Source organism: Salvelinus namaycush, chromosome 5, assembly GCF_016432855.1.
Source record: "Salvelinus namaycush isolate Seneca chromosome 5, SaNama_1.0, whole genome shotgun sequence".
Classification (NCBI taxonomy): Eukaryota; Metazoa; Chordata; class Actinopteri; order Salmoniformes; family Salmonidae; genus Salvelinus; species Salvelinus namaycush.
Window position 1 is genome coordinate 33,159,278 of NC_052311.1, and position 72,089 is coordinate 33,231,366.

The 72,089-nt window shown below is 41.5% G+C and overlaps 1 protein-coding gene across 1 annotated transcript; it reads right to left on the reverse strand.

Moving 5' to 3' along the window:
* Positions 1–19,625: 19,625 nt before the first annotated feature.
* LOC120047505 (5-hydroxytryptamine receptor 4-like) lies at positions 19,626–52,742 on the reverse strand. Its single transcript, XM_038993036.1, has 4 exons — positions 52,636–52,742; positions 48,728–48,928; positions 32,714–32,867; positions 19,626–20,204 (listed from the first exon to the last, which is right to left on the reverse strand). Exons 1-4 carry the CDS (start codon positions 52,740–52,742, stop codon positions 19,626–19,628), a joined length of 1,041 nt encoding a protein of 346 aa, XP_038848964.1.
* Positions 52,743–72,089: the final 19,347 nt, after the last annotated feature.

Below are 72,089 nucleotides of genomic sequence, written 5' to 3' on the forward strand. Positions count from 1 at the left end.
AAGTCCGGATCTAGGACATCCCGGGTAGGCACCCACGCCCGCTCCTCGGGCCGTAGCCCTCCCAGTCCACCAGGTACTGCAGGGTGCCTCAGACCCACGAGCCTCCAACAGACACCAGACAGCGTAGGCCGGGCAACCATCAACAAGTCGAGGGTGCGGAGGGGCAGCTGTGGGTGGAGAGAAGGGACTGGTCCTTACCAGCTTGAGACAGGAGACATGGAAGGATTGACAGACCCTCATAGACCTGGGAAGCTGGAGACGATAGGTGACCAGAATGATGAGACTCAGGATCTTGAATGGTCCTATGTAGCGTGGAGCGAGCTTCGGCGACTCCACCTTTAAGGGAAGATCACGGGTGGACAGCCACACCCTTTGACCCGGTCGGAGGAGCCAAAGAGGCCATCAGTGCTGGTTTGCCTGGTGTTGGTGTCGGGCAGAGGAGTGGAGCAAGGAGGATCGTGCTCTGATCCAGGTGCGGCGACATCGTCGAATGAACGCCTCGGTTGATAGCACCCCCACTTCGGCCTCCTGTTCAGGAAACATGGGGGGGAGGACCCGAACTGACACTGGAACGGTGGCAGTCCAGTGGTCGAGTTCGGCAGTGTGTTGTGAGCATCCTCTGCCCAGATGAGGAACTTGCTCCAGTTACTGGCCTGGGTGGAGACGAAACAGCGGAGGAACTTCTCAAGCTCCTGGTTGGCCCTCTCCGTTTGCCCATTCGACTGTGGGTGGAACCCCGAGGAGAGATTCCCAGACACCCCCAACAGGTAGTAGAAGGCTTTCCAATACTGTGCAACGAACTGGGGCCCACGAACCGAGACAATGTCCTTGGGAAGTCCGTGTAGTCGAAAGACATGGGTAATCATGAGATCAGCGGTCTACTTCACTGAGGGCAAATTGGCGATGAAATGGGCTGCCTTGGAAAACCGTTAGACAACCACCAGGATAGTGGTAAGCCCTTGGGATGGGGGTAACCCTGTAATAAAGTATATGGACAGGTGGGACCAGGGCCGGCTGGGGATGGGCAGAGGTTGGAGCAACCCAGTCGGTCGCTGTCGTGAGGACTTGCTTTGGGCACAAGTGGAGCAGACCGTAAAGAAGGATCTCACATCCTCAATCATGTTGGGCCACCAGAATTTCCGTCTCAGGAACTCCAGAATCTAATTAACCCCTGGATGCCCAGTTAATTTAGAGGAGTGTCTCCATTGTAGTACTTGGGAACGGGCTGATCGTGGAACATAAACATGTTAGTGGGACCCCCGCTGGGGTCAGGTTCTCGGGTTTGGGCTTGTTGGACGGTGGACTCAAAACTCCATAACATGGGAGCCACAATGCAGGACCTGGGGATGATGGGCTCGGAGTCCCTCTCCTTGTTAGAGACATTGTGTTGGCGGGATAGGGTGTCTGCTTTCTGATTCTTGGATCCCGGATGATAGGCTACTGTTAAACAACAGAGCCCACCTATCGTGGCGAGCGTTCAACCTCTTGGCTTCTTAAATGGAGACCAAGTTCTTATGGTCCGTCCAGATCAGGAATGGATGAGGTGCCCCCTCCAACCAGTGTCTCCACCCACCAAGGGCCCACTTAACTGCCAAGAGCTCCCAGTTGCCTACATCGTAGTTGCGTTCCGCTGGTGAGAACCGCTTGGAAAGAAAGGCACATGGGTGCAGTTTCTTGTCCCCTTCGTTCCGCTGTGAAAGGACCACCCCTGCTCCAGTGTCTGACGTGTCCACCTGTACCACAAAGGGACGGGTAGAATCAGGATGGACGTACTTAAGTAAAAATACTTGAAAGTACTACAAAAGTAGTTTTGGGGGGTATCTGTACTTTACTATTTATATTTTTGACAACTTTTACTTTACTACATTCCTAAAGAAAATTAGGTACTTTTTACTCCATACATTTTCCCAGACACCCACACGTACTCGTTACATTTTGAATGCTTAGCAGGACAGGAAAATGGTCTAATTCACACACTCAAGAGAACATCCCTGGTCATCCCTATTGCCACTGATCTGGCGGACTCAATAAACACATGCTTCGTTTGTAAATGATGTCTGAGTGTTGGAGTGTGCCCCTGGCTATCTGTAAATAAATAAAAAACTAGAAAATGTGGCCGTCTGCATTGCTTAATATAAGGAATTTAAAATGTTTTATACTTCTATTTTTGATTCTTAAGTATATTTTAGCAATTACATTTACTTTTGATACTTCTACTCAAGTAGTATTTTACTGGGTAACTTTCACATTTTCTATGAAGGTATCTTTACTTTTATTCGAGTATGACAATTGGGTACTTTTTCCACCACTGCACCCACTAACATGCAAGCTGCTGCTACTCTGTCTATCTTACACTTACATGTAAATATGTAAATATGATATTGGAACTGAGTTTCTTAATATTCTTAATATTTCCTGTATATAGTATGCTTACTTACTTAGTGTATTTCATATTTCCTATTCTTATTTCTCATGTGTTTTTGCTAGTAATACATTGTTATTGATTATTGCATTGTTGGGTTTTGAGTTTGCAAGAAAGACATTTCACCGTACTTGTGCATGTGACATTAAAACTTGAAACTAACACCAGCCACACTACACGATAAAGGCTAAAAAATTTGGAAACTGACAGAAGATTGTCGGAGCCTACGACCGCACATAGTGGTATTTAAATAGTCAGACCGAGACCCTGTCACGCTGAACGAGTGAAGATGTCCGACAATCGTTTCACGACCTGGACATTTTGTTTGGGACGACAAAATCGTGGCATAAGACGGCTACAATCGTACAGTCTGTGCGGGCATTTAGCAGTGGTTATGGCATGGATTTTGACAATGGAAACGCAGCCTATCCAGTCTTAACGTGCAGTGCCCATACGCACATGAAACAAGAGATGTGCTTTTTGTGCCTGTAAACCTTGTATGTAGCAACATTGTTTCATTTGATTTAAAAAATCAAGTCCGTAGTAGGCTACCCTTACCATACTCTAACAAAAGCTGGTTCAACAGCAATGCATCTGGTGTCTTTCTTATCCTGACCATCCATTAGCCAAGTAGCCTATCCATAAAGGTTTCTAAATGCTCTACTCGTGAGGCTTTTGCCTTCATGCTTTTGCATTATTTACAATTCACATAGGTCCTGCAGTGCATATTGCATTCGGATTGTATCCATCCCCATTTTCAAAGACGGCCTCTTGGTCGGTTACCAAAGACGAGCTCATCTAAACATATTAAAAATATATAGTCCTATAACGCAGTATCAACGGTATGCCTCGGCTAAGTTTTGCTTATTGAGAACGTGCCTCACATATATAATACAATTTACGGGAGCCTAGTATTTTTTATTTGAGGATAAGTGCAATGCGTAAAGGTCTATACTTGTTGGCATGTTGATGTTTATTGTCATGAGTCTTGTCCTGGAGGCAAAACTGAGCGATTTCCTCTTAGATAGGCCAGCTGTAAAGTCAAAATTGGTTATATTGTAAAAATTCATGAAAACAAATATTTGATTTTTGGTCTTAATTTAAGGTTAGGCATTAGAGTTAGCTGTGTGGTAAAGTTTAGGGTTAAGGTTAGGGTTAGGTTTAAAATCAGATTTTATGACTTTATGGCTGTGCGCCAATTAATGACCACTCTGTGGAGCTGCCTCCAGAACAATATTCATGATGAAAAACGCTAACCTGCTACTCGTTAAAACCAATTACAAGAATGTTGACTGTCAACAATCCAAACAAATTGAGTAAGCACTGGATGTTTATTTTTACTCTTGCTATCACACGTCACTGTAGCCTATGCTATTTAATAAACTGTAGTACCAATCTACAGTAGTACAAAGGACTAAGATGAGAATATTCCGTGGCCCCAGCCAAATTGGAGTTGATGACAATGCAAAGACCGTCATTAACCTACAGAACTTGAGACGAACACATGCAGTATTAAGCCATGGAAGGCCTTGATTAGCCAGTGAGTGGTCAAGACCTTGTCACACAACTTGTTTATTAATCAAAATCCAGCCCTTTCCTGCCACCGCCAGCTATTGTGGTCTTAATTCCAGCTGTTTAAATAGCAAACATATTTTTGACACACACGCGGACCTATAGCGCTACCACCAGGCCTTAGATTTACAATTGAGTTAGGTTTGTTAGAATAGAGCCTACGGACAAAAGAATATTACAAGCATCACCTCTTTCGATATGAGCCTTTCCCAGTCAGGAACATGGCCGAGTCCTCAGATAACCTTACATACATTGATTGATGTTTCTCAATCATGATATGGTAATTGAGGAAGGTCCTTGGATAAACTTACAAATGTTCAGTATTGACTGATGTTATGGTAAGGAGAAATTAGGTTTATTATAACTCTTGATGCAGAAATGGCACTCAGAAATCCAGATGCTTTAAACATAGCCCATAAATACGTTCACTAAATCAGAAAACGTGTCGTGTAGTTTGTGATCATAATGTCATGTCTTTCTATGCGATTCTGGTGCCAGTTGTCAATGTCATACTCCTGTCAAGGTATTTACCGCTGCCACGGCCACTTCCGGTTTCTTTCTGTTTATTTTCTGCAGACAAAACAAAACAGACAGACTCTCCACGCTGTCCAGACACTGTCTGGTCCAGACCTGACACATACACACATATATGTGGCATTGTTTCAAAGCCATTCCACCAGAACCAATCATCCAGATGCAGACTGAGTGAGTATAGGAAGTGTATTACAAATTGCATACAATATGCTGCTCAGTGTCGTATGTGCTACCTGATTGAGCCGTTAAGCAATTTGTGAAATTGAGGTCAAATAACCCGGGGGGGGGGGGGGGGGGGGGGGACACGGCATCTGGTAGAGACTTCTAACTTCTAACACAGAGATATATTATATCCAATATACCATAGCTTACAGTATACAGTACATTGGGGAAAACAGTAGATCAAATATCTGTTTAAAATATGTCTATGTTATTTGATAGACTGCTTGGTATTCAATATGAGCGGAGTGCAAGGGCATTTGATCATTCTAAACAGAGTGGGTTGAGAACCCCACCACAGTGAAACTGATCTGCAATGCCACCCGGTGCTCACTAGCAGCGCCCACGTCTGTGAGACTGTACATGTTTTCTTAGCATCACTATACACTCCCCCTGCCAGAATAACGCTAAGTTCAGGGATGAGCTTTCATTGCTGTAGCAGTGTAGACTGTAGAGAAGCTAGATGTAGGCCCAGACTGGGCTTTGCTGGCTCTGCTCTCTCAATTGCCCCATATATCTTCCCTATTAGCCCTGGAGCTGATGCATAAAACTGCTGTTGGTTCAAGATGTGGCACCATGGTGCGGTGTGGTTTATCTCCTCTTCACGTGTGCTCCCTACTCTCACTTTGGCCAAGGATTAGTTTCTACCACAATCACGCAATAACCGCTCTTCTACCTCACAGATATAAATAAAGGAGCAGGTCAAAGACGAGGCCTTGTTCGAGGTAAGACACCTTGTGGGAGCGTAGACTGAATAATGCAACAAAACCTTTGTTCCAGGTCTGAAAAACAGCAACCCTTTCGGTTTTATATATTTATAATGGCCTAAACGTGGGCAGATTTTAATATCTTTTAACAAAAATGATGTACCTACATCCTTAGAGCTTTGAAGTATGTATAGGGGTCAATACTGAGAGGCAAGGGCAACTGACAGTATGTCAGTACCATCTTTGAAACATGGAGTCTTTTAAAGAGTGAAAAAAGTAACATTTTCATCTTTTAAAGTGTGAAAAAAGTAACATTTTCCTCTCTCAAGAGCTGTCCCTGTGATGAATGTCCAATATGTTTACACAATCACAAAATCCCTCCGACAACTCCCTTTTGAAGTGGATTTTTATATTATAGTAATGGTGGAAATTGTAAGTAGCAAAACGTCATAAAATGATTGAGTTTCCCTATTAAGTCAAAGCTTAACTTAAAATGTAAATCATAATAGATGTAATTTATGGCACACTGAGGGGAGCCAGGGAGCGTGAACCAACACAAATAGTGGCTGCGAGCGCCTCAGACAGGATGACTGTCTGGCCTGGCCTCTGTCTCTACACTCACTTGACATAACTTAGAAATATGGCTCCTCGGAGAACAACATGACTACTAGGCCTACGAGGTGAGGACGTGGTAAGTTAAAAGCTCAGTAGACTCTGGAGAAAATATTATGAATGTTATTAGTTGTGCTTGGGCAGTAATAAAATAACAATATATCACATAAAACAGTCTGATACTATCAATGGCTTTAGGGTTCTGTATTTTCCCATTTAAACAGGCTATTATGCACATTGCACATTATCAGATTGCAGATCTCAGCATTTATACTGAACAATTGATTTCTTACAATACAACGCATTTTGTAACATGTATGATGTATGATTTTATTGCCAGAAATCTAATATGCTTGTAATGTTCCTGTACCTGGGGTTAACACAATGGGTCAGCTGAATAACCGGGTGCAATTTCATCTGCTTTTACTCAGGAGTCAAAAAGGCGTACGCCTGTCTCCACTACTCTGAAGGTCAAAGGCTTCACATCCCTGCATTTCCCGATTTGTTTACATACAATTGACTGGAACTGCATCAGGCGTGACTGCTTGAATAGAAAGAAGGGAAGAATTAAAGGAAGCTGTGTGATCTTGTGGTTAGGAGTCAGGTGAGGTTGGAGCATGCTGAGAGAGAAGGACGACTGGGAGGAGAGATGTGCCCCGTTCATTCTGTGGTAGATAAGAATCTGACCCCTGCATCTGGGTACATGTCAGCTCCTGTGAGCATCACACCAACCAGTGTTTAACCCCATGCATCCCAGAAGAAACTGATGACTCTTGAACAGGTCGTGAAAAATTAGACCATTGGCATTTATTGCTGTCAGATACTTAACCTTTTCTCTCATTTACTCATAATTACTCCAATTTACTCTGCATAATTGGGTCATTCTGCAAAAAGAGTGTGTTTGCATCCCTTTGATATTTTAAGTAGAAATTGTGCACCAATATTGAATTTTAAAAGCCTGATATATTAAATGAAGTGCCCTTTAAATAGACAAATGTACTGTAGAATTCAATGAAACTGATTTTTTATATGAATAAAGGGCTTGCTAAATAAAGAGCCAACATTCTGCATTTTGACATGTCCCGACCCTGTGCCCACTTCTAGGTACAGTTGCAAAATTCCAGGGGCCTCATTTATCAATCATTCGTAGGCACAAATCTGTATGTAAACCATATGTGGGATCATTTCCCTGCAAAGTGTGAGATTTATCAATATGAACATTTGCTTGAGAGTGTGCGTAAATCTAACCACACAATTGTACGCACAGTGCCAAGTGGTGGAATATGGGAACTGCTTGTCAAGCTTAGAATGGGGAAAATATATGTTGAAAATGTATGAAATTGTGAGTAATAATTAAATCATTTTTTGATTTAATTGTATTTCCATTGTGAATTCATGCATATTGTAACGTCCTGACCAGAGTTCTTATGTGTTTTGCTTGTTTAGTGTTGGTCAGGACGTGAGCTGGGTGGGAATTCTATGTTGTGTGTCTAGTTCGTCTGTTTCTGTGTTCAGCCTAATATGGTTCTCAATCAGAGACAGCTGTCAATCGTTGTCCCTGATTGAGAATCATATATAGGTGGCTTGTTTTGTGTTGGGGATTGTGGGTGGTTGTTTCCTGTGTCAGTGTTTGTGCCACACAGGACTGTGACGGTTAGTTTGTGTCTATGTCTAACGTTAGTAGCTTGTGTATTGCACTTTCGTTTGTAGCTTCACGGTCGTTTGTTGTTTTGTATTAGTTTGTCAGTATCTTGTCTTTGTGTTTATTAAATTCATGGAAAATTACCACGCTGCACATTGGTCCTCCGATCCTTCTCTCCTCTCCTCGTCCGAGGAGGAGGAAGAGCTAGACTGCCGTTACACATATCTTGATAGGCTATATATAATTTGAGCACATCAATGCATTTGTTATGATAATAATCCATATAAAGTACAGTAATTGGTGAAATTAGAGGCACGTGTGAAAGTAAAACCATTTTAGAAATACTATAAAAGACTGAGATAATGGGAAATGGAATGAGATGGCTTATCTTGCTCTGTTGGAAGATTTGGCACATGCTGCATTTAGCAGAGAGCACATTTTAGACACAGGTGGGACTTCTTTTTTGCAAACCAATCTTATAGGATCTTTATGAGAATTTAAGACCTACTTTAGAAAGGTAAACGCATGCAATTCCGATACACATCAAAGTGCTATCCACCCTGGGGTTTTGGGCACTTTTCAGTGGGAGCTTGCTGATCAGCATCTCACATCCCTCAATGGGCCAATGTTTTGGATGCAATCATCAGCAAAACGAACTGTAACATACCATTTCCATACACCATCGCACAACAGGTTGAAGTCAAGAAGGATTTATTTAGTCGTCAATGGGTTCCCAAATACGAACGGAGCGACAGACAGTGCCCACATCGCTATAAAAGCACCATCCCAAAACGAGTTCAACTATGTAAACAGAACTCTTATTGTGCAGGTGATAGTTTTGTGATGGGCAAAAAACACTGAATGTGGTGGCCAGGTGGAAAGCACGACTCGTTCATTTTTGCAGAACAGCAATGTTTGCATGTACGCCTACATGATGGACCTGTTGAGGATGGATGGCATATTGGTGCGTGTTGCCTACTCATTTGAAGTATATTTGCCATTGCTAAAGCAACTTGAAATGTCCTAATGGTCCTGTCTTTGTAGCTATGTTTTTTATTTTTACTGGTCAAACCACAAATGACTGAGCCAAATAAAACCTTTTGGTTGTACTCAATTTCTGACACTAGCACCTCTATTTCAGTCCAGTAAACATTTTACGTAGAATTTCATGTTATGGCATTGTATATTCCCCACAGGCTTTAAAGATATGATTTTGAGCATATATGGTTCAATAGGGGCGCTTCGAAATGCTAGTAGCCAGTGGTGTAAAGTACTTAATTAAGAATCTACCCTTTTTTTTTTTAAATGCCTAAAATGACATACCCAAATCTAACTTCCTCTAGCTCAGGCCCTGAAGCAAGGATATGCATATTCTTGATACCATTTGAAAGGAAACACTTTGACGTTTGTGGAAATGTGAAAGTAATGTAGGAGAATATAACACACTAGATCTGGTAAAATATAATACAAAGATAAAAACAACCATTTAAAAAATAAATTGCACCATCTTTGAAATACAAGAGAAAGGCCATAATGTATTATTCCAGCCTAGATGTAATTTAGATTTTGGCCACTAGCTGGCAGCAGTGTATGTGCAAAGTTTTAGAATGATCCAATGAACCATTGCATTTCTGTTCAAAATGTTGTGTCAAGACTGCCCAAATGTGCCTAATTGGTTAATTAATAACTTTTCAAGTTCAAAACTGTGCACTCTCCTCAAACAATAGCATTGTATTATTTCACTGTAATAGCTACTGAAAATTGGACAGTGCAGTTAGATTAACAAGAATTTAAGCTTTCTGCCAATATCAGATATGTCTATGTCCTGGGAAATGTTCTTGTTACTTACAAGCTCATGCTAATCGCATTAGCCTACGTTAGCTCAACCGTTCCATGGGTGGGACACCGATCTGTAGAGATCCTTAAGATTAAGTAGAAATACTTGAAAGTACTACTTAAGTAGCTTTTTGGGGTATCTGTTCTTTACTTTACTAATTATATTTGACAACTTTTACTCCATTACATTCTTAAAGAAAATCATGTACTTTTTACCCTATACATTTTCCCTGACACCCAGAAGTACTCATTACATTTTGCATGCTTAGCAGGACAGGAAAATTGTCCAATTAACGCACTTATCAAGAGAACATCCCTGGTCATCCCTAATGTCTCTGATCTGGCAGACTTAATTAACGCAAATGCTTAGCTTGTAAATTATGTTTGAGTGTTGGAGTGTGCTGCTAGCGATCCGTAAATTTAAAAAACAAGTAAATCGTCCCATCTGTTTTGCTTAATATAAGGAATTTGACGTGATTTCTACTTTTACTTTTGATACTTAAGTATATTTGAGCAATTACATTTACTTTTGATACTTAAGTATATTTAAAACCAAATACTTTTTGACTTTTACTGAAGTAGTATTTTACTGTGTGAATTTTCTATTATGGTATCTTTACTTTTACTCAAGTATGAAAATTGGGTACTTTTTCAACCACTGCTAGTAGCCAAGGTCGTGCATGAGCACTATGGCTGAAAACAATTTATATTTTTATCAATGGTTATCTCCTACCGGTGTGCGTATGACACTCGTAAGATTGTTTGATAAATCACACTTTTTCTATGTGTACAAATATTCTAAATTAAGTAGAATTTTAAAATAGTTTCCATGCAATAATGATAAATAAGGCTTTCAATAAATTCCCTGGTTTTGCCCGAAATCCCAGTTGGAGGGTTCCCGGAATCAGAGTTTCTGGAATTTTGCAACCCTACTTCAAGGGAGATTTCAACCCACTTAATCAAAAACATTTCAGAGTTTCAACATCATTATAAAGCCCTAGTTATTTTGGTGCTTGACCAAATTGATTTCTGAAGATTATTTATTTCATTTGATTAGTGTTCAATTATGTCTGTCCCTCATTTTAAGCTGAACTCTGTTACTATACGTCAACTGAACTCTCATTTTAAAATGGTGAAACTATTAAAAAAAAGTCTAATCATAGTGTAAAATTAGGTGAGCTGGTTCTAGTCTTTTTGGCCATTTTTGGCCTGGTGTTTTGTGGTGGAAAACTTAATGGGTTGAGCATAACAGATCAATATAGATTGACAGGCTAGATTGACAGGCTAGAAATGTTTTAGAAATGTGATATTTTTTGGGGAAGTTGCATTCAATTGCCAGTCGCTATTGCACACAACAAGCTTCCATTCCCCCTGTCACGAGGGGATTTATGGTTGATTTAAGATGAAATCGCCAACCCTGTTTCGGTCAACCATGTTACGCTCAACCATGTTACTTTATTTGGCACTTAATAATAGGCATTTACTATAGTACCATTTTTTATTTAACCTCTTGAGATGGCAAAATTAGTTTTTTTATGAAGTAAAACATGTGCTCTTTATGACAGAATGTAAAAATTGGGTGAAATCAAAAGTTACGTACTTCCAAGTTACACTTCTCAAAAGGCATCGAATTGGTGGAACGACCGACCCAATTACCTGCAAAAGACAGAAGGTAATTATGAGTTAATGTGTTTATTTTTCATTTCATTAGTTTGTTCCCATTTGGAATTCATCACTTAGTCATGTAATCTTTTTTGATACGTTTATTTTTCTACCGCTGATGTTCAGTTGAGTACATAATTGCAGACTGTGCTGTGCTCACTCATGCTGTTCTATTCCATTTTACTGCATACAGTACCAGAGGTAATCATCTAGAACAAAATACCAAACTTGACCAACAATATAACCTTTCTTCCCATTAGGTGTGGTAATTAGTGCTATTACAAAAGCTGTGGTGGTGCAACCAGCAGCAAATTCAACCAATTTGTGTAAATTGTGCAACAACTTTCAGTGTTCCTCCAGTATCTCTACCTGGCACCCTGCGTAGTATACAACTAGAGCCTGGATCTTGCCCCCTTGACAGCACTTAATAAATTCCAAGCAAGAATTTAACACTATTACCCATCTGTTTTATTTTTATTAACATCTGGGTAAAGGTGTTTGGGGAGTTATCAGGAATCAGGTGCAATGTGTCCAAACCTGGCTGCCAAGACAGATAAAATGTATATCATTGACATGGCGCCCTAGTGGAAGCCTAAGCACAGAGCTCCTGTAAATGTGTACATATTTTGTTTTCCAGCTCTTGTGTTTTTGATAACGTTTAGTTTTTATTGCACATATCTGGCATTTTGGAGCCACTGATTTGCAGATTGACTGGCAGGTTAACACTTTTTGGCTTGGCTAGCTAGCTTTTGTTTGAAAAACACATATGGAAACAATACCATCTTTGTTTCATCTGGCTGCCAATTCCTGATCTTTTGAGAACATAATTTGAGTCAGCGCATGAAGCGTAAGAGAAATGGGAGATGGAGGAATACAGCAGTGCTGAAGCAGAGGGCTCATAAAGAGGACGACTGGCTACTATTCTGAACTCTGTGTGGTGAGCTTTCTGACGCCCATATCTGCTGAGGCATCAACCAAGTAGGTGCTACACAGAGTGGAAGAGGAGAAGTCCAGTGGCAATAAGACTATACAAGATCATCAGCAGACTCCATCGCCATCATCGTCATCTACCATCCTCTGTCTAGCTCCCTTTGCTTAAGCCATGAATTGACCCTCTCCACCTTCGGAGGATGTAGCTTCAAAGACTTGGCCTCTATTGGTTGACCTGTCATGATATATTGCTTGTTTGTTTTTTTGCTCTTGAAGCGCTTTCAGATTCTATGAAAATCGCTATAGATGTAATAAATAATAATAATAATATTTATGTATTTATTATCATCTATATATATCTATTAACAATGCATCCTTCACTTTAGTCAAAGATTAGAGTGAAGGATGCATTGATAGAGTCTGTCTGGGTGCAGGGCCCCACAGACTGAAGACAGGATGAGATGGTAAATAGGGCCTGTGTTGTAATTCTGCTGTGTTTGATAATCACTGGGTTCCTTCCACTTAACTCCACTTAACTCATTCTCCCAGGTCTATAGCTGCCTCACTTCACGACTCGCCACAGCTGCCCCGACCAACAGACATCCTAGCATAATTCACTCCTCTGTCTATCAACTAGAGTAACCTGCTGACAGCTCCACCATTTGGAAACAGTTCCAGAATTTATGTTCACCCAGAGTTCCCAAGCAGAAGACAAAGATTTTTTGCAGGGACATTGTGTAGATTATTTCATGGTAATTTATACTTTTCAATCTGGAGATACTTTCAACATGTTCTGTTTACAGAACAGACTCCAGTGGCGAAGGAGAATGTTGTTGAACTAAAAACGTATATGCTTTCAATTAAGGTCAGTTAGTACGGACAGCCTGTCATCACTTTCAACAATAGCACTCTTTACTGCGGCCCCCAAGTTGGTAAAACATATATTTGCATTATAAAACATTAAACACTTAACTTAGAAATTCAATACCTACTTGAATGGTACATTAACATACATGTACCCATAACCGAGTTTTCTGAAATAACTTCATACAAAAACACACAATCTTACACACTTGAGGTAGCCCTTTACACTCGTACACGTATAAAGGTTGAAAATGGCAGATTTGGGTACAAAAAAAATCGGCTAAATTGGAACACAGTGGCTGTATAGTAACATGCTATAAATGAAGTCAGACCTCTGGCTCTGCACTTCACAACACTGTATGGGGTTTAGACTTACAGCCATTAAGAACTTGAGTTCCTCACACGACAAGAATTTCCCCCCATCCCTCCCTCTAATTGGGCAACTTTAGAACATTTTCGCTGTCCGAGTGAAGGAAATACCGTAAATGAAGAAGACTCTTTCTATTTTGAAAGATGAGATGTTGAGGATTATAATAAATACCACTTTGAAGTCATTCAAGCAAGCCAAACACCCGTGCTTCCAAATGTGCACGTCCCATCTCCATATCATAAAACTCATGTCATATACAGTGTCAACGTTTATGATGACTATGTTTGATGTACAGTTACGAGGTGACATGGCGTCAAAAAAAATTCGCTGTGGCACACGCACTTAAATGCGCTCATGACTCCTTTCTATGCTCACCAAAATTACTATCTGTTTCCCCGAATTGCATTGTGAAAGCCTAACACTGTAATATCGTATTTTATAGCTTAGCTAGTCATGTTGGCAATAGAACACGCTTTCAAATGATGCCCACCTGACCCAGATTGAGATTTCTAATGGATTGTTTTTGGAGTGTGATAATAGTAATTGTGGCAGGGTTGTGTTCCAAACAAAACAACAACAAGTGTGCTTGCTCTAGTTCCTCAAGGGCACAGATAGGAGAGCTAAAAAAGAAACACCTTATAGTTGAAGAATCTTCTTTGAGTCAAAAAAGTGCATTGAAATTACTTAGGAACTGTGCACACTTGGAGAGGTGTGTGGCCACTTGAAAACGCAAGTTAGTCCTCTCACTCAAAACCGTCTAAATGTTTTGTCTGATGTTACACCGAGCCCACATTTTCCAGGAATAATGTTATCACATTGCTGAATTTATCCTGAGTATTTTCAGATTCCGTTATCGAAAATGCAGTGAAAGGTACCAGAAGTGGAACCACAAGTCCCAGAGTGGAGTGGCCCCAAAAAGGATCTGGGCCCGTAGTTTTTCCTGATCTGGTAACCTAACCAGACGTCATTAATCTGATTCTGTTGTAAAAAGGTTTAATATGGGCTATGATGGGACCAGAGTGTTCCCAATCAGGTCACATGGTGTTAAAAAAAAGGGGGGGGGGGGGGGTTCATATATACAGACACAGAGAAAGCAACATGATTGGACAATAAAACTCACAGGGCTGAGCTTGCTCTATGCAGGTTTGCATCTTGTGCAACTGTAGGCCTAATAATAAACTAACTCACAGTCTATGTCAGCTAATGTGCTTATTAATTAATTCCAGTTAATCATTTTAGATTTATAAAGTCTAGGTAGCCTAATTAGCCCAAGTTTGATTTTACACACAAATTACAGCCTAAAAATGGACAGAGAGATATAACTATATGTTCATCTTATCATATTTCCTCCAAAACCTATCTTGTTTGCAATGAAACTGTCCCTGTTTGCAAATAATTAAATCTGAAACGTCATTAGGAATCTAAGCATGGTACATTCAAAAGTTAGGCCTACCTTTCCACCCCAGACAGAGAAGGTCTACCGACACAGAAAAATGTATGCTTTAATTTAAGAGTCTATTAACATAATACAAAAATCCACATCAAAATCTGTCCGTTTAAGCTAGAGATAAAACCGACCCACCGCATCCGCCTACAGTGCCTTCAGAAAGTATTCATACCCCTTGACTTTTTCAACATTTGGTTATGTTACAGCCTGAATTGAAATGGAAGAAATTGAAATTGTGTGTTACTGGCTTACACACAATACCCAATAATGTCAAAGTGGAAATATGATTTTAGAATATTTTACAAATTAATTAAAAATGAAAAGCTGAAATGTCTTGAGTCGATAAGTATCCAACCGCTGTGTTATGGCAAGCCTAAATAAGTTCAGGAGTAAAAAACGTGCCTAACAAGTCACATAATTAGTTGCATGGACTAACTCTGTGTGCAATAGTAGTTTAACACATTTTTTTTATGACTACCTCATCTCTGTACCACACTCATACAATTATCTGTAAGGTCAATCAGTCAAGCAGTGAATTTCAAACACAGATTCAACCACAAAGACCAGGGAGATTTTCCAACGCCTCGCAAATAAGGGCATCTAAAAAAGCAGATATTGAATATCCCTTTGAGCATGTTGAAGTTATTAATTACACTTGAATGGTGTATCTATACCCAATGACATCAAAGATACAGGCGTCCTTTAACTCAGTTGCCAGAGAGGAGGGAAACCGCTCAGGGATTTCACCATGAGGCCAATGTTGACTTTAAAACAGTTACAGAGTTTAATGGCTGTGATAGGAGAAAACTGAGGATGAACCAACAACATTGTAGTTACTCCACAATAATGACCTAAGAGTAAAAAGAAGGAAGCCTGTACAGAATAAATATAATCCAAAACATAAATCCTGTTTGCAACATGGCACGAATGTTTGTCCTGAATACAAAGTGTTATCTTTGGGGCAAATCCAATAGAACACATTACTGAGTACCACTCTCCATATTTTCAAGCATAGCGGTGTCTGGATCTTGTTTTGGGTATGCCTGTAATTGTCAAGAACTGGGGAGTTTTTCAGGATAAAAAATAAACGGAATGGAGCTAAGCACAGTCAAAATCAAAATCCTATAGGAAAACCTGGTTCAGTCTGCTTTCCACCAAACACTGGGAGATGAATGCAACTTTCAGCAGGACAATCACTTAAAATACAAGGCCGAATCTACACTGGAGTTGCTAACCACGAAGACAGGGAATGTTCCTGAGTGTCCGAGTTACAGTTTTGACTTAAATCTGCTTGAAAATATATGGAAAAACTTGAAAATGGTTGTCTAGCAATGAAGAATTCTAAAAAAAAATATAAATTGTGCAAATATTGTTCAATTCAGGTGTGGAAAGCTCTTTGAGACTTACCCAGAAAGACACACAACTGTAATCACTGCAAAATGTTATTCTAACATGTATTGACTCAGGGGTGTGAATACTTATGTAAATTTATATTTTTGTATACAATTTTCAATACATTTGCAAAAATGTCTAAAAACATGTTTTCACTTTGACATTATAGGGTATTGTGTGTAGATGGGTTAGAAAAATATATAAGTAACCACAAAATATGGAATAAGTCAGGGGGTATGAATAGTTTCTGAAGGCACTGTATGTCGGCCTTCTGCATCTGAGGTGGAAGGTGGCCTAGCTACAAAAGTGTTTGTCAGACAGTGAGACATCCCAAAAATTGGTCTTCTCACGAAAACGTCTGTTGCGTCCGAAATTAATATAACCACTCTCTGGAAATGGGAGACTCTCACAAACACGATGGTGTTGCTCTAGGACCCCCACAAGTGTCACAAGGCTCGTCTGAAATTGGTAACGTTGATGTGCCAACGTCTGTCCAAACCGTTTGGGCTACAAACTTTTATGACCCCACTGTGGAAAGGGGAGACTCTCACGAACACAATGGCGTTTTGCTCTACGACTCCCACAAGTGTCACGGGACTCGTCTGAAGGTAACCCATACAAATGAATGGAAGTATAAAGGTACAGTAGTTTTGTGCCTACAAAAATACGGGTTAAATAGTCAAAAAAATCTAAAATATTCTATGAGTTTTCTTATATCTCCTAGATATAGGACAGACACTTCAAAACCTTATTCCTTATCATACATTTTTGAACTGTCTTTTTTTCCATTTATGAATGTGTTTTTAACATGTGTACTTCATTTTTTGTCTGCTAGGCTATAGAATGTCAAAGAAACGAAACAATGATATCCCCATATGCATCTGAGTCATGTCTTTCCAGGGGATTTTACAGCTCGTTTCTAGCAAAGCATCACGGACCAAAGCACTGTTATAGATCCCTTGATATAATCAGACACGTTTTATTTTCTTCAAAATCTTAAGCTAACAAGTCCTGTGGTTTTTGCAATTGTCTTTTAATAAAAAGGCGAGTCTTGGTTTTAACTTAACTAAAGAGTGCATGGTGGGTAGAGGAATTGACCGGACAAATCTATGGATATAGCAGCCTATAGCCTAATTTTGTCTGTCAAACAGGTAGGCCTAAACCTCTTAGTTCTTAAATAGGAAGAAATAGGCTCCAACACAAAGCCCTCGTTGAGACATATTAACATTTCATCAATTACAAATGACATGACTCTCCCCTGGACTAGATAAAATACTAAACCCTCCCTTTGACTGAAATTGAAAAAGCATCACCCTCCCCCATTTTCCTCCAGGTAACCATTCTGTACATTTCGATCCATCCCTAAACTAAATCAAAAGTGGTTTGGCGCTGCCACACCTGATTGACAAGTGCTGTGGCAAATGCCGCCTCGCCACACATTTTCCCGGCGGCCCTGAAAAGTACAGTAAAATGCACATAAAATCAACAGTGTAATATTTGGATTCAGTCTTGTGTCAGTCGGGAGAACTGTTGTGTCCTCATCTTTGGTCGAATAATTTTTCCCGTCGTCTCCAAACTGTTTCCTTTCAATTACTACAATGTTTATGTACACGTATTTCAGATTTCTTCTGTAATAAACATTTCAATGTAGCCCTATCATATAAGTCATTTCCCACGAGTGTAAAGGGTTAATACATGTCACAGATGGATGTTTTTTTATCTGTTAATGTTCAGCCCTTTTGCCAGTTCAAATAGTTGGCGTCACGGGGCCCAGTACTGTGTTCTGTTTCTTAACAACTCTATTCCAGTGGTATCGCTATGGCAAACAAAACGGTTGTCAGGAGTGAATGTTTTTCAAACATGCAACCTTGAACACGCAACCTTCCTGTCGAAAAATTACTTGGTATTTGTGTTTAGTCTAGATCCCAGAGTAAACTATTTTACAACAGCACAAAAGAAAACGATTGAATTCTTAACTGACCACATCAGAGGTCCATTCGCCTGAGAGATGGAAGTGGCTGCAAGATGGTGACACAGACGTATGTGTTATTGAACTCTGCAAGTGTATCTCCTGTACCCTCCACATCTAAATGTCACTAACAAACCATGCATAAAGCACAGAGTTAATACAAACCATGCTAACTAGTTGCCACTATGAATAATTCAAACAATTAATCCCCCATCTATTAAACATAATTGTTATTCCTTATTTGCTTTGCTTTATGAGTTTGTAGAAATATTAAGGAAGCAGTTTTTCTTCATTATGCCGGTTAACATATCGACTCCGTCTTTTTCCTGTTGATTTAATACAAGCGCTCAGCTATAGCAATAACATTCATCTAACTGTCGCAACAAAATAAACACATCAAAAGTGAAAAGTTGGGAACATTAGTTTTCCTGCAACAACGTCTGAATTAGTACATCGTGTAATTAGTCTCTTGTTTTGTACGATTTCTGTCTGGGAAAAGCAGTTATGGACTAAATGATCAAACCAAATATTATTTGTCACATGAAATGGTTACTTACAAGCCCTTAACCAACAATGGCTATGTTTATGGCCATCATTTACCTGTCTAATGACCCAGAGTAGTGATCTAGGAGAGGAGAGCTGGGCATCAGTGATTCATTGGTAATAATATTATACACATTAATCATGACGGCTTATTTTCTTGACTCTCCCAGTCATTCTACTCCAGCAACACAAGTAGATAGAGATTCCCTTAAGAGAGAGCGCTTCAATGGAGAGTTGGAATGTAGCCAACTTGACTGTATCTTCATAAGAACTAGCTGCTTGTCTGAGATATGGGCTAGCTGGGACTTAGCAGGGACCACTGGTCATAGGGTAAATTAAGTAATAAAAGAGAGAACTTCCTGTCATGCAATGGTTTAGTAGTGACCCTCTGCATTATAGCCATGTATTGCAACATACATCAGGCCAACTCTCTAGAAGAAGCCAAGGGGATAAATAAATTATGCTTAGTTTGGACGGAGCTATAGTGTTTCCCATTATAGTCTGAGAATTCTAAAATTAGACAGTTGGGTGGATGAATGACTCAAATGTAATAACACAGGAGCTTAATGTACTACTAAAGCAACATGACAGAGACTGACCGTAAGTCTCTAACTCACCAAGTATAACGGGAAAGCAAACAGTCTATTGTACAGTAGATGGTAATCTGTGTAAAGTAATAAAGTCATATGTCACTCAGGTCCTGGAACATGGTGGGAATGTTATGGCAGGTGCATGGTGGTCATGTAAGCTACAGTTCATCCACCTGCCTAAGACCCCATTCCTTACCATTGGAAACAACATATTAATAACAAAATCTCAAGCTGAGGCAAACATCATCTGAAGAGTATCTGTGGGCTGTAGAGAGTTAGAGAGTGGCTCTCGGGTACGTAGGTAAGGAGGGCACTTACTTGAGCACATGTGTGGAGCCGTTGATCTGTGTGGCCGAGCAGGGGGGCCCTGGCCCTAGTATGGATGGCCGCCTGACGCTGTAACGCTTTCTCCCACAGCAGAGGATGATGAGGAAGGCACGGCGGAAGGACTTGTTCAAGAAGGCATAGAGAATGGGATTGAGCATGGAGTTAATGTAACCCAGCCACAGGAACGCTGCCCACAGCTGGTCGGGCACTGTATAGCTTATGAAGGGGTCCACCACGTTTGTGATGAAGAAGGGGGCCCAGCACAGGCAGAAACAGCCCATGATGATGCACAGAGTCTTGGCCGCCTTGGTCTCCGTACGCATGCGGTGGTTGCGCTGGTGGTCGGCGCTGTCTGCCGAGGCGGCAGCGCCCCCTGCCCGCTGCAGCACGCCGATTTGTCGTGCGTGCGCCCGTGCAGTCACATAGATACGCTGGTAGGCCAGTACCATCAGAACCAGAGGGATGTAGAAGGCCACCACGGAACACGTCAGAGCGTAGGGCTTGTTGACCATGAAGACACACGCCGTCGAGTTGGCTGCATCCCCGCTGAACTTCCGTTCCTCTATCTACCAAGGGGTTGGGATGTGGTAACACCACACATATCATACACACACACACACACACACACACACACACACACACACACACACACACACACACACACACACACACACACACACACACACACACACACACAGAAGAAAAACACATACATACATAGTTAGTGTGTCAGTTCATGGAACTTTAGTTTCACAAATACAGTACAGTAATAATTCTGAGAACAGGTGTATGATATGACAAGTTGATATGGATGAGGACAATACCGTTCAATGACAAATTGTGGCAATTAATTATTTCCATGGTAAGAGGATGAGCTTGTCAGGGTAGTCCACCATTTTACAGTGGAGTCCTGTAGGCTACTGATGATTAAGTTGATTTTCTAAACAATGAAACTTAAGTATGAGTGCAATGATGAACAGTGCACAAACCAATCTCCAATCAATGCTCTTTCCTGAGCAGACTGACTAGGTTCAGACTGGGAAAGAAGAGGTTCTCTGAACTGATCATTCATCACTGTCTTCTATCGGCACCCTGCCAGAACCTCGGGCCACTGTCACATCACATCTGTGCCTACTGCCTACGAATCCAAAGCGTTTTGCGCTCTGTCAGGAGAAAATAAATGACACTATGATCGGAAGATATACGCAACGCATATTTTAATTTTTTATCAACAGGAACTACATCTGCATTGGGGAGGCAGCTTTGACTGGGCTAGCGTCCTACCCACTGGGCACACACTTGTTGAATCAACGTTGTTAACACATCATTTCAATGACATTACATTGAACCAACGTGGAATAGATGTTGAATTGACGTCTGAGCCCAGTCGGTAACATATTAGCTAGTCCTGGCTCAGGAGGCAATATTGAATAAATAATATTGGTCTATCTGTTAAAACGTGTAATATTCATCTGTATGCAGACGCCACTGTTATGTATATCATCGCCCCAACTGTTGACCAGGCTATGTCAGACCTGCAATCTGAACTTGTTATCTTACAGAAAGCCCTGGTTGGTTTAAAACTTGTACTTAATGTGGGCAAGAGTAAATACATGTTGTTCTCTAATTCTAGCAAAAATGTTTCAAATGGACTACATATTTATTCATTGGGTGGTTCTCCCATCAAATCGGGTCCCTAACTATAAATATCTGGGCATTTGGATTGACAAAGATTTCATGTTTAAAAAACATACGTATGAGCTAGTTAAAAAGATAAGATCTAAAGTGGGCTTACTTTTTAGAAATAGATCTCGCCTCTCCCTAAATGTTGGTACTCAGGGCACCATTGTGAATTAGGCTCCCCTGAAAAGCAAAAAATATATATACATTTGATATCAAACCACGAATTAGCTTCTCCGAGGGGACCTGTCAGAAGATCTGGCCATTTGCCTCATGTACTCAACTTCTTTCACAGCTTGTTGTTTATTTGTTTATACATGCATTAGTATATCGACTGGGCCCTCTCGTTTGATGAAGCTTTGGCAGAGATACTAACGACTGAGCCTGGAGATGTGTTTCTGCTTGACCTACTGATTTGCTGAGTCTCATTTCTAGGTATATAGTTGTGGTCACTTGCAATGTGTAGACCTATATACACTCAGTGTACAAAACATTAGGAACATCTTCCTAATATTGTGCTGCATCCCCTTTTGCCCTCAGAACCGCCTCAATTCATCGGGGCATGGACTCTACAAGGTGTCAAAAGTGTTTCACAAGGATGCCTCCCCATGTTGACTCCAATACTTCCCACAGTTGTGTCTAGTTGTTTGGATGTCCTTTGGGTGGTGGACCATTCTTGATACACACAGAAAACTGTTGCGCGTTAAAAAAAAATGCACCGTTGCAATTCTTGACACACTCAAACCAGTGCTCCTGGCACCTACTACCATACACTGTTCAAAGTCACTTAAAATGCAAGTTCACCTAAAAATACTTCTTGGCCCTTTATAACACTTGCCTAGTCATTTGTCAGTACCACAGATAGTTTTTAGGTCCATTGTTTGATTATTTAGACGTAGGTAATAAGCTGATTCTACTCCCGCCTTACCGATAGAAACCCCATACAACTTCAAAGTCCATCATAAGTACCTCCCAAACACACTGCTCTGGACTCCCTTGACCGCAATAGTCCTTGTAATGACTTTCTTGGCACAATTCTTCGGTTTGAGCCGGAGTATACGGAGGCTGAGTTGTTCCATTTGTGGGCTGACCAAGAGAAAAGAGCTAGAGAGGGACAGGAGCGAACAAATGTTCCGGAAACACAGGCTCTTCCCAGAACGCACGGTGACTGATGTGTCAGTTGAGGGAGATACCTACTGTACCTTTTACCAACAGACAGTGAATGTCTGGGCTGTCCAGAATGGGACCATCGTGTTCCGAGAACGGAGGAGGTAGAACATCAGACTGGCGATGCAGCAGAAGATGGTGCATACGTAACTAAACACTCCGATTTCTTGTCTATCATCAATAGTGTGTTGAAGAATTTCTTCAGAATGCCGAGGATCAACTGGAAACAACGTGCCACACCTGACGGTCCAAATAGGAAGCTCTCTGAAGAGTAAATGTTTTGGCTAATATTACTTACAGGATATTTATATTACTCCCTAAGATGAAAATAAATAGCCTACCTAATGGCACCTTTCCAACTATATTTTCAAGTATCCTGCCTACATCCGATAATGTCATTGGCTACTGTAGTCCCCTTCAAGTTTGTCAGACAATGATGACACGCTGGCTAGGTCAACAGTGTCTAGAACGAGTGGATGTGCGCTATAGAAATAGAATGTGATGGGACGCGCACCTCCCAATCTGGGTCTACAAAAACAATCATTTATATTACCAAACATTGTAAGAAGTATAACGTCAATAGTGGTAGTAGAGAAGAACATGTTGCTTGCGGCTGCCAGTCTATATTTCATACCAATAATATCCTAATCAGCCTGTAAACCCACACACGAGAGGAAGAAAAACAGCCTCACCTGACCACTAACACTGTTTGAACAATGAGTTGGCTATACAGTCTTCAAGTATACAAGACCAAGAGAGCCATCAAGTCGATAGCATTGCGGAAGGTAGCCTTTCGGTTAAAGTTTTGGGCCAGTAACCAAAACGTTGATGATTCGAATCCCCGAGCCGACAAGGTGAATAATCTGTATATGTGCCCATGATCAAGGCACTTAATCCAAACTGCTACTCGCTCTGGAATATGCTAAATGATCCCTGAGCCTGTTATATTTATGTTTCACAGGCCTAGGCCTATTTATTTTCCTGATTGTTGTATATAACATTTGTATGTATTTATTTTCTGTCTCTCTAGAGTAGACAATACAGACTGCTCTCTTATCGGATCACCCTGGAGTGGATGCTGAGGGGATAACATCTAGGTTGAGGCCAACGACGGGTACTCCCAGCCATTGTGGTGGCAACAGTTACATCTAACTACTCTGACCCCAACAGTAGCTACATTGGATCCCAGGAAAGTTGAGGAGTGTGGGGTTATGTCAAACACACGGAAGATCCCAATTGCATACTCTTTGCGTCCTGTCTCCTTCTCAAAACACATTGGGTGAGAAAGCCAGAAGACCTCTGGCTTTCTCATCCAATGTGTTTAGAAAAGGAGACGAGGAGAGGATGTGAGAAGATCTTCCCGCAGAATCCTACTCATTACTCCATGTGCTGGCTCACGCCTGGGAGGCGTGACCTACCCAGGCGCCCGACGCCTCCCAGGCGCCCGGGCCAGATTAATCAAATCCCCTCATTGAATAGAGCGGGTGTTCCCATTCAAGACAATGATGGCATAATGGGTGGACTACCGGCCATTGTGAGTGTACCCATAGGAGCAAAACAGTAAGTAAAAGCATAAAGTAAAAGGAGGAAGTGTACCCATCAATCTGTGCTGTGATTACAACAAAATACATTCCATTGCATGAGCCACATCAGTTAGCAACATCTGAATGAACATTCTACATTACCATGGAAATTATGGCATCATGCACGGCAAGCGGTACCGATGTGCCAAGTCTGGAACCCACAGTACCCTGAACAGCTTCTACCCCCAAGCCATAAGAATGCTATATAGTAAACAAAATAACTACACAGACTATCTGCATTAACCATTTTTGCACCAACATTTTCACTCATCACATACGCTGCTGTTACTGTTTATTACACATTATTCCTAGTTATACGTACATATCTACTTATACGTACATATCTATATAAGCAAGTTATCATTATTCATTGTGTATTTATTATTAATTGTATTATTATGTGTTACTTTTATATTATCTATTACTTTTATGTTATCTATTCTCTATTTTCTCTCTCTCTAAATTGTTGGGAAGGGCCCTTAAGTAAGAATTTCACTGTTAGTCTCCACCTGTTGTTAATGAAACATGTGACAAATAAAATAAAATACCAGGCAAGTCTACCCATGAGTTGACCAGCCAAAATGCCAGGGTTAGAGGTTTGTAAGCCTGTTCTATTCATTCTGATTTCTATGCCCATGAGCTAACCGGATTGAATACACCTGTGAGGTAGAGAATGTTGCTGTTCCAGGTGGTCTATATGGCCAAAAGTATGTGGACACCACTTCAAATTCGTGGATTTAGCTATTTCAGCCCCACCCATTGCTGACAGGTGTGTAAAATCCAGCACACAGCAATGCAATCTCCATGGACAAACATTGGCAGTAGAATGGCCAGTACTGAAGAGCTCAAGGACTTTCAACGAGACACCGTCATAGGATGCCATCTTTCCAACAAGTCAGTTCGTCAAATTTCTGTCCTGCTAGAGCACCATGGACAATTGTAAGTGCTGTTATTGTGAAGTGGAAACATCTAGGAGCAACAACGGCACAGTCGTGAAGTGGTAGGCCATAGAAGCTCACAGAATGGACCGCTGAGTGCTGAACCGCATACCGTGTAAAAATCGTCTGCCCTTGGTTGCAACACTCACTACCGAGTTCCAAACTGCCTCTAGAAGCAACATCTGCACAAGAACTGTTCGTCGGGAGCTTCATGAAATGGGTTTAGCCACACACAAGCCTAAGATCACCTGATGCGCAATGCAAAGCATCGGCTGGAGAGGTGTAAAGCTCGCCGCCATTGGACTCTGGAGCAGTGGAAACGCATTCTCCGGAGTGATGAATCACGCTTCACCATCTGGCAGTCCGACGGACAAATCTGGGTTTGGCGGATGCCAGGAGAATGCAACCTGCCTCAATGAACAGTGCCAACTGTAAAGTTTGGTGGAGGAGGAATAATGGTCTGGGGCAGTTTATGGTTCGGGCTCTTAGTTCCAGTGAAGGGAAATCTTAACGCTACAGCATACAATGACATTCTAAACAATTCTGTGCTTCCAACTTTGTGGCACCAGCTTGGGGAAGGCCCTTTCCTGTTTCAGCATGACAATTACCCGTGCACAAAACAAGGTCCACTCAGAAATGGTTTGTCGAGATCGGTGTAGAATAACTTGAGTGGTCTGCACAGAGCCCTAAACTCAACTCCATCGAACGCCTTTGGGATGAATTGGAACACCGGCTGCGAGCCAGGCCTCATCGCCCAAATCAATGAGTAGGTGTGTCCAAACGTTTGACTGGTACTGTACACATACTCAACAATGGACCAAATATGATGATTAGTAAACACAATGTTGAGATAATCTTAAAGCCAGGCAACACAGGCAAAAAACTGTGATGTTGCTTCCATCTGTCAATTTTCTGATTTTGGGATATTTTGCAACTATAACTTCCATACTTTCATAAAATGTAAAAATAAATCGGCAATAATGTATATAAATATTTTATTCTTATAATTTTATCCCAACTCCGTCAAACTACACCTACCATAAATGTCGTTCTTGATAGCATGTTTCATGTATAACTTCAACTGCTATTTTTACAACTCTCCATGTTGAATCATATCATTCAAAAGCTTGTTTTCCAGAGCATATAGTCCATACACGTCTATATTCTTTGTAGACATAGGGCTGAAAGATTATTATTATTATTATTTATTATTTTTTTTATAAAAAAAAAAAATACATTTATTTTATTCATAATACAAAAATCAACTTACATTGCTACATCAAACATGTCTAGCAAACCAAACACAGGTATTAACAATGCTCAAACATACAAAAAATATAAATACAAATAAAATACAAAAAATAAACAATTTAAGTGCAATTATATTCACTCTGAAAATATCTTATTATAATGATTCATGAAGATGTTATTCTTGTTGTTATTCACTAGGGTTAGTGTTTTAATAAGATAATTAAATTCAATCAGAAAAATTGGTAATTTTGGTATAGAATTTTGGAGAGAAAAAATTGTGTATAAAGTATTTGGCAACAAGAATAAAAAATTTTACAATCATTTCAGTGGTTTTGCTTTCATTGCAATAGTAACATATTATATATTTTATGTTAAAATTATAGGCAGTGTTCATAATGTTAAATAAGTACTTTGCAAGGTTTTCCCAAAATTCTGACACAAATTTACATTCAAAGAACAAGTGAGACAGATTCTCACCTTCTTTTTCACAGAAAACGCAGATATCATCAATAGCCACAAATTTGGAAATCATAGAATTACATGGATATATCTTATGTAAAATTATGAAGTGCACTTCCTTAACTTTGTTTGGTGTACAGTATTTGTAAGGCCTTAACCATGCATTTTTCCAGACAATGTTAGGAATAAGCATGTTCCAGAAAAACTTTCCTCTCAGTGTAAGTTGGTTTTGTGAATGAAGAATTTGTCTTATATATTTATTACAACAAGATTTCTCAAGTAAGCTCACGCCTTCCAATCTGAGTTCTGGATAAACTTTGTGATCATTCCCAAAATTAAGATGACTTTTCATAAGTGTAGTTAGACCACTGGGAACGGCTTTGATCACAGAAATAAACTCTCTGAAAGGTATTGGAAACTCTTTCAATGTTATAAATTGTTCATATGTGAGAATATTAAGTCAATATTCCTCTCATGCCAGCTGGGGTAGAACAATGACTTATTCCTTACAGTTATGTCTGAATTATTCCACAAAAGAGCTTTATGAGGGGGAAAATTGTACAGGAAACATATTTTCCAGGCCAGTAAAGCTTGTTGGTGAAACCTAGCCAATTTAGGAATATCTTTCAGGAATATAATTACATTTCAGTAAAAATTGAAGACCTCACAATTTATTAAACACATTATTTGGAATGAAATACCATATTGAATCAGACATTGAAAAACATTTTTTCAACCAGTTTATCTTGAAAGTGTTATTTATGTCAACAAAATCCAACACTTCTAGACCGCCTTCAGCTCTTGTTAGAAAGGACATATTTTTTTAGTTTGTGAGACTTATTTTTCCAGATGAAGTCAAGGAAGGTCTTATTGATCTCTTTACAAGTAGCTGGATTTACACATAACGATAATGAGGGGTACACAAAACGAGACAGTCCCTCTGCCTTGGACAGAAGTACTCTCCCAAGTATAGAAAGATCTCTTTGTAGCCAATTATTCAATATATTTGTAGTTCTCTTAATTTTAGGAGAGAAATTCAAATGTTGTCTGAGGCTGAAAGATTAGTAATTTCCTGACAGCCGATTTGTTACTGGCATTTACAGGCCCTTTCCGGTAACCTGATTGGTTAAAATGCCTCATGTGCCGCGCAGCACTTCCTTGTTTGAAAATATCTCCCGCGAAGAATCAACGTAAAGAGAGACAAAATGATCTCGAAGAATATACATACAGTATGGGAATAAAAATAGACGATCTCAGTTAGCCAATGCGAGAAAAGCATTGAATGAAAGAAAACATTTGCCTGATCCGCCGATCGAGGCAGTGGCAGTACAGGTGCTGGAGGAAAAGGAGGTCGCCCGCAGCAGCGCGTTGAGACGCAAATTAGTTGTGATGAAGATGACAACTAGCAGCGATCAACCAGACAGCAGTCTCAAATAAACCAACTTGCACATGATTTGATTTGCCCTAAGTGTCTAAACACTTAACTGACAATCACCATAGACTTCACCAACTAGTGATTCTGTAATTATGTCATGATAGAATGCGCAGACTGAAGGTGATCGTGATGCATTTAGGAGGAGTGTTTACACTTCTTCCAGGCTGCAGGAGTGCTCCAGGGGAGATGTGGCATTTGATATGAATGTGAGGATGGTTCTTCTCTAGCCTATGAACTTGGACTTGGTTATGCAGCTCTAAAGAAAATAAGCAAAGTCCTAGGGATTCCTTCCTTTCTTCTCAGCTCAGAGACATAACAGGAGAATGACGGGTAAATAAAAAAGGGAGAGTAGCCCATTATTGTCAGTGACTTGCTGTGTATAAATACTATTTATTTCCTTGCTCCAGAAAATGTATTCAAAGTTAACAAAACAGAGTGATATGAAAACAGCCATACAATGAGACTGTCACATAGGCCTACAGTGTCATAGGGCTGTAGCCTTTACATAAAGGAAATACATGCTGATATGCTAATATTTACATAGGGCAACATGCTGATATTTAGCACTGCAGTTATGTCTGTAATGTCAACAGACATAATAAGTGCTCCCCCCCCCCCATTTTAGTTGCAGAGATTCAGAGAGGGCTACAGTCAATGGAGAGTGCTGCAAATATAATTAAAAGAGCAATATACGCAGATATAGACCCAGGCATAGCAGAGTTGCTGAAGGAGGATGAGGATGCCATCATAGACATTCATGTATCCTTCGATGGCCCTTGGCACAAGAGAGGATTCACTTCCAACTACGGGATAGGTGTGTGCATTGGTGCTGGTACCAGCGAACCATAGAAAATGGTGAAGCTCCACCCTGTCACAAAAACCTTGGAGGCCATACATTTTTTAACAGAGAGGTTGCACAGAAAATGGTACCTGTATATTACAGGATGTCAAACGATAACGTCCTCAAAAGAATGTAGCACGGAGGAACCCAGAATGCAAATGAATGGCTGAACTCTGTAATATGGTCGCGATGCCCCAAAACTGTGTTGGGCAAAAGCCGCATTGACGGAGCAGCCAGTATTGCAGTAGCCACGTTCAACGAGGGAGCCACTGCTATACCAAATGTGATGAAGAAATTGTGGCTTGTCAGCACTTTGGTGAAACTGGAGCAATCAGAGAGGAGTTGTGAGAGCTGATGCTGCTTCAATGGAGCGTGCCAAGCGTAGGCGCAGGTCCCATGACATAGTCAAGAAAGTAAAGCGTCAACAGCAACAACTCAAAGAGGGCCTTACATATGGGGCAGGCATAGCTGATTAATGTTCTGCACATTTCAACAGCCATACAAAATCATTGTATGTGACAAATTGAGCAAAGTAATATGAGAATTTGCCCAAAAATACATATTTGCTGAACAGGCCAGCATTCAAAGCATATTCTCTATTGCTTGAAACAAATGTATTAAACGTGCTAATGTATTTGTAAAAGGTATGTTTGATGTTTATTTGTCAGTTTAGAAGTGATATATGAATAAGAGTTTAATTCATGTGACGTAAATGGTCATGTTTATGGAAAGTACATTTTAATTGCATTAACCTATCTTTATAGGCAATCGGTCATGGAGAGGGCACGACAAAGTCTATTCCCCCCCACGAAACTAAAAAGATTTGGCATGGGTCCTCAGATCCTCAAAAGGTTCTATAGCTGCGACAACGAGAGGATCCTGACTGGTTGCATCACTGCCTGGTACAGCAATTGCTCGGCCTCCGACCGCAAGGCACTACATAGGGTAGTGCGTACAGCCCAGTACATCACTGGGGCTAAGCTGCCTGCCATCCAAGATCTCTACACCAGACGGTGTCAGAGGAAGGCCCTAAAAATTGTCAAAGACCCCAGCCACCCCAGTCATAGACTGTTCTCTCTACTACCGCATGGCAAGTGGTACCGGAGTGCCAAGTCTAGGACAAAAAGGCTTCTCAACAGTTTTTACCACCAAGCCATAAGACTCCTGAACAGGTAATCAAATTGCTACCCAAACTATTTGCATTGTGTGCCCTCCCAACCCCTCTTTTACACTGCTGCTACTCTCTGTTTATCATATATGCATAGTCACTTTAACTATACATTCATGTACATACTACCTCAATTGGCCTGACCAACCAGTGCCTCCGCACATTGGCTAACCGGGCTATCTGCATTGTGTCCCGCCACCCACCACCATATATGCATAGTCACTTTAACCATATCTACATTTACATACTACCTCAATCAGCCCGACTACTCTCGCTACTGTTATAGCCTCGCTACTGTATATAGCCTTGCTACTGTTATTTTTCACTGTCTTTTTACTGTTGATTTTTTTTCTTTACTTACCTATTGTTCACCTAATACCTTTTTTGCAGACTTTTACAGAGGCTCTTTTAGATATCTTGTCATCGTTTTGATTTTAAGTGTCATTTTATGTGTAAATATATGCAAAATATGCATCCATCATACATGTGAAGTGTTTTAAAAATAATTCCATGAAATTACAATATTTTGAATAACTGATCTGTAAAAGTCTGACCATTGAGTGTCTTATCACAATAAAACAACAAAAAACAGTCTGCCTTGAAGCTATGTGTTGAAAAACAGATTAGCGTAATATGCAAATTAGTGCATATTTAAGGACGGCTTGACTCATTTGCATATTTAAATTTTACAATAAATAAAACATGTAATACAATAATATCTTGTATGTATACTTTCAACTGGTAAAGTTTCAGTCTGATGAGAGTAAAGAAATAAAAAAATCCCTATTAGCCTGTGGTGCCTGGCCTTAAATCAGAGTTCATGCCTGAAAAGTATTATTAGAATGAGAGATACAGTGGCAAGAAATAGTATGTGAACCCTTTGGAAATACCTGGATTTCTGCATAATTTCGTCATAAAATTTGATCTGATCTTCATCTAGGTCACAACAATAGACAAATACAGTTTGCTTAAACTAATAACACACAAACAGTTATACGTATACAGTATGTCTTTATTGAACACACCGTGTAAATATTCACAGTGCAGGGTGGGGAAAGTATGTGAACCCTTGGATTTAATAACTGGTTGACCCTCCTTTGGCAGCAATAACCTCAACCAAACATTTTCTGTAGTTGCGGATCAGACCTGCACAACGGTCAGGAGGAATTTTGTAACATTCCTCTTTATCAAACTGTTTCAGTTCAGCAATATCCCTGGGATGTCTGGTGTGAACTACTCTCTTGAGGTCATGCCACAGCATCTCAATCGGGTTGAGGTCAGGACTCTGACTGGGCCACTCCAGAAGGCGTATTTTCTTCTGTTGAAGCCATTCTGTTGCTGATTTACTTCTGTGTTTTGGGTCGTTGTCCTGTTGCATCACTCAACTTCTGTTGAGCTTCAATTGGTGCACAGATAGCCTATATTCTCCTGCAAAATGTCTTGATAAACTTGGGAGTTCATTTTTCCGTCGATGATAGCAAGCTGTCCAGGTTCTGAGGCAGCAAAGCAGCCCCAAACCATGATGCTCCCTTCACCATACTTTACAGTTGGGATGTGATTTTGATGTTGATGTGCTGTGTCTTTTTTTCTCCACACATAGTGTTGTGTGTTCCTTCCAAACAACTCCACTGTAGTTTCATCTGTCCACAGAACATTTTGCCAGTAGCGCTGTGGAACATCCAGGTGCACTTTTGCAAACTTTTTTGGGACAGCAGTGGCTTTTTCCTGTTTAGTGTTTTATGCATCGTAGACTCGTCCACAGAGATGTTAGCATGTTCCAGAGATTTCTGTAAATCTTTAGCTGACACTTTAGGATTCGTCTTAATCTCATTGAGCATTCTGCGCTGTGCTCTTGCAGTCATCTTTGCAGGACGGCCACTCCTAGCAAGAGTAGCAACAGTGCTGAACATGTCCTCCGATTAAACAAATCTAAAGTTCTTCCAGAGAAACATAAGCTTAGCGCTCATGACTATTCATGACTATAATAAGTTACCGACTCTCTACCCATGCTTTTCATTACATCAGTCTTTCCCCCGGTCCATTTGTTTTGGGTTGGTATATAGTAGAATTGGGTCTGACATTTCAATCCAGACTCCCTGCTGTTTCGTTTTAGCATTACTATCACACAGTATCATTCAGCCAATGCCTTTCATTGAGCTTTCACTTACTGCCATTGTTTTATTATGAGCAGTAGCGGGAGATTGGACGACAAAATGCGTTCAGATTGGACGACATGCTTATTACGTACTCAGTATCCTATCCTAGACACAGACTAAAGCAAGTCTGAAAAGGTGATAGCCTGAAACAGCTTTACACATATCCTACAGCACGTTGACCAGATATACACTAAAACCCTTTTGGTTGCGTGGAGGTGTTTCTTTGTCTCATTGACATCCTATGGAATTAGTTATGATATACATGTAGGTAGCACATTAAACAAAACACTTAATGTGGTTTCATATAAAGTTCAATTTGATCCTGTTCCACTGAATGGTTTATCAAATATCTAAAGTGTTTATGCACATTGACACAGACAAATGTGTTATTACTCACCAAATGGTCTATTCCGATACTGTTCCATCCTAGCATTATGGGTAGGAAGGATATAAAGGTGGGGATTACCCAGCATCCTCCTAACATAAGAGCCACTCTCAGTGGTGTCATCTTATTCCTGTAGACCAGTGGCTGGCAGCAGATGGCATAGTACCTGTAGAATGAGAGGAAACACTATTATAAGAGATGGGGTAGAGGGAACTACAGGGCATTTAGAAAGTATTCAGACCCCTTGACTTTTTCCACTTTTTGTTACGTTACAGCCTTATTCTAAAATTGATTAAATTGTTGTTGTTTTTTCTCATCAATCTACACACAATACCCCATAATGACAAAGCAATTTTAGCAAATGTATAAAAAAAAAACTGAAATATCACATTTACATAAGTATTCAGACCCTTTATTTTCAGGTCTCTCCAGAGATGTTAGATTGGGTCCGGGCTCTGGCTGGGCCAATCAAGGACAATCAGAAAATTGTCCGGAAGCCACTCCTGCGTTATCTTGGCTGTGTGCTTCGGGTCGTTGTCCTGTTGGAAGGTGAACCTTCGCCCCAGTCTGAGGTCCTGAGCGCTCTGGAGCAGGTTTTCATCAAGGATGTATCTGTATTTTAAACCGTTCATCTTTCCCTCGATCCTGACTAGTCTACTAGTCCTTGCCACTGAAAAACTTCCCCACAGCATGATGCTGCTGCCACCACCACACTTCAACATAGGTATAGTGCCAGGTTTCCTCCAGACATGACGCTTGGCATTCAGGCCAAAGAGTTCAATCTTGGTTCCATCAGACCAGAGAATCTTGTTCATGCCTTTTGGCAAACTGAAAGCGGGCTGTTGTGCCTTTTACGGAGTAGTGGCTTCTGTCTGGCCACTCTACCATAAAGGCCTGATCGGTGGAGTGCTGCAGAGATGGTTGTCCTTCTGGTAGGTTCCTTCATCTTCACAGAGGAACTCTGGAGCTCTGTCAGAGGGACCATCGGGTTCTTGATCACCTCCCTGACCAAGGCCATTCTCCTCCGATTGCTCAGTTTGGCCGGGCTGCCAGCTCTAGGAAGAGTCATGGTGGTTCCAAACTTCTTCCATTTAAGAATGATGGAGGCCACTGTGTTCTTGGGGACCTTCAATGCCACAAAAATGTTTTGGTACCCTTCCCCAGATCTGTGCCTCGACACAATCCTGTCTTGGAGTTCTACGGACAATTCCTTCGACCTTGTGGTTTGGTTTTTGCTCTGACATACACTGTCAACTGTGGGACCTTATATAGACAGGTTTGTGCCTTTCCAAATCATGTCCAATCAATTGCATTTACCACAGGTGGAGTCCAATCAAGTTGTAGAAACATCTCAAGGATGCTGTTGGAAAAGGGAAGGGGTCTGAATACTTTCCGAATGCACTGTATATACTGCATGATTACATTCAGCTCAAGCTTTTCTTTCATTACACAAAATGCTGTTCAACAAGTGTATCTTTCATGTGATACAAGTGTATCTTTCATCACTTTGTCGAAAAATACATTATCCTTGTGATAAAGACAGATGAAAGGTATATTTGTGATCCCAAAAGGTTTGATGGTGCTATCTAAAGTCTTTTTGACATGTTAAGAGCATACTGTACCTGAGAGTTTTGCTTTATCTCTGACATTCTAGACATCAAAGCTCTCTACCTCTCTGCCGGGAAAGTGCTATTAGAGGGAAAGTGCTATGATCATTAAATTATTTGCAACAAGAATTTGGTTTCTAAAATCCCTGAAATGTCTTCAGCCACAGATTGCTACTTGGCCTGGCTGTACCCTCTGTCTGTAGAGATTGAGAGGTTAACCCTACCTGATGTCCCAGAGACCTCGAATTTGGACTTCCTTTTGCTCTTTAATGGACTTCAGGTTACAACATGACCACATGTCAAAGCTCTCAGATGTTATTGCTTTATGATTGATTTTTAACTGATCGTTGACATATGACAGTTTAATGAATTCCTATTTCACTAAATAAAAAACACTGAGATGGATCATTCCTTGCATATGTTGGCACAATTTCACCGTGTAATATTTGCCCCACTGGATGGGGTTCAGCTCAAACATCACATGAATACCCAACCGGGTCACGGGGTGGCCACCCAGTCGGTAGGCCTATGGATGAGCAGCTTGTCACGTAGACTTTGATGTAGGCTCTAGAGTGGTAAACCTCTCCCTCTCTGACTAGCTAGTCTGGGTACCAGTCTCTTTAGCTAACGTTCCACTCCTTGCCACTCATGTAATTCGCCAAACAGACGGATTTACGGCATAGTTGCTGATTGGCAGTTGGAAACATGACAACGTAATGGAACATAGGCTGCACACAAGATTAGAATTTTAAGAATAACAACAAACAATACCGTTACGACCCGGCGAGGTAATTCCCTTGAGAGAAGGCGGTGTCAATGCAAGATCATGTTGTTCAACGTGGCTAGAGAGGACTCCATAATGAAAGAGAGAAATAATGATATGGAAAATATTAGACTACAAGAATCAATCGAGCTGAGTTTGCTTCAGTTGTGTCCCGTTGATAAGAAAACAAATGCAAAACTTGCACCTGTCATCATTTGCACATCATTTATGCTGATCATCAGGATTTGCTTAACTTTTTACAATTTTGTTATGCTCATTTCAGTTATATTATTTGTTCCTCCTCTCTTATTAAATGGAATCCAGACAGGCTACTTTAGAGAGAATTAGAGAACTCACACACACACCCCTAAAAGGACCCATCAATCTTTATTTTATTGAACTTTTATTTAAGTCAGTTAAGAACAAATTCTTATTTACAATGACGGCCAACCCCGGCCAAACCCTAACCCGGATGACGCTGGGTCAATTGCGCCGCCTTATGGGACTCCCAATCACGGCCAGTTGTGATACAGCCTGGAATCAAACCAGGGTCTGTAGTGACGCCTCTAGCACTGAGACGCAGTGCCTTAGACCGCTGCAATCCTGTCTCCGAGCTCTACGGACAATTCATTCAACATCAAAGCTTGGTTTTTAATCTGACATGCACTGTCAACTGTGGGACCTTATCTGTGTGCCTTTCCAAATCATGTCCAATCAATTTAATTTACCACAGGTGGACTACAAGGATGATCAATGGAAACAGGATGTATCTGAGCTCAATTTCAAGTCTCATAACAAAGGGTCTGAATATTTATGAAAATAAGGTATATCTTTTTTAATATAATAAATTAGCAAAAAATTCAAAAAAACAATTTTCGCTTTGTCATTATGGGGTATTGTGTGTAGATTGCTGAGGAAATTGTTTTATTTAATCCATTTTTTTCAGCTGCAGGGACTGTGAGACTAGTCAGGATCAAGGCAAAGATGAACGGAGCAAAGTACAGAGAGATCATTGATGAAAACCTGCTCCAGAGCACTCAGGACCTCAGACTGGGCGAAGGTTCACCTTCCAACAAGACAACGACCCTAAGCACACAGCCAAGACAACGCAGGAGTGGCTTCAGGACAAGTCTCTGAATGTCCTTGAGTGGCCCAGCCAGAGCCCGGACTTGAACTCGATCGAACATCTCTTGAGAGATCTGAAAATGGCTGTGCAGCAACGCTCTCCATCCAACCTGACAGAGCTTGAGAGGAACTGCAGACAAGAATGGGAGAAACTCCCCCAAATACAGGTGTGCCAAGCTTGTCGCATCATACCCAAGATAACTCAAGGTTATAATCGCTACCAAAGTACTGAGTAAAGGGTCTGAATACTTATGTAAATGTCATATTTCAGTTTTATTTTAAAATAAATTAGCAAAAAATTCTAAAAATCAGTTTTTGCTTTGTCATTATGGGATATTGTTTGTAGATTGATGAGGGGAAAAAGTATTTAATCAATTTTAGAATAAGGCTGTAACCTAACAGAAGTCAAGGGGTCTGAATACTTTCTGAAGACACTGTATATATACAGTTCAAGTAGGAAGTTTACATACACTTGGAGTCATTAAAAATATTTTTTCAACCACTCCACACATATCTTGTTAACAAACTATAGTTTTGGCAAGTTGGTTAGGACATGTACTTTGTCCATGACACAATTATTTTTTCCAACAATTGTTTTCAGACAGATTATTTCACTTATAATTCACTGTATCACAATTCCAGTGGGTCAGAAGTGTACATACAGTAAGTTGACTGTGCCTTTAAACAGCTTGGAAAATTCCAGAAAATTATGTCATGGCTTTAGAAGCTTCTGATAGTCTAATTGACATCCTTTGAGTCAATTGGAGGTGTACCTGTGGATGTATTGCAAGGCCTACTTTCAAACAGAGCCTCTTTACTTGATAATGGAAAAATCTAAAGAAATCAGCCAAGACCTCAGAAAAAAAATAGTTGACCTTCACAAGTCTGGTTCATCATTGGGAGCAATTTCCAAATGCTTGAAGGTACCACGTTCATCTGTACAAACAATAGTACGCAAGTATAAACACCATGGGACCACGCAGCCGTCATACCGCTCAGGAAGGAGACGCATTCTGTCTCCTAGAGATTAACGTACTTTGGTGAGAAAAGTGGAAATCAATCCCAGAACAACAGCAAAGGACCTTGTGAAGATGCTGGAGGAAACAGGTGAAAAGGTATCTATATACAAAGTAAAACGAGTCCTATATCGACATAACCTGAAAGGCCGCTCAGCAAGGAAGAAGCCACTGCTCCAAAACCCCCATAAAAAAAGACAGACTACGGTTTGCAACTGCACATGGGGACAGAGATCGTACTTTTTGGAGAAATGTCCTCTGGTCTAAAGAAACAAAAATAGAACTGTTTGGCCATAATGACCATCGTTATGTTTGGAGGAAAAAGGGGGAAGCTTGCAAGCCGAAGAACACCATCCCAACGGTGAAGCACGGGGGTGGCAGCATCATGTTGTGGGGGTGCTTTGCTGCAGGAGAGACTGGTGCACTTCACAAAATAGATGGGTACATGAGGAAGGACAATTATGTGGTTATATTGAAGCAACAAATCTCAGACATCAGTCAGGAAGTTAAAGCTTGGTCGCAAATGGGTCATCCAAATGGACAATGACCCCAAGCATACTTCCAAAGTTGTGGCAAAATGACTTAAGGACAACAAAGTCAAGGTATTGTACTGGCCATCACAAAGCCCTGACCTCAATCCTATAGAACATTTGTGGGTAGAACTGAAAAAGCATGTGCGAGCAAGGAGGCCTAGAAACCTGACTCACTTACACCAGCTCTGTCAAGAGGAATGGGCCAAAATTCACCCAACTTATTGTGGGAAGCTTGTGGAAGGCTACCCGAAACGTTTGACCCATGTTAAACAATTGAAAGGCAATGCTACCAAATACCAATTGAGTGTATGTAAACCTCTGACCCACTGGGAATGTGATGAAAGAAATAAAAGCTGAAATAAATAATTCTCTCTACTATTATTCTAATATTTCACATTCTTAAAATAAAGTGGTGATCCTAACTGACCTAAGACAGGGATTTTTTACTAGGATTAAATGTCAGGAATTGTGAAAAACTGAGTTTAAATGTATTTGGCTAAGATATATGTAAACTTCCGACTTCAACTGTGTGTGTGTGTATATATATATATATATATATATATATATATATCTATTTGAGGAAATAAGCACTTTGCTCTTGTGTGCTGGATATAAAATAGGATACAGCATTCACAACGAATTGGTGGGAAAGTTTGAATGGCAGTCCGCTCCGACGTCTTCTGGTAGGAACGGCCTGCCAGGTAGGATGCAATCCAAGAGTGCGCAGAGTCTGAGACACCCAGCACTGAGAGGGTGGAGAGGAGGATCTGATGGTTCACAGTGTCGAAGGCAGCAGATTTTTATTTTCGTTTAACCTTTATTTAACTAGACAAGTCACTTAAGAACAAATTATTATTTTAAAATGACGGCCAACCCCAGCCAAACCCTCCCCTCACCCGGACGACGCTGGGCCAATTGTGCGCCGCCCTATGGGACTCCCGATCACGGCCAGGTTGTGATACAGCCCAGGTTCGAACCAGGGTCTGTAGTGAGGCCTCTAGCACTGAAATGCAATGCCTTAGACTGCTGTGCCACTTGGGAGCCTGGATAGATCTAGGGAGGATGAGAACAGAGGATAGAGATATAGATTTGGCAGTGCGGAGAGCACCCGTGATACAGAGAAGAGCAGTCTCGGTTGAGTGACCCGTCTTGAAGCCTGACTGGTTAGGGTCATGAAGTTAATTCTGATAGAGATAGCAAGAGAGTTGGTCAGAGACAGCACACTCAAGTGTTTTGGAAAGAAAATAAATAAGTGATACCAGTCTGTACTACTGTCCCCTGTCTTCTGAGCTGAATATTCCGAGGCCACAGGCTCCCCACAGTCAATCAGTTCTTCCATCCCTGGGCATTATTCAGTCTCTCTCTCTCTCTCTCTCATCCTGCTCTGGCCAAACACCATTGCTGTAGTCGCTCACCCCTCGGCTTGGTGAGATATTCCTGGCATGTGTTCATCACACCCTGATTTTGTCCTGGCAAAACTGGGGCCTACTGTAAGGGATCACAATACACAGGTCTCTCTGTCTCACTGTGCCACAGCATTGCCCGCTGCAGCCCATTGCAGCCCGCCACATCTTCAAGGCACTACTATATTTACTCTCACTCTCATTGTTGATTTGACTCTGTCACCCTGAAGTTGTTTTCATGACTCAGAGGGGTGTTAGTGAGGTCATTTCATATTTCATTGGAAGTGAACTGAACTGGAGCCACCAACTGTTCACAACATAAATACATGAGCAGACCACCTGATTGGTCCGTCCGATGCACAAATCTGACACATCTGAAAAAATGTTTACCCAGAGTTCTATGCAGCATCTTACCTCAGTTTTGTACTAGGATGCTTTTTATGTGCCTGGCCTGTGTCTCTTGAGTAATGAGTACAATATGGCTCTGAAACAGCATGACTGTATTAATAAAATGTTTGTGAGTCTAGGTTAGATGGAGCATGGCTGTATGTGTGCACTGTGCTGCTTTTCGTCTCACCTAGCCAAAACCCGGCCTGTGTGTCAGAGGGCCAGAGGCACAGCAGCAGTGTGGATTGTTGACAGCAGCTGGCTTATTGAGCTCACTTTGGCAACCAATAGCTACTTATAGGACATATAACAGAGCCTCAATGGAAAACAGATGGGACCAACAAACCAGGCACATAAACTTGAATTACATGTGATCCATGTGATCAAGTTTGCTGCAGTAAGTAGTCAAGTTGGAGTTTAATTTAAGAGACAGGAATGAACAGTAAAAAATGAAATAAAAAATCCTCACTCCTCGGATGGCTGCGTTTAATGACGGAGAAATGAAAAGTGTGACCAATCTGCATGTGAAATTAGGGAGCACAACATGCTTCACTTCTCCCCTTCATCCTAAATGCCGGTTGTCAATGTTTCAACGATCCATCATTCATTTAAAATGCTCCTTCATGTCTTAAGCTTGGATGGAAAACGGAATTATAGGAAGATGTGTAAAACTAAATTCCAAGCTCTGCTGGCACCACACAAATGTATACTGAACAAAAATATAAACACAACATTTCAAAGAGTTTACGGAGTTACAGTTCATATGAGGAAATCTGTCAATTTAAATAAATTCATTAGGCCCCAATCTATGGATTTCACATGACTGGGAATACAGATATGCATCTGTTGGTCACAGACACCTTAAAAAAAAATGGGTCTCACAATGGGCCTCAGGATCTCGTCACTATGTTTTTGTGCATTCAAATTGCCATCGATAAAATTCAATTGTGTTCGTTGTCCGTAGCTTATGCCTGGTCCTACCATAACCCCACCGCCACCTTGTTCACAACGTTGACATCAGCAAATTGCTCGCCCACATGAAACCATACACATGGTCTGCGGTTGTGAGGCCGGTTGGACGTACTGGCAAATTCTCTAAAATGACGTTGGAGGCGGCTTATGGTAGAGAAATCAACATTAAATTCTCTGTCAACAGCTTTGGTGGACATTCCTGCAGTCAGCATGCCAATTTCACGCTCCCTCAAAACTTGAGACATCTGTGGCATTGTGTTGTGTGACAAAACTGCACATTTAGAGTAGCATTTTATTGTTCCCAGCACAAGGTGCACATGTGTAATGGTAATGTTGTTTAATCAGCTTCTTGATATGTCACACCTGTCAGGTGGATAGATTATCTTGGCAAAGGATAAATGCTCACTAACAGAGGTGTAAACGTATGGAACATTTCTGTGATCTTTTATTTCGGCTCATGAAACATGGGACCAACACTTAACATGTTGCCTTTATATTTATGTTTAGTAAATGTTGTGGAGAAATTAACCTGAAGGCAAATGAAAAGCAGACATCTGTGCTGTACGAGCAGAGACCAAAGCGCTAGCTATGAACATTTTATTTAAACTCTCTTCTATGAACGAGAAACAGATTGTCCGTTCAGGGTCACTGCGCTCTCTTGCCCTTTTTAAACGTACCACTCTTAGTAAAACATAATTGCTCATGTAGCCTTTCTATTGTGCTGATCTGATATATACAGTTGAAGTCGGAAGTTTACATACACATTAGCCAAATATATTTAAACTCAGTTTTTCACAATTCCTGACATTTAATCCTAGTAAAAATTCCCTGTCTTAGGTCAGTTAGGATCACCAGGCCAATTGGAGAACAACAAAATGACTTTCGGCTACAACGCATGTAAACACACTATGTAAACACACTATGCTTTCTAAATCAGTTTAACTGCAGAATAGAATTTGAACATTTAAGGCTTGAGGGGCAGATTGGAAATATGAGAGGAGAGAGAGACGTGTTTTAAACCCTTTTAAAGGAAAGGACATAGCTAATATTGTTTTACGCGATAACTAAGTGACGCCCAAAGAACTGCCATTTCTGTTGCATTTTTCTTACGCATAAAGATTTGTGAAATGGCCAAAATGAGTCTGTTTCTCTTTTCTGGCAAGACTCATGATTGTCTAAACTGGCTGGTAGCAGTCCTGGCTTACTGGAACTTCCCCTGGTGCTTGCAGCTTGACGCACGCAAGTAATAATCCACACACTAGAGTTGTGCAATATACAGGAGAGCTTACTTCACTTCACTGAGGGATGAAATGATGAATAAACGGAACCGTCCCACGTCACAACATTCATTCTCAAATAATGAATTCCACCATTCACCTTAAACACATTTCCTTTTCGTATACACTCTTGTCTCTATGGAATGGTGTGTACTCTCAATAAAACGTCTCTAGAATATGGCCAGCAAAATTCCATCTGCCATTAACATTAATTGAAGAGCTCTCAGTGGGTTAAACTTAAAAGCCATCTCTTCTCTGGGGAGAAGTGGAGAGCAAGAGAGAGAGAAAGAGAAAGAGAAAGACACACTCAGAAGAAAAGGCCCTTTTCATGCAAAATACTCTCTCTCTCTCTTCTCTCTCTGTCCTACTGTCTGACCCTTTGACCCCAGTAAGAACCATTCCAGAAACCGGGAACATTACCAGAACATTACCTAAGATGTCCATTAAATTAGTTAGGTTTTATATAACATTAGGATTAACCATCCCAAAAACAAACATTTTCAAAAATGTGTTCTCATTAGGTTTCCAGGTAATGTAATAACACAATATACCAGTAATGTTCTTAGAACATATTGCTGCAACAAAATTAGGGAGCAATAGAAGTGGTTCTGAGGAAATATTACATCAACGTTCTGCTAATGTTGATGGATATGTTATTCAAAGCACCCATAACAACAAGCAGGAAATATTCCTACAATGGTCTCATAAAGTTATAGTGTGACATTATGACATGATGGTTCCAATAACGTCCCCTAAACATACTTCAGCAATAAAACGTTAGAGCAATAGAAGTTGTTCTAAAAAAACATTCCTGGAATATTCAGCTAATGTTGATGGAGATAGTACCGCTAACACCAATAACAACAAACAAGAAGCGACGACTAAACAGTGGTAGGCCTGATTACCGACAACGATGAGACAGCCTATAGGGAGGAGGTCAGAGACCTGGCAGTGTGGTGCCAGGACAACAACCTCTCCCTCCATGTGAGCAAGAGGAGCTGATTGTGGACTACAGGAAAAGGCGGGCCGAACCTTTCCCCATTAACATCGACATGGCTGTAGTGGAGCAGGTTGAGAGTTTCAAGTTCCTTGGTGTCCACATCACCAACGAACTATCATGGTCCAAACACACCATTACAGTTGTGATAAGGGCACGACAACACCTTTTCCCCCTCAGGAGACTGAAAAGATTTGGCATGGGTCCCCAGATCCCCCAAAACTTTACAGCTGCACCATCGAGAGCATCCTGACTGATTGCATCACTGCCTGGTATGGCAACTGACTGTAAGGCGCTACAGAGGGTAGTGCGTTGTCCAGCATATCACTGGGGCCAAGCTTCCTGCCATCCAGGACCTATATACCAGGCGGTGTCAGAGGAAAGCCAATAAAATTGTCAAATTCTCCAGTCACCCAAGTCATAGACTGTTCTCTCTGCTACCACACGGCAAGCGGTATTGGAGCGCCAAGTCTAGGACCAAAAGGCTCCTTAACAGCTTCTACCCCCAAGCCATAAGACTGCTGAACAATTAATCAAATGGCCACCGGACTATTTACATTGAACCCCATTTGTTTTTACACTGCTGCTACCCGCTATGTATTATCTATGCATAGTCACTTTACCCCTACCTACATGTACAAATTACCTCGACTAACCTGTACCCCCCTCGCACATTGACTCGGTACCGGTACCTCCTGTATATAGCCTCGTTAGTGTTATTTTATTGTGTTACTTTATTATTTTTTACTTTAGTTTATTTGGTTAATATTTTTTTAACTCTTTCTCGAACTGGATTGTTGGTTAAGGGCTTGTAAGTAAGCATTTCACGGTAAGGTTGTATTCGCCGCATGTGACAAATAAAGTTTGATTTGATTTTTAAAAAGTTGCGTTAGACAGGATTACCAACACTTACTGACCAGCTCAACCAAACAGAAGCGTGCTATATGGCAGACCAATCCAAACTCATCTCTCAGCATGTCCAGCTTACTCATTATCTCAGCCAATCATGGCTAGCGGGAAGGTTTCTGTTTTTTTCTGTGGCTAAACCAACTAGGCTCGTAATTTAATAATTTTATTTGTATTTACAGATGGCATACACGTTTGTTATTCAGGCACATGAACTTTCACATGTTTAAGAAGGCATTTCTGCCCCAAAAAAAACGCATTTTGATGAAGAAAAAAAAAGTTAAAACGGCTATCCTGTGAAGTAGTGACCAGCGACATATGCGCCTAGTTTCTTGAAACGGGTCACATTTGTGTCGGCATAGGCAGACGTTGCAATTGGAGGATGCATTTTAAGGATATTCTATAATGATATTTAATAGGCTACATCTGTCGATACAAACTGTCATGACTGTCCTGTGAGGATCACAATGGGTCAGATCAGCTTGGCAATGACTGACAATAACCAGACCTTCTCTCACCCACAGAAAGGGGGAGGAGAGGACTGGGCCGGTTTGACAGTTCGCACCGTGTTGTAAATTACAGGAGAAGGGTGGGCTCTTTCTCACCCTTTAGTGTCAACAAAGGAATGCCTTTGTTTCACAGATAGAGTTTCAAATGGAAAAACTAACACGGTTAAAACACGGTTAAAAGTGGATACTGGAACAATATTTCTAACATAACAATGTGGGGAATGTTCAGTGAGGAACTATAGAAAAAAATGAATGTCACATGGGTTTTCATTTTGTGATGTCATTAAAATTGCATGGACGAAAACTGTATCTTGGAAAGTATATCCCCTTTATCTGTCAAGTTTCCATCCAATACATTGGGCATATAATATGACAAATTATGAAAGTAGTTTTGTTAAGATATGAATGTGATTTTTTTCTCCTATTAACTGTTTATAGTAAGTAGCCACGCCCTGAATGTGGTCAGGGAGGGTGTCAGACCGACGTAACAATCCCCTTTTGACGAGAGTGCATAAAAAGCATTGCCAACGAAGTTAACGTCCGACCAGGAAACATGAGGTGTTAGCTACATGTTTGAAATGGTTGGAACTTTGAACCTTAACACGTTGTGAAGAAATAAACTCACCTTCTTTTAGACCCGAGAGAGAGAGTGAGCTGCAGCTCATGTCCATAGTGGTCTGAATCCTGAACCCTGCATAATGTGTAGGCTAGAAGCTCACTTACCAGACAATCACTGGTACGGCTGATTAGCTGTCCTAAGTCAGATATCGAGGGAAGCAAATCTAAGAGGGACCATCCTACTACGCTTCAAACCATCCCATCCTACTACGAGTCTCAAATCACCCTATTCTCCGACAATCATCACCAATGGGAATCGTCGACACGGCTGGCTGTCTTCCAGAGTGAACAACAGTAGAAGAGACGGGTCCGGAACCCTTACAAGCGTGCCGCTGAAAGGCCAAACCACCTCCTTCCTAAACGGGCGGCGGTTCATGTGCAAAGTATATGATTAGTGGGAGAATAGTTATAGAATGTACCCGGATTAGTGTCCCTTTTTCTCTGTCTCTCTCTTTTTCCCACTCTTCATCGCTGTGTATTAAGCCATCATATTGTCAGTCTGCTAGGGACTTTCTTCTCATGTATTAAGTGTGGATGTTATCCAGTTTTCTCATTTTAGTTAGCTAGTAAATAAATAATTAAACCAATTGGTGTAGTGCTGAATCATGAGCAAGGCTGGGAGTTTTGCAGATGCATGAGTTTAGGACTGTTCAGAATGATGATATGATAAGAGGTAATTATTAATAAGATGACTGTTTATCGATTAAATAGATATATACCTTACAGAGTTTAATTCGGGAGATGGTAACTCTTTAAACAACCTCTTCCATGGTGCCCCAAATTCTAATGAGTTAATTGTTACATTATTAATTTAATCGGGTAACAATTAAACATAAAGTTGATTAAATAAATAACAGTCATCAGATGAATGAAAGTAAAGTCACAAAAAAACGTTAAGAAATTAGGACGTCATTAAATAATATATGGGGGGGGTGGTACTCTGTAGGCTACACGGCCCCGGGAATGTCCCACAAAATCATCCTGTTTTCCAGCATTTGGGTATTTTAAATGTGATCACCCTACCCACAATGTTCCCACCAGACTGTTTCCACAACCTAATGAAACATTCTGGGAACCTTTAAAGAACAGTGGGAACGTGTGGGAACGTTCTTGAAACGTCAGGTGAATTTTTTAAACAAACATTGTATAATCATCTGCACAACTGGACAGTTTTTGTGTTATCAGAACATTTCCTGAATGTTCTGGGAACTTTCACAGAACCAATGTTTGTTTCCTGGGATTATTATTGCAACGTTGCTTCCAAAATAATAACTGCAGGGGATGGAGTGACGCAAGCCTATCTATCTCTGCACCCAGAGCTCAGCTGTCCTAAATTAATGAATACGCTTATGCTGGGCTCGAACATAGAACGCATTTTGAATTAACTAGCTACTATGCAATACTGTAGAAATGCAGATCCTATTTTTGTGTATGGTTAGTCTTCTGAGTAGCTGTGTCTATATGTCTTTCCTTGTCACTTAATGCAAGAGCCCATCCAGCAACCATACTGACATTTTATCCATCATATAATGTAAACCCTTGATTCCCCAGCAGCTTTTTAGAACTCATATTAAAGCATTCATATATTAATGCATATTTTTCCTGTAATTCTTTAAAAGCATTTTCCCTTCATTTCCCATTTGCTTTCATCATCAGACTCGTGAATCGTTTTAATGTGGTAAATTAGGATGGTAAATAAAGTGGGTCGTATCTTTAGAGGAAATTAAATCTAAATAATTTATGGCCGGCACATTGTGTCTCTCAACACCGCAAGCCAGCCAGTTACTATGAATGGCTAATAGTGCTGTTTGCACACACTCTGCACAAGCTTTGCTCTCTATCCATATAATTGAATGAAACAACAATTTCCTCCTCTGCAGTGAGACAAGATCAAGAACACACTTGTATGGTGGGTGTCACGACCTGACCTTAGAGAGATTTTATGTCTCTATTTTGGTTTGGTCAGGGTGTGATTTGGGTGGGCATTCTATGTTCTATTTTCTATGTTTCTTTATTTCTATGTTTTGGCCGGGTATGGTTCTCAATCAGGGACAGCTGTCTATCGTTGTCTCTGATTGGGAATCATACTTAGGTAGCCCTTTTTCCCTTTTGTGTTTGTGGGAAGTTGACTTTTGTTAGTGGCACTTATGCTCTGTAAGCTTCAAGGTTGTTCTTTCGTTTCTTGTTTTGTTGGCGACATTCTAATAAAAGGAGAATGTACGCTCACCACGCTGCACCTTGGTCCACTTCTTTTGACGGCCGTGACAGTGGGAGAGCTGAAGCATAGGGAAACTGGAGCATATAGGGGGGTGTACATACACTATATATACAAAAGTATGTGGACACCCCTTCAAATTAGTGGATCCTGCTATTTCAGCCACACCAGTTGCTGACAGATGTATAAAATTGACCACACAGCCATGCAGTCTCCATAGACAAAAATTGACAGTAAAATGGCCTTACTGAAGAGCTCAGTGACTTCAAAGTGGCCCAGTCATAGGATGCCCCCTTTCCAACAAGTCAGTTTGTCAAATTTCTGCCCTGCTAGAGCTGCCCCGGGTCAACTGTAAGTGCTGTTATTGTGAAGTGGAAACGTCTAGGAGCAACAACGGCTCAGCCGCAAAGTGGTAGGCCACACAAGCTCACAGAACGGGACATTCGAGTGCTGAAGCGTGTAGCGCATACAAATCATCTGTCCCCGGTTGCAACACTCATTACTGAGTTCTAAACTGCCTCTGGAAGCAACATCAGCACACAAACTGTTCATCGGGAACTTCATGAAATGGGTTCCCATGGCCGCACACAAGCCTAAGATCACCATGCACAATGCCAAGCATCGGCTGGAGTGGTGTAAAACTTGCCGCCATTGGGCTCCGGAACAGTGGAAATGCTTCACCATCTGGCAGTCCGACGGACTAATCTGGGTTTGGCGGATACCAGGAGAACGCTACCTGCCTGAATGCAGAGTGCCAACTGTAAAGTTTGGTGGAGGAGGAATAATGGTCTGGGGCTGTTTTTCATGGTTCGGGTTAGGCCCTTTAGTTCCAGTGGAGGGAAATCTTCACACTACAGCATACAATGACATTTGAGACGATTCTGTCGTTCCAACTTTGTGGGAACAGTTTGGGAAAGGCTCTTTCCTGTTTCAGCATGACAATGCCACCGTGGATAAAGCGAGGGCCATTCAGAAATGATTTGTTGAGACGGTGTGGAAGAACTGGCCTGCACAGAGCCCTGACCTCAACCCCTTTGGAATGAATTGGAATGCTGACTGCGAGCCATGCCTAATCGCCCAACATCAGTGCCCGACCTCAATAATGCTCTTGTGGCTGAATGGAAGCAAGTCCCTGCAGCAATATCTAGTGGAAAGTATTCCCAGAATAGTTGAGGCTATTAAAGCAGCAAAGGGGGGACCAACTCCATATTCATCCCCATGATTTTGGATTGAGATGTTCAATGAGCAGGTGTCCACATATTTTTGGTCATATAGTGTATGTAAGCCCACCATATCACACTATCATACAACTATTTCAATGTCTCATACAGTAGTCCTCAGAATTTTGGGGAGTTTATATTTAACCTTTATTTAACTAGGAAAGTCAGTTAAGAACAAATTCTTATTTACAATGACAGCCTAGGAACAGCCTTGTTCAGGGGCAAAACAACATATTTTTACCTTGTCAGCTTGGGGATTCGATCTAGCAACTTTTGGTTACTGGCCCAACGCTCTAACCACTAGGCTACATGCTGCATCTTGATAAAGCCAATTACAGGAAGTGCCATCCTACTGTAAGTCAGTTAATAAAATAGGATGGTAAAATGTGTTGATGGTTTGATACTGTTAGTACGATACTAAATCTACTGACTTCATGTTGGCATCGTTCCAAGCCAGTTGTTGAGCAGTGGTGCTTACCTGTCCAAAGCAATGCAACATAGGTGTAATATGGAGGCTGTTGTCAACAGTACATCTAGAGATGTCCGGACCAGGCAGAAGGTTTCTCCATAAATCCAGTTCTGGTGAATCAGTTCTATGGCACCAAACGGCATCACCAGCACCGACACCATCAGGTCTGCAAAGGCCAGCGATACTATGAAGTAGTTGGTCTTGATTTTCCTGGGAGAGAATTGAGTGAGAGGTATCTTATTGGCTATATGTTTAAAGATGATGTCCATTGTTAACTTGAAACAGCATAGGTGTATCATATGGTAGAGTGTATGATAAAGGAATGTGGTGGAAAAATAATAAATAATCCAGAACACACTGAAAAGAACAGAAGAGACTGTCTACTAGAGGTAAATGCATTTAAACATACAATATTATAGGCTTTTGTTAGGTGAGAGTATGTACAGAGGTATGCACTAAACTATTTAATTGTTTGAATTGTCTGTTACACATGACAACAGATTTGCCATATAAATATGCTTTCACCATACATCTTGTAAATCTCCACCTTGAACTAAATATTGGTAATAACTGAATGAAATTGAGAGAGAGAGAGAGAGAGAGACGCATAAGGACAGAGAGAGAGAGAACCCCTTACAAAAAAAACATTAAAAAAATAGCTTGTAAAAGTGAGATTTTCACAGTTGGAGTTTTCTTACCTGTGACAAATGTGATTTTCACATGAATGTTTTCTTACATGTGAAACTGCAAATTAGATATTCATTTTCACATGTGGAATTGTAAGTTCACATGTGAAAAACAATCACATGTAAAAATCTAATTTGCAGTTTCGTATGTGAATAACTTTCACATGTGAAAATCTTACTTCACTTGTGGAATTTCAAGTTAAAATGTGAAAAACAATCACATGGAAGTTTTTCACTTGCGAAACTGCAAATGTGATTTTTACATGTGAATGTTTTTCACGTGTGAAAATGCATTTCCACTTTTGAAAGTGAGATATTCACATCTGGAGTTTTCTTCAATGTGAACCTGAACATTTTGTTTTCACGTGATTGATTTTCACATGTGAACTTACAATTCCACAGAAACTGCATGTCCGATTTTCACATGAAAATCCCTAAATGTAATACATGTGAAAATATGGTTTCACGTGTGAAATTTAAGCTCAACATATAGAAACAGCTGTTTCACATGTGAAAATGCTAATTTGTCATGTATGTTTATGTTAAGGAAACATATGGTGAGAGAGACTTAAGGAGAGATTGAAAGAGATTACATTAGAGGAGAAAAAAAGAGCGGTAGCTTGTGTGAGACAGAGAGGAAGGAGAGAGAGAGAGAGAGAGAGGAAGGAGAGAGAGAGAGAGAGAGAGAGGAAGGAGAGAGAGAGAGAGAGAGGAAGGAGAGAGAGAGAGAGGAAGGAGAGAGAGAGAGAGGAAGGAGAGAGAGAGAGAGGAAGGAGAGAGAGAGAGAGAGGAAGGGGAGAGAGAGGAAGGAGAGAGAGAGAGAGAGAGAGAGAGAGAGAGAGAGGAAGGAGAGAGAGAGAGAGGAAGGAGAGAGAGAGAGAGAGGAAGGGGAGAGAGAGAGAGAGGAAGGAGAGAGAGAGAGAGAGAGGAAGGAGAGAGAGAGAGAGAGGAAGGGGAGAGAGAGAGAGAGAGAGAGGAAGGGGAGAGAGAGAGAGAGAGAGAGAGAGAGAGAGAGAGAGAGAGAGAGAGAGAGAGAGAGAGAGAGAGAGAGAGAGAGAGAGAGAGAGAGAGAGAGAGAGAGAGAGAGAGAAACAAAATCAGTGATGTAGAGCCACTGGTGTGGCGGCGTCCCTCCTTTCAGTCTGTTTGAGAAAGACCAGAGCCCTGGGCACTCCATTAATGACAAATAAAATTCTCGGTGAGGCAACCGCTCAGAGCCCGCTCGGCTAAAAATAGCTGCCTGAGAACGGCAAAAAATCACGTTGTCATTTAACCAGAACATGCCATAAATGCTGTTTACCAGCTATCTGTTAACAACATGCTTTCAACATGCATAAATACTGTCTTTCATTCAAAACTGAATGTAGTATCTAAAGAATGTAAGATCATATTTGCAGTGATGCAAACGAATTGAATAAATAAAATACTAGATTTTTTTTTACATAAAAAGCTAAATCATCTTGTCGCCACTGGGTTCGCCACTGAACTGAAGCCTAATTAAAAAGTCCTAAAATATGTAAATCAGCATTGCTGTCACAATTGGGGCAGGGGACATAAAAAGACCCCAGTAGATAGATAGAGATAGAGATTGAGAAGAGAGAAGAGAGGAGAGAGGAGAGAGAAAGAGAGAAAGAGAGAAAAAGAGAGAGAGAGAGAGAGAGAGAGAGAGAGGCATGATGATGATTTGAATTAGTGCAATGTGTCAATGTCAATAAAGCCATATCCAGTTTTCCATTTTGGTAATCAACTTGCAGAAGTTGAGTCTGGCTCTGTGGCTCTGTTGCTCTGCCTCCAGCTGCACAATGTCTCCCATTATGGCTAAGCCGTCTTACGACAGATCTCATTTTATGGATGGCTGGAACAGGTGTGCTATTACAGGGTAAATTGGTGATTGTGGATGAATTCTCCAGAGTGTGGGGAATGGGCTATGGTAGAAGTACTGCTTCATGTCCCTATTAATCTGAGCTGCAGGGAAGTCATGGTGGGAAGAAAGGAGCAGTGTAATTGGCATAGTGAGTTTCACAAACATCCTTTCTGAATTTAAAAGTAATCATCTAGTTTTTCAAAGTAGCTGTAATCTGATTCAAATATTTTGTTTACACTTTTTCTCCCGAATTGGTAGTTATAGTTTTGTCCAATCGCTGCGACTCCCATACGGACTCAGGAGAGGTGAAGATCAAGAGCCATGCGTCCTCTGAAACACAACCCTGCAAAGCCGCACTGCTTCTTGACACGCTGCTCACTTCATCTGGAAGCCAGCCGCACCAATGTGTCGGAGGAAACACCGTACAGCTGGCAACCGAAGTCAGCGTGCATGCGCCCGGCTGCCACAAGGAGTCTCTAGAGCACGATGGGACAAGGACATCCCAGTCGGCCAAACCCCCTCCTAACCCGGACGACGCTGGGTAAATTGTGCGCCACCTCATTGGTCTCCCGGTCGTGGCCGGCTGCGACACAGCCCGGGATCGTTTTTGGAGCTGAACATTTGGATGAATAGGGATTTGAAGTTAACACTACCAAGAATCCCTCCTGGTGCTGTCATTTCCTGTGTGTGTGTGTGTGTGTGTGTGTGTGTGTGTGTGTGTGTGTGTGTGTGTGTGTGTGTGTGTGTGTGTGTGTGTGTGTGTGTGTGTGTGTGTGTGTGTGTGTAAACAATGAAAAGTACTACTGTCTCTTCCATCAGGGGTGCTGGGAGATGATACTATCCCCAGGTTATCAGACAGCCTTTCCCTTCCGGCATCTGACTGTTGGCATGCTAGAGTCACTGCATGCCAAGCTAGTAACTCAACCACCAAGGGACTGTGGTCACAATAGACCAGTCAGTAGGAGGTGCTCTTTTAATGAGAAAACAATTACTGCATAATACTGTCAGCGCAGGATCATTCAAATCTGGGCTGATTCAGGCTGTGTGTGGTGCAACAAGGTGATAAGATGCTAAACAGAAGAAAGAGTAAATTTGCTTCGGCCAGAGCAGGATGAGCGAGAGAGAAACACAGACAGACAGACAGACAGGCAGACAGGCAGACAGGCAGACAGGCAGACAGGCAGACAGACAGACAGGCAGGCAGGCAGACAGACAGACAGACAGACAGACAGACAGACAGACAGACAGACAGACAGACAGACAGGCAGACAGGCAGACAGGCAGACAGACAGACAGACAGACAGACAGACAGACAGACAGACAGACAGACAGACAGACAGACAGACAGAACGTAGGGAGAGACTAACCTGAGCTGGCGGTCCTTGCAGACAGCTGTCATGACCAGGAGGTTCCCCAGGACACTCATGAGCATCACCAGGGAAAGGAAGCAGATGAGAGCAATCCTCTTCGGCATGCTGTTGCTGTGGTTACGACAGGAGAGAGGACAACCACTCAGTGAATATATCGATAACAAGCCATGAAGTAACAACTAATTGGTAAGTTATTTCTATGTAATAACCTTCCCCGTCCAAGTATACCTACATTTCAACTGGACAATAAGTCTTGTGAAAGAACACATTCCCGAATTAGTAAAACATCACTGACAATATAGTCACCTGTTACAAGAAAAAGTTTGTTTTGACACTTACATTTATACAATGAGTTAAAGGAACATATTTCTTCAGATTTGCAGTCGACTGTTAATGATCCAACTAAATGTTACATGATGACTGGAGAAACTAAAACTGCTTCTGTCACCTTGGTAACATGAATCTGTAGGCAGGCAATGTCCAGACAACACTGCCAAAATCCCGGCTAATGTGTCATGTTTGTGATATTTAAAGGTAATTATCTGTCACGACAATGATTTAAAGTCCTTTAAATGATTTGCATAGTTGTGAATGTTTGATATATTTAATACATTACTGTAATCCCCTGATGTTTGTAGTTTTCACACTCCAGGTGTTACAGTCAGTCTAAGTATCCACACTACCTCACTACTACATTTGTTGCCCCTGGGTGTTTATACAGTGAATAGTAGAATACATTTATCAACCCAGCTATACTATAATCTTTCTATTTTCATTTTTTTGTCTCAGATCAGTCTTATTTGTTGCCTTCATTACCTCAAGTCTAAAATCTAGAGCTACCTCACTTAAAGGTCCAATGCAGCTGTTTTATCTCAATATTTAATCATTTCTGGGTAACGATAAAGTACCTTACTGTGATTGTTTTCAATTAAAATTGTCAAAAATAAACAAAAATACCTTCTTAGCAAAGAGCAATTTCTCAAGCAAGACATTTTCTAGGACTGTTTGGGCGTGGTCTGAGTGGGGAGGGGAAAACTGAAAACAAGCTGTTATTGGCAGAGAGGTTTGGAACTCTCTTTCTTATTGGTCTATTACCTAATTTACCACCTGGTGAAGTCACTAGGCAGGCCAAAACTCCATCTCACCAAAACACTAAATGGGCATTATCATCATTTTCACAATTTCACAGTATTATTCCAATCTCATAGTGTCGAAAGGAAATATATATATATATATATATATATTTAAAATCTAGTTTTTGCTTGCACTGGGCCTTTAAGAATTAAACTATCACCAAATTCTTAATGTAGCTACTTCCCAAAACTTCCCACAGCAAGTTTTAAAAGGACATTTAATTTCTCGAAGATGAAGCATTCATTTGATGTCACCTCCTACAGGTATGTTCTAATCAGAAACACTGTGAGTTCTGACAGTTACTCAGCACCCACCTCCCCTAGAAATTAAACAACATACACTACACCTAGAGGTGGAGAAAGATGCCAACTCAACATGTAGGATTTGTTGTAAAAATTTGACCTCTCCCTGATGACAATTCACATTCAATGTTTTTGAATGTGAATTGTAGTCATTTCAATTGTTTTTATTACATCTAGTTGACATTGATGGCAGACAAATAATACTGCCTTTCTTGTGATAGAAGATGATAGATGACAAAGCTATCTATATACAGTGCTGTGAAAAAGTATCTGCCCCCTTCCTGATTTCTTCTTTTTTTGCACATTTGTTACACTTAAATGTTTCAGATCATCAAACAAATTTTATATTACACAAAGATAACCCAAGTAAACACAAAACACAGTTTAAGTGATTTTATTTATTAAGGGAAAAAAGCTATCCGAACCTTCATGGCCCTATGTGACAAAGTAATTGCCCCCCTTTGTTAAATCATGAATTTACTGTGGTTAATCACATTTTTTGGAAAGCTGAGCTCAATTTCACTAGCCACAACCAGGCCTGACTACTGCCAGACCTGTTGAATCAAGAAATCCCTTAAATGGAACCTGTCTGACAAAGTGAGGTAGGCCATAAGATCTCAAAAAGCAAGACATCATGCCTCGATCCAAAGAAATTCAGGAACAGATGAGAAACAAAGTAATTGACATCTATCAGTCTGGAAAGGGTTACAAAGCCATTTCTAAAGCTTTGGAACTCCAGCGAACCACGGTGAGAGACATTATCCACAAATGGAGAAAATTTGGAACAGTGGTGAACCTTCCCAGGAGTGGCCGGCCTACCAAAATTACCCCAAGAGTGCAGCGACGACTCATCCAAGAGGTCACAAAAGAACCCACAACAACATCTAAAAGAACTGCAGGCCTCACTTGCCTTAATTAAGGTCAGTGTTCATGACTCAACCATAAGAAAGAGACTGGGCAAAAATGGCATCCATGGCAGAGTTCCAAGGCGAAAACCACTGCTGACCAAAAAGAACATAAATGCTCGTCTCTCTTTTGGCAAAAAAACATCTTGATGATCCCCAAGACTTTAGGGAAAATATTCTGTGGACTGACGAGACAAAAGTTGAACTTTTTGGAAGGTGTGCGTCCCGTTACATCTGGCGTAAAAGTAACACAGCATTTCAGACAAAGAACATCATACCAAAAGTCAAATATGGTGGTGGTAGTGTGATGGTCTGGGGCTGCTTTGCTGCTTCAGGACCTGGATGACTTGCTGTGATTGATGGAACCATGAATTCTGCTCTCTACCAAAAAATCCTGAAGGAGAATGTCCGGCCATCAGTTTGTGACCTCAAGCTGAAGCGCACTTGGGTTCTGCAGCAGGACAATGATCCAAAACACACCAGCAAGCCCACCTCTGAATGGCTTAAAAAAACAAAATGAAGGTTTTGGAGTGGCCTAGTCAAAGTCCGGACTTGAATCCGATTGAGATGCTGTGGCGTGACCTTAAAACGGCGGTTCATGCTCAAAAACCCTCCAATGTGGCTGAATTAAAACAATTCTGCAAAGAAGAGTGGGCCAAAATTCCTTCACAGCGATGTGAAAGACTCACTGCCAGTTATCGCAAACGCTTGATTGCAGTTGTTGCTGCTGAGGGTGGCACAACCAGTAATTAAGTTTAGGGGGCAATTACTTTTTCACATAGGACCATGAAGGTTCGGCTAGCTTTTTTCCCTTAATAAATAAAATTATCACTTAAAAACTGCATTTTGTGTTTACTTGGCTTATCTTTGTGTAATATTAAAATGTGTTTGATGATCTGAAACATTTAAGTGTGACAAATGTGCAAAAAAATAAGAAATCAGGAAGGGGCCAAAAACTTTTTCACAGCACTGTCAGTACTGTTTAGTAAAGGCTTTGATTTCAAGTTTAACTGTAGTTCAGATATTCTAACTGCAACTCATTGTAAAGAAGTCCAACTCAAACTCCATCAGATTTTCAGTGAGGCATCTACATGTGTGTGATGACATCTGAAACATTTCACGTACAATTGAGACAATCAGTGAGCAACAGCTCAATCAACACTCCAACCCCAAGACAGATGACCTAAGGCTCAGTGAACACACCAGCCCAGTAGTTTCATCTGCTACATGGCTACAATTGCGTAACCTGTCACAATCAACCACAATATGGTACTTTGCATATGTATTTATTACAATCACACCTAAGCCAGAGGCATTACTAATATTCACGACACCGTGATTCAGTTTATATTGGGGAATGCTGTCCCTTTCACATGCCTATCAAGCCCCTTGGCCGTGCTGGTGTCCTCCATGCAAATGGTTTATTATAAACAATAGCTATCTGGACATGAAAATGTAATTAGTGGTTCCTCTCAGCAGGAGTGTCCTAACAACCTATTATGTACTCCAGGGCAAAGTGTCTGTCTGTCTGCTCCAAATATTCACTCACTCATCACTACAAAAGTACAGTGTCAAAATGTTGTCAGAGCCACAAAAACAGACTATGCAGAGTGATGTGGAGAAAATTGAGTGCAGTATGCTCTCCTCAATTAGGCTTAAAGGCTGTAAAGTAAAGTGCATTTAAGCGGAGAGTGGTGTATAATAACTGAAATATAACTGAAGTGAATGACTCAAAGCATTAGGGTAAGTGCTTATTTCAACATGAACCAAGCAGAAAGACTGCTAAACTACCTATCAGAAGGTATCACTACCCTGTTTACTCACACAGAGAGATTTCTCAACATGTCTGGAATAATGTCAACGCTAGCTATAAACCAAGCTATATCCCTCTATGAACATTTTTTGTTCATTTTCAGGAGTTTTGTTATCTGTACAAGTCAATAATATCAATCTGGGTGGTCACAGACACTGACAAACAAAAACACAAAAAATTGTAATCTTGCATTTACACTAGAGTCATGTATTTGTAGCTTTAGTCAATAATAGTTTGACTCAACCCTATATTTATTGTAACACAGAATTTGTTGTTAAAAAAAATCAGTTGAAAGTGCACCCTGGCTGAGATTTGAATTTAAGTGGCTCCAGGCAGCCTACGTTATTTTAGTCCCAATGATTCTTTTATTTTCAAAGATGGGCCTTTCTATGAGACCACTGCTGCTTATACTTGCCTCTTGTGGCATATTTATGTTCACGCATTGAAGTGATGGAGACTGCTTCAGACAAGTGTTATTCTTATTGTTATCTTTACCTCTTGTGAAACTGATTTTTTTTCAGGCAGAAATAGTTCAGGAGGGGGAAAAACAATGAATGCATGAAGTACAATCTGGTTGAAAAGTTTCAAGCACTCCAGAGCAAATGTATCAAAATGCATGGCTCGGACTTTGGAGAGGTATATTGATTGCTATGCAGTTTTCTAGACTGTAACTGTACTCGTCCTCGTCTGATGACGAGTATGAAAGATCGGACCAATGTGCAGCGTGGTAAGTGTCCATTTTAATGAAATGCAACTGAACACTGAATGACAAAACAACAAAAGAGAACGAACGAGACTGAAACAGTTCTGTATGGTAAAACACAGACACAGAAAACAACTACCCACAACCCCTAGTGGGAAAACAGGCTACCTAAGTATGATTCTCAATCAGAGACAACGATCGACAGCTGCCTCTGATTGAGAACCATACCAGGCCAAACACAGAAATACAAACATAGAAAAACAACATAGAATGTCCACCCCAACTCACGCCCTGACCAAACCAAAACAACGACATAAAAAAGGAACTAAGGTCAGAACGTGACATAGACTAAAATATTAAACCTCTGGCTCATGAAAAAAAAAACAAGGTTAAGAACTTAAATGAGAGATTCAATCAAAACATTTGACAGAAAAAAAGCTTATAGACAGAGGTCACTATAGGTCGGCAGAAAGATTTAAATAAGAGTTTATTAAAATGTGATGTTTATTTGCTTCGTGTTATGATGGCAAATGTCAAGTTAGCGAGATACATTTTATTTCCTTATATCATCACTTCATACAGATGAAAGAGAGAGTTCTATCTATCTATCTAGGTTCAAGGAACCGATAAAACAGTCCCATAACACCACTGCTTGCTCAGCTTTCAAGCCCTGGCAGCCAAAGGGGTATCTTCAGAAATACAGTATAACATATGGCTTGAGATACTTGAAATTAGCCCTCAAAGTTAAAAGTTAGATTTTACATCAATTACTAGAAGTGATCCAAATGAGATTCATGTCAAGTCTCTGTTATTATGGATGTTTAAATGTTCTGGACAGGACTTTAGTCTACATCCCAAATATTCCCCACATAGTGCACTACTTTTGACCATTTGGGATGCATACAAATTTGATTCATATTTCTTCATACAGATGCAACAAAAGGGCAGGACACAGGACCATAGGCATACAAGACCATAGGCATACAATTAAAAATAATTTTCCACTCTGTTAACTTGTTCTAGTCCTCTTTTCTCTAAAGACAGTTGACAAAGAGCCTATTCAGGTCACAGAGCTTCTGGCCCCCCATACGTCCACATGAAATGGCATAGCAGAGGCGATGTGACAAGGCTGTTTTCCTATCTGCAAAGTGTGGCAGGCATGGTGGTTAAAACTAATGAACTGTGACTGAGATAATCAACCTCTTGTACTTCGTCATGCCAGACACTAAAACTAGCTACAGATGTAGGATTTTAATTTGAGCCAGTTTGCTACAGCAGGAAAATAATCCTGCCGCAACAGGAAATGTGAATTATTCTGTGGATTATAATTCATGGACATTTTTTTGTAGGGGTTGATAGATTTTTCGTTAGGGCAATCAAGGAAATTACAAACTTTAGAAGCCTTTTTAAACCTTGAATACACTACAAGTTTGCATTTCCTGCCGTGCAGGAAAATTCGGAGCAATAAAAGAGTGATCAAATGAAGATCCTACATCTGTAGCCATCACAGACAGACTGGTAGATAAGCATGGACAGAGTCTGTCAAACTAGATCTGATCCCTACTTTCTGTGAGAAGAATGTGACTGACTACGCAATTAGATATTTGTTGTGACAAGAGCACTTTGGCAATTGTGTCTAGAGAGAAAAATCTGTATACTGTAATATATATCTATACTGTATCAGATCAGATCAGTAATCTGCATCTGTATAACACAAATGACAAAGAAATGATAATGCTTTTGAAAGATGTAAATGTTAATGACGAGCATAATTCAAGGACCATAATAATTAGAGCAACATCATTTGTAAGAAAATGCTCTCATTATGACACATCCCAGAGTAAACCATAATTCTGACAGTTTACACATAAACACTGAGCATTCCATCACTCAGTGAAACTAAACAGGCTAGGTCAATTGAAATGACCATCGCCAATCATATACAACGTAATACATGTATTTCCTCGCAATAATCAATCATTTATTTGCCTTATCCTGTTTGTGGCATAGCTTGTAATAGAAAGGACATCTGTAAATGGCTTGCACCTGGGGTGGGATTTGATTGCTCCTCATTTAAACTGTCTTTGAATGTGACTTCCTTGAGTCCCGGTGGATAAAGAGGTCCTTTAGGGTGAAACTGCACTAGCACTGAAGCTGAAGCTGAAGCTGAAGCTGATTGACACGCTTCTATTTTCTGTCTTGTGTTGTTTTCTTATTTTTTCAGAAAGAATTACCAACTGAATTCAGACTATGCCACGCTATTCCATTTCACACCAACCGTATACTCACTGCACACAGTCAATTTGTTCACATTAGATACATGCATACTTCACATTGCTGGTGTTTTGCCAAACATATCGGCACTGTGTCAAAATACACATCACCTCTACTGTGACCAATATCAATGACAACGATGGGGACGACGATGATTGACAACGATGTTGATGACCATTCCTCAGCGATATTATCCAGTTTCATAAGTAGCAGCAGTGAAAGCAGCAGCATGCATTAGAGCAGGCCTTTATGATGGCATAATTGACAGAAGTAATATGGCAGTAATATGGCGGTGTGTAGACTGTGTCAGTGAAACAGTCTTATATCCCGTCTATGCTTGACATTCTTGTGAAATCCCATCTATGACGACCACCGTCAAAGACCCGTATGAATTGCCTTTCAACATTGCACGTTTGACATTGTGAATCACAAGACTTTAGCTACACTCTTAGGGGGGAAAAAAGCTTCTTCATTTGTTCCTATGGGAACCCTTTTTGGTTCCAGGTAGAACCCTTTTGTGGTGAAAAAAGGTTATACTTAGAACCTTTTAGTGGTGAAAGGGTTCCGCGTAGAAACTCATATTACTGAAAGGGTTCCAGTTATTTTCAGAGGGTTCTCCTATAGGGACAGTTGAAGAACCCTTTATGGTTCAAAGGTAGCACCTTCTTTTCCAAGAGTTTACTTTACTCACTGAACAATGCAAGAAAGACCTCACCAATCCAATGCTGCACCTGCACCTGTCTTTTTACAGGTACTATCCACATACATTCTGCCTCTATATCTGGCACCCAGTCTGCAGCTCAACATCATGAACCAGACATACATTGGCCGGGTCAGAAGTCTGTCTTGCCTACTACTTACTAACACTAAATACTGTGTAATAATCGCACTACATACTATTTAGAACGTACTGTTTAGTAAAAATGAATGCAGTACATTTATACAAAAAAACACATGACAAATTTGCACTTTCACATGTCAAATCGCGACACATTTTCACATGTGAGGGGAATAACATATTTTCACCTCACGTAAATTGCGGTTTCACATGTTAAAAAAAAATCACATATGAAAATCTCACTTTCATATGTGGAATTGCAAGTTCACATGTGAAAATCAATCACATGTGAAAATAAAATGTGCAGGTTCACATGTAAGAAAGCCTATCGGGAGAAGGTCACGACCTGGCAGTGTGGTGCCAGGACAACAACCTCTCCCTCAACATCAGCAAGACAAAGGAGCTGATCGTGTACTACAGGAAACGGAGGGCCATGCACGCCCCCCATCCACATCTAGTGGAGCGGGTCGAGCGCATCAAGATCCTCGGTGTCCACATCACTAAGGAATTAACATGGTCCACACACACCAACACAGTCGTGAAGAAGTCACGACAATGCCTCTTTCCCCTCACAAGGCTTAAAAGATTTGGCATGGGCCATCAGATCCTCAACAGCTGCACCATCGAGAGCATCTTGACTGGCTGCATCACCACTTGGTTTGGCAATTGCTCGGCATCCAGATGCGCTACAGAGGGTAGTGCATTCGGCAGCTCCCTGCCATCCAGGACCTCTATACCAGGCGATGTCAGAGGAAGGCCCTAAAACGTGTCAAAGACTCCAGCCACCCAAGTCATAGCCTGTTCTCTCTGCTACCGCACGGCAAGTGGTACCGATGCACCAAGTCTGGAACCAACAGGACCCTGAACATATTCTACCCCCAAGCCATAAGTTAACCAAATAGCTAAGTCGTTAACCAAATAGCTACCTGGACTATCTGCCTTGACCCACCTACGCTGCTGCTATTTTTATTATCTATTCTGTTGCCTAGTCATTTTATCCCTACCTATACTGTATTTATCTACCTCAGTTAGTTAGCTCGCACCTCTGCACATCGACTCGGTACTGGTACCATGTGTATATAGCCAACTTATCGTTACTCATTGTGTATTTATTCTTTGAGTTATAATTCTTTCTATAATTGCTCTATTTTTCTCTCTGCGTTGTTGGGGCCTGTAAGTAAGCATTTCACAGTTAGTTTACACCTATTGTTTATGACACATGTGACAAATAACATTTGATTTGATTTAGAGCTAGTGAGTCATTTTCTCCTAGAGATGGGCCAGATATGCCATGTCTAAGACAAGGGATACCTTTCTGTTGCTTGGATACGTCTTCACCTTGGCAAAGGGCAAACAGAGGAAAAATAGCATCTTCCATTTGTCCTTTTAAAATTGGATAATGTGCTAAGTGGTTGCCTCGATTAAAAAGTTCAAGTATATAAGGAAATGGAACCTGAACTGGGTGTGTTGTCCCCACTGACCTGTCCTAGACTGTGGAACTCAGACTCCTGACTGACTCTACATGTACCTGACCTCTAACGACAGTCCATATTATATTAAAAAGACTCAGAGATGTTATCTGGCTAAAATTAACACGTTCTCTTTGGCTTTTCACAATCCTGCTAATGGACTTTCAAATGAGCCATTTCCGTGAATAATCACACTCATCCAACCAATTCCATTTCCATTTAACGTATATAGGACATACAGTACCAGTTAAAAGCTTGGACACACCTACTCATTCAAGGGTTTTCTTTATTTTTACTATTTTCTACATTGCAGAATACTAGTGAAGACATCAAAATGATGAAATAACGCATATGGAATCATGTAGTAACCAAAAAAGTGTTAAACAAATACAAATATATTTTATATTTGAGATTCTACAAAGTAGCCACCCTTTGCCTTGATGACAGCTTGCACTCTCTTGGCATTCTCTCAACCAGCTTCATGAGGTAGTCACCTGAAATGCATTTCAATTAACAGGTGTGCCTTGTTAAAAGTTAATTTGTGAAATTTCTTTCCTTCTTAATTAGTTTGAGCCAATCAGTTGTGCTGTGACACGGTAGGGGTGGTATACAGAAGTTAGCCCTATTTGGTTAAAGACCAAGCCCATGTTATGGCAAGAACAGCTCAAATAAGCAAAGAGAGGACCGTCAAAGGAAAGGAAAACCCAGAGTTACCTCTGCTGCAGAGGATATGTTCATTAGAGTTACCACCCTCAGAAATTACAGCCCAAATAAATGATCCACAGAGTTCAAGTAACAGACACATCTCAACACCAATAAGAAGAAGTGACTTGCTTGGGCCAAGAAACATGAGCAATGGACATTAGACCGGTGGAAATCTGTCCTTTGGTCTGATGAGCCCAAATTTGAGATTTTTGGTTCCAACCGCCGTGTCTTTGTGAGACGCAGAGTAGGTGAACGGATGATCTCCGCATGTGTGGTTCCTACCGTGAAGCATGGAGGAGGAGGTGTGATGGTGTGCTTTGCTGGTGACACGGTCAGTGATTTATTTAGAATTCAAGGCACACTTAACCAGAATGGCTACCACAGTATTCTGCAGCGATACGCCATCCCATCTGGTTTGTGCTTAGTGGGACTATCATTTGTTTTTCAACAGGAAAATGACCAACACACCTCCAGGCTGTGTAAGAGCTATTTGACCAAGAAGGAGGGTGATGGAGTGGGGCATCAGATGCCCTGGCCTCCACAATCACCTGACCTCAACCCAATTGAGATGGTCTAGGATGAGTTGAACCGCATCATGAAGGAAAAGCAGCCAACAAGTGCTCAGCATGTGTGGGAACTCCTTCAAGAGTGTTGGAATAGCATTCCTGTAACGGCTTTCTAGCTCTTCCTCCTCCTCGGACGAGGAGAGGAGAGAGGGATCGGAAGACCAATGTGCAGCGAGGTATGATGACATAATGATTTATTAGACACAACGACGAAACACGAAATAACACTTTAGAAATACAAAATAACAAAACGAACTAAACAGACCTAAACTTACGAACTTACATGAAACGAAGAACACACGAACAGGAACAGACAAACCGAAACAGTCCCGTGTGGTAACATGTACTGACACGGAAGACAACCACCCACAACAAACAATGTGAAACAACCTACCTTAATATGACTCTCAATCAGAGGAAACGCCAAACACCTGCCTCTAATTGAGAGCCATACCAGGCAACCCATTAACCCAACATAGAAAACACATAACATAGACTACCCACCCAAACTCACGCCCTGACCAATTAAACACATACCAAACAACAGAAAACAGGTCAGGAACGTGACAGAACCCCCCCCTCAAGGTGCGAACTCCGGGCGCACCCCTACAACTCAAGGGGAGGGTCTGGGTGGGCATCTGTCCGCGGTGGCGGCTCCGGCGGTGGACGAGGACACCACTCCTCCACTGTCTTTGTCCCTCTCCTTCGCGTCCTTTGAGTGGCGACCCTCGCCCCCGACCATGGTCCAGGAACCTTCACTAAGGCCCCTCCTACATAGAGGAGACAGCTCAGGACAGAGAGGTAGCTCAGGACAGAGAGGTAGCTCAGGACAGAGAGGTAGCTCAGGACAGAGAGGTAGCTCCGGACAGAGAGGTAGCTCCGGACAGAGAGGTAGCTCCGGACAGAGAGGTAGCTTAGGACAGAGGGACAACTCTGTACTAATGGCAGCTCCGGACTGAGTGGCAGCTCCGGACTGGGTGGCAGCTCCGGACTGGGTGGCAGCTCCGGACTGGGTGGCAGCTCCGGACTGAGTGGCAGCTCCGGACTGAGTGGCAGCTCCGGACTGAGTGGCAGCTCCGGACTGAGTGGCAGCTCCGGACTGAGTGGCAGCTCATGACTGTAGGGCAGCTCATGACTGTAGGGCAGCTCATGACTGTAGGGCAGCTCATGACTGGAGGGCAGCTCATGACTGGAGGGCAGCTCATGACTGGAGGGCAGCTCATGACTGGAGGGCAGCTCATGACTGGAGGGCGGCTCTGGCAGCTCCTGACTGGCTGGCGGCTCTGGCAGCTCCTGACTGACGGACGGCTCTAGCGGCTCCTGACTGACGGACGGCTCTAATGGCTCGGGACAGACGGGCGGCTCTAATGGCTCGGGGCAGACGGATGGCTCAGAAGGCGCTGGGCAGACGGATGGCTCAGACGGCGTTGGGCAGACGGATGGCTCAGACGGCGTTGGGCAGACGGATGGCTCAGACGGCGTTGGGCAGACGGATGGCTCAGACGGCGTTGGGCAGACGGATGGCTCAGACGGCGTTGGGCAGACGGATGGCTCAGACGGCGCTGGGCAGACAGATGGCTCAGACGGCGCTGGACAGACGGATGGCTCAGACGGCGCTGGGCAGACAGATGGCTCAGACGGCGCTGGGCAGACAGATGGCTTAGACGGCGCTGGGCAGACAGATGGCTCAGACGGTGCTGGGCAGACAGATGGCTCAGACGGTGCTGGGCAGACGAACAGTGCAGGCGGCGTTGGGCAGACAGCCGACTCTGACCTGCTGAGGCGCACAGTAGGCCTGGTGCGTGGTGCCGGAACTGGTGGTACCGGACTGGAGACACGCACCTCAAGGCTAGTGCGGGGAGCAGGAACAGGGCACACTGGACTCTCGATGCGCACTATAGGCCTGGTGCGTGGTACCGGAACTGGAGGTACCGGGCTGACGGCACGCACCTCAGGGCGAGTGCGGGGAGAAGGAACAGTGCGTACAGGGCTCTGGAGACGCACAGGAGGCTTGATGCGTGGTGCCGAAACTGGAGGCACTGAGCTTGAGACACGCACCACAGGGAGAGTGCGTGGAGGAGGAACAGGGCTCTGGAGACGCACTGGAAGCCTGGTGCGTGGTGTAGGCACTGGTGGTACTGAGCTGGGGCGGGAAGGTGGCGCCGGATATACCGGACCGTGCAGGCGTACTGGCTCCTTTGAGCACTGAGCCTGCCCAACCTTACCTGGTTGCATGCTCCCCGTAGCCCGTCCAGTGCGGGGAGGTGGAATAACCCGCACTAGGCTGTGTTGGCGAACCGGGGACACCATGCGTAAGGCTGGTGCCATGTACACCGGCCCGAGGAGACGTACTGGAGGCCAGATATGTTGAGCCGGCTTCATGGCACTTGGCTCAATGCTCACTCTAGCCCGGCTAGTGCGGGGAGGTGGAATAACCCGCACCGGGCTATGAACACGTACAGGAGACACCATGCGCTCTACTGCGTAACACGGTGTCTGCCCGTACTCTCGCTCTCCACGGTAAGCCCGGGAAGTTGGCGCAGGTCTCCTACCTGACTTCGCCACACTACCCTTTAGCCCCCCCCCAAGAAATTTTTGGGTTGTACTTGCGGGCTTCCAGCCTTGCTTCCGTGCTGCCTCCTCATATCGTCGCCTCTCCGCTTTAGATGCCTCCAGCTCCGCCTTGGGACGGCGACACTCCTCTGGCTCTGCCCAGGGTCCTTCTCCGTCCAGAATCTCTTCCCATGTCCAATCCTCCTTGACCCACTGCTGCTGTCGTTGCTGTCCGTTAACCCGCTGCTTGATCTGGGTTTGGTGGGTGGTTCTGTAACGGCTTTCTAGCTCTTCCTCCTCCTCGGACGAGGAGAGGAGAGAGGGATCGGAAGACCAATGTGCAGCGAGGTATGATGACATAATGATTTATTAGACACAACGACGAAACACGAAATAACACTTTAGAAATACAAAATAACAAAACGAACTAAACAGACCTAAACTTACGAACTTACATGAAACGAAGAACACACGAACAGGAACAGACAAACCGAAACAGTCCCGTGTGGTAACATGTACTGACACGGAAGACAACCACCCACAACAAACAATGTGAAACAACCTACCTTAATATGACTCTCAATCAGAGGAAACGCCAAACACCTGCCTCTAATTGAGAGCCATACCAGGCAACCCATTAACCCAACATAGAAAACACATAACATAGACTACCCACCCAAACTCACGCCCTGACCAATTAAACACATACCAAACAACAGAAAACAGGTCAGGAACGTGACAATTCCAGATGAAGCTAATGCGAAGAGTGTTTTATGTTTAACACTTTTTTGATTACTACATGATTCCATTATTTCATAGTTTTGATGTCTTCACTTTATTCTACAAAAACTGAAGAACATACGCACATCCAGGAACTTTCCGCAGGTGCGGGAGTTGTAGGCAAACTCATCACATCTCTCAAGAATCGACAAATCCGTGAGACAAAACAATATTATCATGCAATCACCTTACGTGATTATCTAAGGAATAAAATAATTCCACAAGGATTATGGATACAGAAAGCACCTGCTCTTGGTTCGAACAATCCCTCTTTTTGTGGCAGATGGTGCAAGATTCTTAATAAATGCTTGTTTGATTTAATGGCGCACACCATACAAGAAGTGACAGAACAATTGAGCACGACTAGAGATCAAGTGACACAGTTAAATGTTGATCTAGAAAGCAAGATCACCGATAAGGACAAAAGAGAGAACATTCTGACCGATGTTGAAAACATTTGTGACAAACTTACGGAGGAAACAATGACAAACAAGCAGAAAAAGTTTGTGTGTGATACTGCGGACTACAAGGAGTAGAAGGTATATTTCTACAAGGAGTAGAAGGTATATTTCTTTGGTGACATATATTCATATGTCACCAAATAGTTGATTAAAATACATTGTTTTGCAATGAAGGTCTACAGTAACTTCAACAGCACTGTCTGGGGTAGCACCATGGTATAGCCGGAAGACAGCTAGCATCCGTCCTCCTCTGGCTACATTGACGTCCATACAAAACCTAGGAGGCTCGTAGGCCTCACCCCTTCCATAGACATACATGGTAATTATGACCACTTCCGGAGGACATCCTCCAACCAACCAAAACTTTTGCAGTATGAACTGACATGTTGTCCATGCAATCATAGAATTAGGATCAGAGAATGAACCTAGTGAGTTGTATTGGGATTGTGCCACAGAGCATTATGGGGGTTCTATGTGTTAGAACCCCTTTCATTCTCTGGGGTACACGGTGCGAATTAAAAGTGAGCGTCGACCTTTGCCTGAGATCAGTTTCATGAAGAAGGATGAAAAGGTGAGGGCGTTCAATACCAACTGGTATCAAAAGTATAGCTGGTTAACAGGGAGCCTTTCATCAAGCCACCTGTATTGCTGGCCTTGCCTGCTTTTTGGAAAGTCTGAGGCTTGGTTGAACGGTGGGTACAGTGACCCGAAGAACATCGATCGTACAGCTTCAGATTCAAGCTTCTGGGAAAAATCTGCACCGATCATGACGAAGGTCTGCGTATTCAAACTTGCGCGGCAAGTTAGAAGAAACAGGGATGTTCTCAAGCGGCATATCAACACTGCGTTTTTGGGCATGCAATAATTTGCTTTTAGAGCTCACTACGAGAGGAAAGTGCCGCCGACAAGGGAAACTGCAATGAGCTTGCAGAGGTAATTGCACGTAACAATGCTTATTTGCTGAACATATCGAACTTTCGACTGTCTTTTCTGGAATGTCGAAATCAATTCCGAATGACTTGATCGCTTCCATCGCATCATCCATTAAAAGATTAACAAGAGAGGTTGACGCAGCACATTTTTTTCGCGTGCACTCAAGTAGGCTTTCCACTTTCCTCCGGTATTTATTTAGCAAAGATAACACATCATCACTCTGGACAGACACAAGCAAAAACTGATGATATAAATGTTGCAGTGGCTAGGCTACACCTAAACATTTGAGATCTGACATGCTGTATGGGATGAAAGCGAGACAATTTTTCAGTCTGATCAACTGTTGGCTACTAATAAGAGCAGATGCATACAGCCTATGTGCGCTGTCCATTTGGTCAGGGTAAACTAATTGGTAACGTTATGTATTTCTAGTCCATTTGTGTGTCAGGAGAAAATGTGAATGTGATCAAATTTAGTTTATATTCAAAAGTATTAACTGGAATTAATCAATCAACATAGTGATGACAGATGTGAGTAAAATTTTTATAAGGCCTACAGTTGCATAGAACTGCATGATGCAAACATTCATAAAGCAAGCTCAGCCCTGTGAGTTCTATTGTCTATCAGTAGAGGAAATCCCCTTCCTAATCTAGTCTAAATATAATTAATATTAACAAGTATAAGGTTGCTGCAGTTTGACAGGGTTTTCATCCCCCCCAGGGCCAGGAGTTTCCCCCCGTTTTTTAAAACCATGTGACCTGATTAGGAAAAACGGGTCCCATCATAGCCCTTATAAAATCTTTTTACAACTGATTAATCGCTGTCATACCTTATAGGGCCCAGAGTTTTCCTAGTTAGGTTAACGGATAAGGAAAAACTCTGGAACCTATGGTGCCACCAGTCTGCTTGCAGTTGTCAGTTATAGTCAGGTATGTGGATGATCAAGGCGTTATTCAGGAATGTTTCTTGGGCTACTTTGATATGTGTCAAGTGGGCGAGATGTGAACTCTGTGTTTAACTTCATGGATAAACTTTTTCAAACCATAAGATGGCGCAGCTGTAATGGAACGTATCTGCTCTTTGTATTTCCAGCTAAGTCCCCTCCTGTTCCCTGATTAAGAGGTGATGACCAGTCCACTCTACTACCATTGTCAACTCTGTCCTGATATGAACTGAAGCCATGACGTCTCATGTGCCCGCTCATCTACTGGCACATTGAATGTTTCCCCTCCAAGCACTGTGAGTACCCCTATCAATTTTCTCTCATTACTCTATGTAGAGTCAATCACATACACAAACACAACTACATTATTACACATCAATGATTTTATTCCTTGCTTGGACTAACTCATTCTTAGCTCTTTGGTCTAACTGTGTAGTGTGTTGTGTTATTGTTTTTTGTCTTCCCAGACAAATCCTGTCCTGCACTGAAGTCAAGCCTCTGAACATCTGAACTTATGCCTCATACCCTCATTCAATCACTGCTGTGATCCCTTCCAAACACTGTGTAAGTAGCCCTCTCATTCCCATTCCCCATAATATTGTACTACACATGTCTTTATTAAATGCTTTAGGTTAAAATAATTACTCTTCTGACGATTTTTGAAACACACTTTGACATCTCCATGTGTTTAGCGCCTATACCATGTGGTCCCGTGTGGCTCAGTTGGTAGAGCATGGCGCTTGCAACGCCAGGGTTGTGGGTTCGATTCCCACGGGGGGCCAGTACAAAAAAGTATGAATGTATGTACTTGTAAGTTGCTCTGGATAAGAACGTCTGCTAAATGACTTAAATGTAAATGTCTCCTGCCTTCCTCAATTTTTCAAGTCTCCAGCCTCCACTGATACTGACCCACCATTGAAACCCATTTTTAAAGATCCCTCACGTATGGTTTTTAAAAGACCCCAAACGTGAGAGACGCTGTGATTAAATCTGATTACCCAACGGTTGCTTTTCATTTTGTACAAGCTGGACATCCTATTAGTTCTCTGAGATACATTGGAATAGAAATGGTCAAGATGTCACGCAGGGGAGGAGACAATGAGAGGAAACTTCTTCAAAGGGAATCTTTCTGGATCCACAGGCTCAACACACTGTCAACTCTTGGCCTTAACGAGGAGTTTGACTTGAAACCGTTTTTATAGTTTCAATATGTACAAATTGTGTTTTTTTTTAATCCCAATTGAATATTGTATGTATATTACTGTAAATATTGATCACATTCCTTGTGTATGATCATATATTTTGATACATTGAATGTTAATATTGTGAACCTATGTTGTACATGCTTTACCTCCTGTTTCAGGAAGTGATGTCACCGAGTACTCCCCCTATATATAGGACCTTCCACCCCCACCTGGGATATGGATGCCTGATGAAGATCTAAGGGTCGGAACATTGTTATAAATAAATATCACCTGGGAGCATGAGCAGCAATGTGCAACGTTTTCCTTTCTGTTTTTCACAATTATTCTACAAAAATAGTAAAAATAAAGAAAAACTCTTGAATGAGTAGGTGTGTCCAAACTTTTGACTGGTACTGTATATAATTGCATATATGAAAAGCTTTGTTCAGTAATGCACAACACAAATTATACTATAGAACTGATTCGATTACATATAATTAGCAACAGCCATTCCAACAATTAATTGTATTCCTTATGTTTCATTTGTGACCTGTTTCAAGAAGCTAGGCATGTCACTACTTCACAGGAGAGGCATTTGAACATTGTTTTTTGGCCCAAAAAACTTCTAGAACATGTGAACTTTCATGTGCTTTAATAACAAAGGTGTATGCCATCTGTAAATATAAATACAATTAAATTACGAGCCTAGGTGGTTTAGCCACGGAAAAATACATGAACTTTCCCACTAGCCATGATTGGCTGAGATAATGGATGTGCTGGACATGCCCGAGAGATGAGTTCAGATTGGTCTGCCATGTAGCTGCTCAGTATGTGTGGATAATCCTTTTTACTGCTGCTTTTTAAAAAAAGATATCATGAAGAACTGAAAAGGTGTTGCATTGCTGCCCTGAAGTTAATAGCACTATCGACACAGATCAGTGGGGAAAAGTTGTGATGGACTACTTTCTGGAGGACAATCATGCCGTGCTGACTTTCTCTGGCTCTGAAAATGAATCCGACGATAACAAAATCTCTAATTTAGGTAAAAACATTTTCATTGAACCTGAGATTGTAGTGACTTCTGAAGACTGTGATGGGTGAAGAAATGGCAATCAACAGTTTTGTTGTCACGGAAGAAGTAGACCGAGTTTTGAAATCAGTGGAATGCCCAGTGGAAGCAGAGAGATGATTGTCAAATGCGGAGAAAGTCGAAAAGAGAACACAGGAGGCTGTTGTATAAAACACCTGTCTCCGGATTACATCTTCAAACTAAGGGCAACCATGGCATCCATGACAGAGGGAGAAGTGTTCATCCATGTATATGGGTAAGAGTCTAACTACATTTTCAGATATTATACGTTTCTAATTTTGTCAGAAAGTCATTTTCATTGCAAGTGAAAGCGTGCTGTTAGCTAGTCTATCTAGCTAACGTTAGCTGGCTGGCTCGCAAGCTAAAGTTGTGTATGATCTTTGTAGTAATATTATTTGTATCTCAGAAACCATTTGCATTGCTAGTTATAGACTAATGCTAACTAGCTAGCTAACATTGAACCTAGTTGGTTAGCTTTAGCTACCTGCAGATTCATGCATGGTGCATGTTAGTATGAGTTGGGGTTATGGTTGATTGGTTAGGTAGATAGCTATCTAGCTTTGTCACTAAACAAAAGACTCCACTATGCAAGTAACCAGTTCACTGTGCCGTTTACACCTTCTGCATCCTGTGCATGTGACAAATAAACATAGCTTTTATTTGACATAGTGTGTATTTACCATTGACGGTAATGTGAAGAACAACATGACCTGCACCAAAGTCAGATTAGGATATAAACCAAGGACTAGTTAAAGTGTATTTTTCATACTACTTTTTGCTTCTACTTTCACCACTTTT

Excerpts from the sequence above, each read along its gene's own strand:
- LOC120047505 (XM_038993036.1), bottom strand. The coding sequence starts at position 52,742 with ATGCCGAAGAGGATTGCTCTCATCTGCTTCCTTTCCCTGGTGATGCTC. Across the intron at positions 32,868-48,727 it reads TGTTGCATTGCTTTGGACAG|GTACTATGCCATCTGCTGCC; the intron begins GTAAGCACCACT and ends CTCATTCTACAG. Across the intron at positions 20,205-32,713 it reads GTATCGGAATAGACCATTTG|ATAGAGGAACGGAAGTTCAG; the intron begins GTGAGTAATAAC and ends ACCCCTTGGTAG.